The sequence below is a fragment of the Apodemus sylvaticus genome, chromosome X (assembly GCF_947179515.1).
Source record: "Apodemus sylvaticus chromosome X, mApoSyl1.1, whole genome shotgun sequence".
In the NCBI taxonomy this organism is placed as follows: Eukaryota; Metazoa; Chordata; class Mammalia; order Rodentia; family Muridae; genus Apodemus; species Apodemus sylvaticus.
In genome coordinates this window covers 140,080,526-140,152,614 of record NC_067495.1, presented here as the reverse complement: position 1 = coordinate 140,152,614, position 72,089 = coordinate 140,080,526, and the positions used below count along the sequence as shown (strand labels likewise).

Genomic DNA, 72,089 nt, shown 5'->3' with positions numbered 1-72,089 from the left:
CACATTATCTCCAGGATTTGTGCAGGACATCTTCTTCTGCCAGTTATGACTTCTTGTCTCTTGTTTTAATCTTCTCTGGCCATCTGAAACCCTTGGCTCTGTACTGTGGTTGAGAACTCAGCTTTTGACCTTGTGTGTTCCCATGCCTCATTTGAAACCCTTTCCCTTGGAGGGAGCCTGTGAGGCCATCCTGAGACTTTGTGGCCACTGCTCTTTGGCTCCATTCATGATTGCTGGGAGCTATCTAGCTCTGACCAGTTTGAGGCAGTTTAGTCCTGCTGACTAACACTACAGAGTTTAGCAGCGCTGCTCTGAGAAGGATGGGTAGACAGCTGCAGCATCTTTCCAGAATTCATGACTATCTAATTTAAATTATGACTGTGAAGATAAAAATGGTCTTCATTGAATGTATCTCAATGATATAATAATCAAATCATAATGAGTATACCATTAGGCAACATCAATTTATCAAGTGACATATTTCATACCCAGCCTAAAATACCTTCTGTAATTAACTTAGGTTACTCAGGAATGATAACTGTCACTGAGTTTCTTCCATTGTGAATTGTAAAAATAACTAAAGTTCCCAATAAAAGAGACTCTCACAAGGAACTCTGAATTAAAGGTCCTATTCAATTTCTGTAACTTAGCATTTCTCTTTACCTCTCAAGAACTGAAGAATTAATTCCCTTAACTCTAGCTAGTAGATTATGCTAAGATTCTACCAAGTCCTAGCAGGGATGGCCAAATTTTTGACTTTGGAACATGATGTAATCTACAAAGCTCATACTCTAGAACTACATAATTGAGTTGCAAAAGAACAAAACCATACTCAAAAACAAATAAAACCAGAATATTTTAAATAAGGTTATGATTTTATGTTAGATCATATTCATATCTATCCTGGAATATGTGTAGCTCAGTGACCACAAGCTGAAGATAACCATCACCAAGAATTTTTTTCTCAAATTCAGCAACATCTACCTTAATGTTCAAATGGATTACTTTGGCCTTTGCATTTGTAGTATTTGATGAGAGAATCCATAAATAAGGGAAGCATTAGGGAATCTACTGGGTGATCACCACATTAGAGTCCTTTGTTCTTGCCACTGAGAGCCTTAAAATGAATTTTCTCAGTAATATCACAGGTATTCTGACTGAATTTAAGCCATCACTTAATAGGTTTTTACAAAATTTATACAGTTCAATATTTTTCTTTTTAATTTCTCTCCACGTATTAATTGCTTGATTGATTTATCTATTTATTTATTCACTTTACATTCCAATTGCAGCTCCTCTTTTCCCAAAGTCTATCTCTCAATCTTCTCTCTCCTTTTCATCTGAGAAGGGAGGGATGCCCCCCATGAGTATCAACCCATCCTGGCACATAGAATTACTGCAGGACTATGAACATTCTTTCCCACTGAGGTCAAGCAAGGCAGTACATTTAGGGGAACAGGATCCACAGGCAGGCAACACAGTCAGGGTAAGCCTGTGGCACAGTTGTTGGGAGACCTGCTATTAATATTTCAAGCATATGATACTGGATAGATATTTACACTGAACAAAAATACGTTCATAACCTAGATTTTATGGCTGAGCTTTTACTGTAGTTGACTTGTCTTGTATATATGTCTTGAAAGACCATGCTTGTATCCTTCTTTTTGTTTAGTGTTTTTCAGCCTAAAATGTGGATATTACTGCATTTCTAGGTAAAATAGTTTATATTTATCTCTTTTAAGCCCAATGAAATCCTTGACAATTCCCCGTCATTGGGCCTCAGTTTCTGAATATAAAACAAGGAAAGTAATTTCAGATGGTGTCCTCTTGTCTGATCTAGTTTCTAACATTCTACATTTATCTGATATTTTCCTGTTTAATTAATTGACATACTTGTACAAAAATGCTTTCTTGTTGGATTCAAAATGAATTAAGAAAGGAAATGCATTTTGTTTATTTATCTGATATTTGTTTAACCAAGTCAGGGTGGCTTAGAATAACCCTACTTACCTGTCCATTGTGATTTTTTAGTCAAAGCAGATGTTTACAGGCATCTAGGGGAAAAGACAACAATATGGCAGATGGATGTTTTCAAACGTAGGGGAAGAACCATGTCAAACTTCAAAAAAGAAATTTGAATAATCATGCAGTTGAAAATAAATTTTAATGAAGGTTCTAGTCCAGTCCTGGTGAAGGAAGTTTCAAATGTCTGGTAAGCAGAAAGCTGAACACTGCAAACCAGTAGAGTGAGGCCACTGAACCTGAAAAACATTCTTTTTTTGCTTCTTTATGAACATTTGGGTACTGGTACTTCTGTTAATAAGAGTTTTAGACTAATGGATTTGAAAAAGAACATTACTTACATGAAGCAAACAAAATAAGCAAAACTGATAGGCATGCATCAAGTATTAAAAGAAAAAAATTTCACAGATTCAACCCAAAGTAATGGAAAAAGCAGGCCTACCTGCCTATGATAATCCTGCATCTCTATGCTTTGCTATACTGAAGCAGGCCCTATGTCCCATTTCCCTGGGAATTCATGAAATGGCCTCTGTAGCAAACAGGTAACTCCCTATTCCACTGTTGGTGGGACAGATGTACTTCCCATGGACAGAAGCACTAACTCCAACCATAACAACCATGTATAGACTAAACTTTGTCTTCAGTTCTCACTACAAAGGGTGATATGGATTTTGTTCAGTAATCAATATCAGTGAATTTCTCCTGTCATACTTTCCCTAAAAATGTCTTTTAAAATTTATTCTTATTCTTTTTTTATAGCCCAGTGATCATGCCCCTCCTGGTCTGCCCCCTCCCTGACTGCTCCCCATCCCAGTCTCCAAGGGGATGTTGTCCCCCCCAACCTCATACCTCTCCACTCCCTGGGGCCTCAAGTCTCTTGAGGGTTATGTCCATCTTCTCTCACTGAGGCCAGACCAGGAAGTCCTCTGCTCTATATGTGTCAGGGGCCTCATATCACTGCTGTATGCTACCTGGTTGGTGCCTCAGTATCTGAGAGATCTCAGTGGTCTGGGTAACTTGAGACTGCTGGTCTTCCTGTGGGGTGGCCTTTCTACTCAACTTCTTCCAGCTTTTCCCCAATTCAAGCAAAGGTGTCCACGGCTTCTATTGTCCATTGGCTAGGTGAGAGTATCTGCATCTGACTTATCCAGCTATTGTTGGGCCTCTCTGAGGGCAGCCATGCTAGGCTACTATCTGCAAGTACATCACAACATCAATAGCAGTGTCAGGCTTTGGGCCTCCCCTTGAGGTGGATCCCAATTTGGGCATATGGGTGGACCTTGTTTCTCTCGTACTCTTCTCCATTTTTGTCCCTACAGTTCTTTCAGATAGGAACAATGTTGATCAATAGAATTGAAGACCCAGAAATAAAACCACACACTTAGGTACACTTGATCTTTGACAAAGAAGCTATAAATATACACTGGAAAAAGGAAAACATCTTTAATAAATGGTGCTAGTCTAACTGGCTGTCTATATGTAGAAAAATGAAAATAAATCAGTATTTGTTCAAGTGGATCAAGGACCTTAACATAAAACCAGATACACTGAATCTAATAGAAGAGAGAGTGGGAAAGAGCCTTGATCGCATTGGAACAGGGGGAAATTTCCTAAACAGAACTACAATAGCTCAGTCTCCTAAGATCAAGAATTGATAAATGAGACCTCATGAAACTGGAAAGATTCTGTCACACATAGGACATAGTCAGTAGAACAAACCAGCAACCTACAGACTGGGTAAAAATTCTTCACTAACCCCACATCAGATAGAGGGCAAATATCCAAAATATATGAAGGACTCAAAAAGCTAAGCACCAAAAAACCCAACAACTCAGTCAAAAAAAGGAGGTATAGAACTAAACAGATAATTCACAACAGAGGTGTCTGGAATGGCTGAGAAGCACTTAAAGAAATGTTCAAAGTCCTTAGTGATCGGGGAAATGCAAATCAAAACAACCCTGAGATTCCACCTTACACCAATCAGAATGACAAAGATCAAAAACTCAGGCAAGAGTAGATGCTGGAGAGGATGTGGACAAAGAATAACACTCCTTCATTGCTGATGGGAATGCAAACTGTTACAACCACTCTAGACATCGAGCTGGAGGTTCCTCAGAAAATTGGAAATAGATCTACCTGAAGACCCAGCTATACCCAAAATATGTCCCACAATACCACAGGAGCACATGTTTCACAAAGTTCATAGAGGCCTTATTTGTGATAGCTGGAAGCTGGAAACAACCCAGATGTCAGATGAGAGAAGAATGGATACAGAAAATATGGTTCATTTACACAATGGAATACTACTCCGCTATTAAGAATGAGGACATAATGAGTTTTGCAGGTATATGGATAGAAATGGAAAATATCATTCTGAGTAAGGTAACTCAGACTTAAAAGGACATGAATGGTATGTTCTCACTAATAAGTGGATGTTACCCCTCTCCCGAAAAAAGTGCAGAATATCCAGTACATAATCCACAGAACTCAAGGTTAGCAAGTGGAAGGGCCCAAGTAAGGATGTCTCAATTCCACTTGGGAGAAAGAAAGCAATCAAGGGGGCAGAAAGATGCAGTGTCCTGGGTGGGAAAGTGGACAGAAGGGGGGAAGGGGAAGCATGATCAGGTATGGGAGAAGAGGATAGAAGCCCCGAGGGCCAATAGAAAGAATGGAAATAGACAACCTCAGGAGGTAGGAGTGTGTGTTGTGGGGAACCCTCTAGAATGTATAGGAGACCTGGGAGGTGAGAGATTCTTGGGAAAATAGATCTTGGGGAAAGGGACCTTGGATGAAGTGCTTTACAGTGGGCAGGGGGCAACTTGTACTGTTTATGACCAGTAGAAAGAAAGGGTATCAAGTGGTGGGATGAGGTTGTCATCCCACAGTTTAAAATCTCTTTTTAATAAACCGTCCAGCACTAAAGTGTTTAACAGAAGAATCACAGATCTAGATGATCTGGACTCTGAAGGGTAAAATAATGCCTTAAGTTTGCTATCAAAGAATATATTAATATATACTTTCAGTTCTTTACTTGTTTTGTTTTCTTTGGTTTTGTTCTGCTTTTTTCACATTTCATTGGTTCCAGATCTAGAGAGACAAAATGGTTAACATGCTATTTGCGTTAAGAAAACAATATTGTGAAAAATTTAAAAATAATAAGGAAAACTGAATTTCAAATATTGTTTTCTTCTTTCCATCTTAACACTCTATTTCTTATGATGATGGCTGATTATGCACTGTTAAACATTTCCAAACCTCATTCTCAAGCTTATTTGAAAATGACTAAAGTAATTTGGCATTCAAGTATCCAGCTACCACATGCATGCCTAAATTTGTTAACCTTGTGCGAGTTTGGTTTAGATAATCATCCTTTTTATGCAAGCCATCTTGGTTCAAGGTTAAGTCTGTATATATATATATATATATATATATATATATATATATATATATATATATATATATATATATATATATTCCATGCTTTCCTTGACTGTATTTCTGAAAAGTCTAGAGAGAAGTGGAGGGTTGTATGGTACAACTGTAACATAAAGCTTCACATTAGAGTCACTGTCTGCAATTGTAGTCAGGATATCCAGTACAGATTATGGAAATTAGCAGCTGTGTGGCTTCTTCATTTGATTTTTTTCTTATTAACAACATGCTTGATTAGCCCTCTACCATTTTAAATGAAATTACAAAATAATTATGAGTTCTCCTTCTAAAACCCTTTGCTGAGAACTACAATAAACTGTTGAACACAGTGTATGATACATTTATATAAATATTAAGTGCCTGCAAATTGCCAGTTAATATGACATGTGTTTACTACTTAGTAAAATGAGTGTGGATCCAGCTATTAAACAATCGGGAAATATTCATCTGTGCTGAAGTCAACTAGGGAACATTCATTTTTGCTGAAGTCATTGTTTTATCTTGGTAAAACTCTGTTGAACATATTGCAGCCAGCCAGCTTTCCACCATGCATATCATCTTTCGTCTGCATTTATTAATGGCTTAGAATGTCCATCTGTTGTCCTTAACAAGTGGAACACTATGAAGAAAAGGATTCATTGAGTCAATCTATATATAACTGTTCTCTTTATGGGGAAAAGCTGCTTGGAATGTTCTTCATAAATTAAAAACAAGGAACAACTGTGAGTGAGAGAGAGAGAGAGAGAGAGAGAGAGAGACAGAGACAGAGAGACAGACACACACATACACACACACACACACACACACACACACGAGAGAGAGAGAGAGAGAGAGAGAGAGAGAGAGAGAGAGAGAGAGAGAGATCATCAGAGTCTGCAAAGTTTGAAAGGGCACGCAATAGACTCCTCTCATCCAAGGAGAGGATAAGCACATTTGATTCAGATCAAAAGAACATTTTTCTCAAAATGTCTTAAATTGCATTTGTTCAGATTTTGGTGATGGCTTTGGGAGGTAGAGAATACAAAACAAAGAGAAAATGATAGCCAACACAATACCAAAAGCAAGTGTTTCAGAGGTTATTTGTGCTTAAGTAGCTACACACACTGATTTTTTTCTTTATGCTTAGGGATTACACCTGGAATTGAAGAACATCATGATTCTATCAGGGTACTATGGTGATTTCCCCAAGATAATTGCCAAAATAGTTAGTGATCTAACCAAATTAAAAGTGCAACAGATAACATTAGAGTGCAGAGAACTAGGGTTCTATAAAATGGTTACAAGCTCACTCAATTGACTCCAGCTTGATTTTCAGTGTAAATAATATAAATAATATAGTACCCTAATATACTCATGAACATGTGTAGCTAATCCTACAAGTAAAATAGCTATATTTTAAATTGGGACTAGGACATGGGATTCATAGATAGGTTTAATTTTACTAATGAATTCCATTGAATCATATAGTTTTGATATACAGCATACAGAAAGAAGAAAAATAAAATTCTTCATTTGGAATCCATAATAACATCACCTCAGTCTGATGCCATAAAGTCTAACAGCAATGTAATTAGTACACTCATGCTGATCAGGGTGGTGATATTAAGAGAAAGATTTCTGGGAATGAAAACTGTTGACATGTTCCATGATATATAAATGGAAGAATAACATCTAGATATAGATAACGTGGAAAACAAAGTACAGATGCAAATGCATCATTTCTTGTAGAAAATAAACAAATTGAATTTAGAGACATCAGTTACAAGTTTAGCTTAATAAGATTCTCAATTTATGCTAAATGTAATAATTCAGTCTGAAGTTTGCTTGGAGAAACTAGTAGTGTGTCTATCTGGTTATTTATTTGACTAGGAAAGAGAATGTGTTAAGTGCTTCTTTTTAATCCAAATTATGAAGGATTGGTGTCTACAAGTTGCCTACAAGTTACTTTCATCTTCCCTTCAGTTCAATCTCCTTTCATTTCTTCTTCTGAAGGTGAAACAAAGAGAAAACTAGGTCATGATAAAGAAGACATTTTATTTCACTCCAAGTAGGCTTTGCAAAATTTTCCAGTTTTAGATTGCCTTCTCACCCCCAGAGAGTAGTTTTACAATTAATGGTACATAATGAAAATGTAAATCAGCATTCATCCCTTTTTGATAAAGAACTGAAGGCTTTCTATTTACATATAACTGGAGAATATTTAAACTCAATATTGGTAAATATTTATACTTCAGCAATCACAATAAGCCTTCATGTTTATACCAATACATATTATTGTGTACATGGAAGGAGGACTTGAATTGCTGGTAATTGCATTTGTTTAATCTCCCATCTTAGTTTACAGGAAACATTCATTATCACTGACAGTGTTAGCTAACATAGAAGACAATGGAGTTAAGTTTATGTCTCAACTAGTAATCTTTTAATAAATGTCTGCAGGTATCCTGTAGATAGAACAGAGCTGCTTCATCAATAAATCAAGGGAATAATAAGGGAGTAACAGAGTGAACTTACCTTCTCAATTTACCTTTTGCCATGTTGTTCTCAATCATATTGCTTTTGCAATATGTAGTTCATCTTGGCTACAAAAGAATATCACACACACACACACACACACACACACATATTTAGTTATCCTTGAACCTAGATTTGTTCTGTGAAATTGATTTTTTCCCCTTTGAATGAGAATCCATATGCATTGTGTGATTAACCCAGAAGCTCCAATTTTTCCCTCAGAAAATCACAAATAAATTACTCAAAATTCATATTTTCAACCATATTTTTTTTCTTTTTAACCTAAAGTCATGGCTAGAGTCATTCCTCAACAAGCTGAGTCAATCAGTACACCCTTTGTAGTCCATTTTGCTGGCCAATAGTCTACTGTGGACCTTCTTTTCTCTCAAATCCAACACTGCCATAGTCACTTAAATGAGTTTTCTGCCTCAAATCCTGTCTAGCTCTAAAATATGCTTGCGATGCCAGTGTGATATATCTTTTAAAAATCACCCTGCTGTTTTCTCCTGCAGTGCATTACCTACAAGAAAAAAGAATGACATCTTTTTTCTGTGGGTTTGTACATACTTGTCTCATTGCTGTGAAAAAATAATCACCTGAGAATGACAATCTCATGGATGAAAGGTTTATTATAATAGAAAGGTTTAGTCCATCATGGTAGGGAAAGTACTGAGGAGGGCGTGTGAAGCAGCTGGTCACATTGCATTCATAATCAGGAAGAAGAAGGAAATAAAATCTGCTGTACAGTGATTTCGCCTTTCTAAATATTTTATGTGTTTTTATCATACATAAATTTGCCCACCATGTATGTATTCAGTTCTTGTAGAGGCCTGCAGAAGGTGTTGGATCCTCTGACACTGAAGTTACAGATTGTTGTGACTGGCCATATGGGTACTGAAAATTAACTACTAAGCTCTCTGTGCCTCCTACCCTACTTTATCCTTTGTCTTGACCCACTGATCCTAACCCCAAGATTTGTGTGTTTTTTACCTAAGGCAGGCTTTCCTATATTAATGCACCAAATTCTAGAAACTCACTCAAGGCTAAAGACTTGGTTGCATGGTGGTTGTAAACTCCATAAAGCTGACTATGAACATTAACCACCACAGTGTGGTTGGAAGGAAGACAATAACATTTAAATGAGTCTGGCTTCAAGCAGAAACTGTGGTAAACTGGACAGTCAGTAGACCAATAGAAAGGACACAACTATCATTTTGCTGGGATTGTGAGCTACAAGTTTGTTAATTCTATCTCTAAGTTAACATCCAGACTGTTTAGTGTGTTCTACAAAATGACTCACGAACACCTTCATATCTATACCTTAAGCCTTATTCCTTCTAGTTCACATCTGCTCTACTTACAAAGAAATAGACTTCAAAATCGATTTCTTTCTGTCTCTAGTGCCATTCCCCTTTTTAGCGCCTCATCATCTTTCTTGTGAATTATGATAATGGTCCCTTTACTAGTTCCTTTGTTGAAAATAACTTCTAGTTCTAGATTATTTTTCAAAGTGTGATCTTTATAAATACATCAGTGTAAATTATTGAGATTTTCATCCAATGGGTGACCTAATGAGATATTTTCTTGTGTTGAGATTTCCTTGTCTACAACTCAACTAAAAGGGATCAAAAGAATTTTTTCACTCAGGGAGGAGTAGCAGTGAGAGCAGTGTATTGAAGAAAATAGATGGTACAAAGTGACTGTTAGCAGAATTTCTTTCCAATATCTGGCTAGGGAGCTGTTCTGTGAGATTCCACCACTAGATCCCAGGACACTGTAAGCTCATGGAAAACAACCAATGCTTGTTTATGCAGATCCAGTACCTAAAGAGCCAAAAGTTGGGTGTCTGTGAATTCCCTTAGGTCTGCGACTGTTTTACAAAGAAGTCTGTACTAATATTTCAGGATGATACCTAGAATTTAGTTAACTCCTTGCTAAAAATATGGAGGTTCGTGATAGATTAAATAACTATTATGGTACCAGGCATAATTGGATAATGTATTGGATAATGTCTTAGACATCTACAATATCACTGCTGGTGAAAAGCATCAATGGGAATAAGATTTTTTATATCATAAACAGAACATAATCAATAAGAGCCTGAGAAACTGGATTTATACTGTCCCAAATACCATGTTTCAACATGGTAATGTTTCTTATAGTGTTTATAGTTATAGAACAAAGTGAAACCAAAGAATTTATACATATATTCAAATTGGTTAATAAAAATAAAGTTATTGGGCTACAGCAAGGCTAGGGAAGATTTATGATAGTTTTAAAATGCTGATTACTATCTTAGCTTTGCATTGGTTATTTGGAAGCTAATGATCAGCTAAGTGAATCCATGTCAAAAAGTTCTATATTATACTCACAAGAAAGTCAGTGAAATAGAGTTGATCAAAATTATAAAGAAGTTAACATGTGGCCTAACATTTGGCTCCAGATTTGCAATAGTCCAACTCTACATAATCACAAAATTCAAATGAATAAATATAGATATTTTAACATAGGTGTGGCATTTTCTTTTCTGGGAATCTGAGGTCATATGTGTTACAGGCTTAACTATTATCAGGACAGATAAAACCTTTATCCAGAAGACATATTTCTGACATGCATGTTTTCTGTATCTACAAGATAAACAATGTGAGACTAGAGTGACCAAATAAATGTACTGGCCTGCTTGATGTAAGATGACAAGCATTTAGAAATAAGCTCTGATTAATATTTACCTTAGAAGAGTTTGTTTCTATTCTATATTCTTAGCTTAATCGTAGGCTTTAAAAATACCTTGTAACTTACAATATTTAGCTTAGATCCAATTGTCTTTTTAAAGTCTATTTTCAATATTTAAGTCTACCTTTCATGCTTTGTAAAAATGGATAAATCATTTTATTTCATCTTTTACAATAACTGTGAAAGGAGAAACATAATATGAATTTTTATTTCACTTTTTTTACTATAAGACAAGAGTCATCTAATTGTAATAAGATGAGTATTGTCATTAGGGACAGATTTAAGTATGGTCCTAATATCCAGATCCAATAATATCAAAAATGATACTGTAGGAAATTCTAGTATGATAATAGAATACTGGCCATAGAAATGAGATTAGAGATTGTAGATGACTCTTGATACACCTACATACCATTTGGTCCATGTAACTTCTTGACATTGGAAGTATATACGTTATGTGTATTTGGGAGGCTACATAGATTACCTTGGATGGGGGGTTGTTTTGTTGAGGATTGTTTTATGGAAATATATAGGTTTCATATATTTGGGGGTTATATAAATTACCTTGGTTGAGGGTTAGTTACTTTTCTATTGGCACAACAAATTATCATGACCGAAGTGACTTAGAAAAGAAAGGTATTTAATTGGGAGCTTCATTACAAATAAAGCATTTAATTGCGGGTAAGTTCAGGACTACCATGCTAACGAGCATGACAGTAAGGAACATGACGGCATGGCATTGACACAGTAGCTAAGACCTCATGTCTTCAGCAAACAACTACAAAATAAATACACAAATAACTTGGAATGGTGAGGGTGTTTGAAACCTTATAACCCATCACTGTGACACCACCACTTCCAGCAAGGCCATTTATATATATATGAATAGCCTATGTGTTCTTTAATAAAACTGAACTTATACCATTAATCTCAAGAACTTGTCTAGATTTTATATTTGTTTAAGAAACAAAGGAGGCATTTGTAAAATTTAAAGAAAAATGTGTCAAGACCTTTAGATAAGTAAATTAAATTAATAATTTTCTCATACTTTTCCTTTTCTAGACTCATGTTCTTGAGGTATTTTATTATTATTGTTGTTATTATTATTGTTATTATTATTATCACTACTACTAATACTCCTACTCCTCCTCCTCCTACTACTACTACTACTACTACTACTATTTAGAGTAAGAAACTCCATAAGAGGTAGACATCAGGGTCACACATGAAGAAAGCAAGTCCGTCCCTGATCTTGATCTTCTATCCTTTGCTCTGTCATATTGATTACAAAGATGACAAACTCAGCAAATACTGAGTGCTGAGTGAGGAAGTGAGCAAGCCAGAGCCCTGAGAATGGAGGCAGCTCTGTGCTGTGGAGATGGAGATCAGAAGTCTGCCAAAGAGGACATTTTATCTGTTTACTGGTCTCTAATTAATGCTATACTTAAATCTGTCCCTAATAACAATACTCATCTAATTACAAAGAGCATTCAAGTTTTCATTTTTGCTTATCCTAGAATATAACAGAATTTAAGGTCACTAACCATATTTTACCTGAAGGATGAAAAAGAATACTTTTTTTAATACGTAAAATAAAACTTTACTCCTAGTCATGTATGAAGAATGCCAATTCACCTGTTTTGAAACTTGAGCCTCAGTTTTTCACCTATAAGTTGAAATTAATGCTCATAATTTCTCCTGAATCTAAAATAGAGGTAATATACATAAAACTCACCTACAACATGGTAAATATTCAACAAATATTAGTATGATTTCATTATCATTTGTTTGTCCAAATAAAATAGAGGAAAAGATAGAAAATTCATATTCACTTAGGGGGAAAGTATAGGCATTTTAATTGACATTTTTGAAATACTTTTAACTATTTATTTGTGTATGTCTTCATTCATTTTTTTATTGTTATAATGAAACATCATGAGCAAAGCTCCTAGAATCCATTTTTTGTCAGGAAAATCTTTATTTCATTCACATTTCCACATCATTGTTCATTGTTGAAGGGAATCAAGGCAGGAACTTAAACTGGGCATGGCCCTAGAGGCAGGAGCTGATACAGAGGAAATGAAGGAGAGTTGCTTACTGGCTTGTTGCCCAGGGTTTGCTCAGCCTGCTTTCTTATAGAACAAAGGAAAGCAGCACAGGGATGGAACCACCCATAATAGGCTGGACCCTCCCACATCAGTAACTAATTAGGAAAATGTCTTACAAAGAACTCTTGTGGGGACCATTTTGTCAATTAAGGTTCCATTATTTGAGATGACTGTTGCTTGTGTCAAGCTGACAAAACTAGACATAGCTGTTTGACAAGATGTTGCAATGAAAGCAAAGAAGGAAGCCCCTAACCCTCCCAAAGCCGAAGCCAAAGCAAAGGCCTTGAAAGCTAAGAAGGCAATGCTGAATGGCGTCTACAGCCACAAAAAGAAGGTCTGAATGTCACCCACCTTCCGGTGGCCCAAGACTCTGTGGCTTCAGAGGCAGCCAAATTATCCTCGGTAGAGTACACCCAGGAGAAACAAGCTTGAGCACTGTGCTATCATCAGATTCCCACTGACCCCCCCCCCCCCCACCGAATGAGCCATGAAGAAGATAGAGGACAGCAGCAGTCTTGTGTTCATTGTGGATGTCAAGGCCAACAAGCACCAGATCAAACAGGTCTTGAAGAAACTCAAGGACATTGGTTTGGCCAAAGTCAATAACCTGATAAGAACTGAAGGAGAGAAGAAGGTACATGTTAGACTGGCTCATGATTATGACGCTCTGGATGTTGCTAACAACATTGGGATCATCTAAAGTGAGTCTAGATGGATAATCTTAAATATACATTTTTTCTTTCACCATAAAAAAAGGAACAAGACAGCATATTGTGTGTGTTGGTGAAGTGTTGGTTTGTTCCTTTCACCATATAGGTTCTGGTGATGAATTCAGGCATTCTTGGCAGTAGTCATCTTTAATTGAAAAGCTCCTTCATTGTCCTAGCTATGAATATGTTGTAAGTAGTTTAATCTAAAATCTCATGTAGTCAATATGTCAGAAGATGGAGCTGCTAAATAATATTTATTTGAAGCAAAACAGTCGCTTTTTGATAACAACATCCATTTTGGCAATAAATGAAGCCTTCAGAATTCTCTAGTGACAGTTCTCTGATGGAATTGATCAGCATGAAATGCTCACACCTTTGTGTGTGTGCGTGAGTGTGCACACACACATACACACTCATATGTTCATTACTATTAGGAACTACACAGTTAAACAGACTATAAATATTTACTTTGCAAACTCAACTCTTTCCTACTGATAACTTCCATCACCATACTAATATAGTATAAGAGCTTCCATGATACCTAATCACTTTTGGCAGCAGCTACTACTGCCTGTCTTCATAGCCTGCCAGATGCCTGGCAGTATAAGGAAAGTGCTGGACTCTTCACTTGATCTTAGCCAAAAAGCCGAGAAGCGATTAGTGCTGGACTCTTATACAAGACTTTACAATGTCTCCATTATACCAGAGTTTAATACTCCCAGCCAGAAGGCTTTATATACAATGTACACACAGAAGCTTTGTCTTGCTTTCAGAAGGAACAACTGTCCCCTACTGCTCTGTGGTGTGTCGCAAAATTGCCATAATTACATGGACAGCCGTAGAAACTCACAGTCAAAATCAAAATAGACAATTCAATTAAATATGTTTTACAAACAGCATCCATATGTGTCTCATCAAACCAAACTGTCTTACTAATTACTTAGGTATATACATGTACACCTTACTCATTTTTATTGTTTTAAGGGAATTTATCTTTCTGCTGCTTTACTTGAAGTGAAGGAACCTTATTTTAAAGTAATCTGTTAGAGAAACTTATGTCTACAGCTTAAAATGTGGTATTTGTTTTTTTTTTTAATCACCTTTGACATCAGTTGATAAAAACATGCAGGGTAATTATAATAATCTTTAAGTTAGAATTTACAAATTACCTTTTCTTATTCCATCTTACTTAAACCTTTAATAACATCACACAAGGAAATGAGGGAGGTTTTCTTTTCAAAATTTCTGCATACATGAGACCAAGAGAAGTCTTTCGGGTTGTGAGTTGTATGAATGGTAAAGCTAGAAAAGGGAGAGTTTGATAATTTGCTCCTAGTCAAGGGCCATGTGTCCTTTGCTGGTGAGTTTAAGATAGATTCAGCTGAACAAACATAAAACCTATTGACATTACTGAGAGCCTCTACAGAATTTAATCAAGTATGACCGGTTTTTGATAAATTGGTCAATGCACAAATAAAATGTTTTAACAAATATTTATGAAGAAGATATTTGAAGATGACTTAGTTTGAGAGTGATAGTCCCTGGGATGAACCCTTCCTAAGGTTCTTGATAAAGAACAGAAATCTATGAACTGCAATTTTCTATACTCATTGAAGAGCTCTCTTCTTCCTTAAAACATTCCTTCTGGTTTCCATCCTTCTCTGAACCCTACATACCATTGTTTAAACATCTTCCTAAAACGGAACCGTGTTATTTATTTTGACCAAATATGTGATAGAAAATCATATTGGCTGACCATGTGTGATAGTGCATTCCATCATGGTCATGCCATTGATGCCCCATCTTCAGTGCAGGAGGAGTAGGGGAAAGGGTACTGCCTGAACTCACCTGACTTGCACATTTTAACTTTTTAAATTAATCTTTCTCAAATTAGGGAAATGACCCCCTTCACAATAGCCACAAACAGTATAAAGTATCTTGGGGTGACTCTTACCAAACATGCGAAAGATCTGTATGGCAAGAACTTCAAGACTCTGAAGAAGGAAATGGAAGAAGACCTCAAAAAATGGGAAAACCTCCCATGCTCATGGATCGGTAGAATCAATATAGTTAAAATGGCCATTTTGCCTAAAGCACTATACAGATTCAATGCAATACCCATCAAAATCCCAACTCAATTCTTCACAGAGTTAGAAAGAGCAATTATCAAATTCATCTGGAACAACAAAAAACCCAGGATAGCTAAAACTATTCTCAGCAACAAAAGAAAATCTGGGGGAATCAGTATCCCTGACCTCAAGCAATACTACAGAGCAATAGTGTTAAAAACTGCATGGTATTGGTACAGTGACAGGCAGGAGGATCAATGGAACAGGATTGAAGATCCAGAAATGAACCCACACACCTATGGCCACTTGATCCTCGACAAAGAGGCTGAAAACATCCAATGGAAAAAAGATAGCCTTTTCAACAAATGGTGCTGGTTCAACTGGAGGTCAGCATGCAGAAGAATGCGAATTGATCCATCCTTGTCTCCTTGTACTAAGCTCAAATCCAAATGGATCAAGGACCTCCACATAAAGCCAGACACTCTGAAGCTAATAGAAAAGAAACTGGGGAAGACCCTTGAGGACATCGGTACAGGGAGAAAGTTTCTGAACAGAACACCAATAGCGTATGCTCTAAGAGCAAGAATTGACAAATGGGACCTCATAAGGTTACAGAGTTTCTGTAAGGCAAAGGACACCATCAAGAGGACAGATCGGCAACCAACAAATTGGGAAAAGATCTTCACCAATCCTACATCAGATAGAGGGCTAATATCCAATATATATAAAGAACTCAAGAAGTTAGACTCCAGAAAACCGAACAACCCTATTAAAAAATGGGGTACAGAGTTAAACAAAGAATTCTCACCTGAAGAACTTCGGATGGCGGAGAAGCATCTTAAAAAATGCTCCACTTCATTAGTCATTAGGGAAATGCAAATCAAAACAACCCTAAGATTTCATCTTACACCAGTCAGAATGGCTAAGATTAAAAATTCAGGAGACAGCAGGTGTTGGAGAGGGTGCGGAGAAAGAGGAACACTCCTCCACTGCTGGTGGGGTTGCAAATTGGTACAACCACTCTGGAAAGCAGTCTGGCGGTTCCTCCGAAAACTGGGCACCTCACTTCCAGAAGATCCTGCTATACCACTCCTGGGCATATACCCAGAGGATTCCCCACCATGTAATAAGGATACATGCTCTACTATGTTCATAGCAGCCCTATTTATAATTGCCAGATGCTGGAAAGAACCCAGGTATCCCTCAACAGAAGAGTGGATACAAAAAATGTGGTATATCTACACAATGGAGTACTATTCAGCCATTAGAAACAATGAATTCATGAAATTCTTAGGCAAATGGATGGAGCTAGAGAACATCATACTAAGTGAGGTAACCCAGACTCAAAAGGTGAATCATGGTATGCACTCACTAATAAGTGGTTATTAACCTAGAAAACTGGAATACCCAAAACATAATCCACACATCAAATGAGATACAAGAAGAAAGCAGGAGTGGTCCCTGGTTCTGGAAAGACTCAGTGAAACAGTATTTGGCAAAACCAGAACGGGGAACTGGGAAGGGGTGGGAGGGAGGACAGGGGAAGAGAAGGGGGCTTACGGGACTTTCGGGGAGTGGGGGGGGGCTAGAAAAGGGGAAATCATTTGAAATGTAAATAAATTATATCAAATAAAAAAAAATAAATTAATCTTTCTCTTAATTTACATCTCAAATGATATTCCCCTTCCTGGTTCCTCCTCCACAACTCCCCTATCCTATCTGCCTGCCCTCTCCCCTCTCTCCTTTGCCTCTATGAAGGTGTTCCCCCATTCATCCACCCACTCCAGTTCCACTGATCCAGCATCCCACTACTCTGGGGCCTCAACCTCCACAGAACTAAGGGCCTCTCCTCCCATTGATGTCAGACAAGGTCATCCTCTGCTACATATGCAGCTGGAACCATGGATCCTTCCATGTGTATTCTTTGGTTGATGGTTTAGTCCCTGGGAGCTCTGGAGGATCCTGCCAGTCAACACTGTTCTTTGTCCCTTCCCCCCTCGAGCATGTGAACTGGGCTTTCCAGCCTCTGTTCTAAGCCTGTGAAATTCCTGGCCTTTGTTCTTTTGAGAACAATACAGGCAGCTGCTCTCACCTGGAAGCCTTAGGGATGTGCTAGACTTGAAGTATGCTGATCTCTGCAGGCAACCTGCTGAGATTGGAGCCAACAAGTTCTCAGACTTCACCTTGAAATCTGGGAGGAGGGGGTTCTTTCCAAGCTATATATTAACTAACATTTATTAAAGTTTTAGTCTTGATCAGCATGATGTTGACTTAACTCTGTTCTCTTTCGCTGCCCCCCATAAATTCCCAGGATTCTCTTTCAGGCCTCCTGTTCACCTGTTACTGCAGGCAGCAACAGTTCATCCTATGGGGTTGTAATCCCCCTCAGCTCCTCCACGCCTTACCCCACCTTCTGAAAGAGGGTCCCCCAACTCAGTCTGATGGGTGGCTGAGAGCATCCTTCTGTGCATTGGTCAGGCGCTGGCAGATCCTCCCAGGTAACAGCCCCACCAGGTTCTTGTCAGGAAGCTCCTGGGTCTCAGGGATCCCAGTTAGGCCAGGTTTTGGGATAGGGGTTGGAGTCTTAAATGATCCTAGATGTGTCAAAACACCTGGGGGTCAAGCTGTTGGGGTGTGAACTGAGTGGGTGAGGATCCAGACCACAGGTTCTGCTCCAGGCCCAGGTGCAACCCAGAAGGAGCATGTATCTTTGGCTGGGCAAGAGTTACTGCTTTCCCTAGATCCTGTTGGTCCCAGTTAGGCAGGCATTGGGGCAGGGGTTGGGGTCTTACCTGTGATCCTGGATGGGTCAGAACACCTAGTGGTCAAGTTGAGTCTGGGTGTGCTCTTCTTAATTTGTTTTGTTTTGTTTTTGTTTTGTTTTTTTTGAGACAGAATTTCTCTCTGTAGCCCTGGCTGACCGGGAACTCACTCTGTAGACTAGGCTGGCCTTGAACTCAGAAATCCGCCTACCTTTGCTGCCCAAGTGCTGGGATTAAAGGCATGCGCCACCACTGCCCAGCTTTTTTTATTTTTTACTCAGTTGTTTTTTTACTAAGTCCACAGCCAATGGTATTGTATCACCTTTTTATACAGGGGGTCTTCTTCCTTAGTCTTTTCTGAGGAAGATCTCACCAACAAAGCAGGAATATCCATCATAGGTGACTTTTCTACTGTAGTTGATGCGACAATAAGGATTAACCATCACATCAGTTTAGGTACCCACTCCCCAGAAACATCTTGAATGCTTGTACTCATCCACATTTAAATATATGCTGCCTGTTAACTGAAGCTGCATATAGCATCCTGTTCCTTTCATTTTTATGCACGCTCCTTAGAATCAACAGTTCCCAGAATATTGTTTGGTTCACGGAAGGAACTTAATAAATCATTGCTAAATGAATAAACAATATTCTTTCACATTTTAGTTTTTTATTGGATATTTTATTTATTTATATTTCAAAGGTTATCTCCTTTCCTGGTCCACCCAGCCCCCTCTACCATCCTCATCCCCCTGCTTCTATGAGTGTGTTTCCCTACCCACCCACCCACTCCTGTCTCCCTGCCCTCCAATTCCCCCATACTGGGGCATCTATCAAGCCTCCTCAGATCCAAGGACCTCTCCTCCCATTTTTCTCTGACAAGGCCATTCTCTGCTACATATGCAGCTGGAGCCATGGGTCTCTCCATGTCTACTCTTTGGTTGGTGGTTAAGTCCCTAGGGGATCTGGTTAGTTCATATTGTTGTTTGTCCTATGGGGCTGCAAACCCCTTCAGCTCCTTCTGTCCTTTCTCTAACTCCTTTGTTGGGGTCCCCACACTCAGTGGAATAGTTGGCCTCGGGCACTTGTCTCTGTTTGTCAGGCTCTGGCAGAGCCTCTCAGGTGACAGTTATATCAGGCCCCTGTCAGCAAACATTTCATGACATCCACCATAGTGTCTGTGTTTGGTGACTGTATAGGATGTATCCCCAGGTGGAGCAGTCTCTGAGTAGTCTTTCCTTCAGTCTCTGCTCCACACTTTGTCTCCATATCTCCTCCCATGGGTATTTTGTTCCCACTTCTAAGAAGGACTGAAGCATCCACACTTTGGTCTTCCTTCTTCTTGGGCTTCATATGGTCTGTGAGTTGTATCTTGAGTATACCAAGCTTTTGGGCTAATATCCACTTATTAGTGAGTACATACCATGTGTGTTCTTTTGTGACTGGGTTATCTCACTCAGAATGATATTTTCTAGTTCCATTCATTTGCCTAAAGAATTTCATGAAGTCATTTTGTTTTAAGGCAGAATCTGTCTTTATAGGTCAGGTTAAGGTGGATAACTCATTAAATAGTTTATTTTAGCCTCTACATGATGGTTGCCTTGCCATTTCTTTCAAATTCTTGTATCACAGTCATGTATCAATATATACAGATATTCTGTTGACTTAAAGACAAATAAAGTTCTTTTGTAAAGCATTCCTGCAATGTTTCCAGACTTTTAAGGTCATAAGTTTTAAAAGCAAACGATAGGCAGTTTTGTTTGTTTGTTTCTTTTGTCAACCTGACACAAGATAGGTTCATCTGCAAAGAAATGAAAGAGTGAAAGCATGCTTCTATCATATCAGCCTGTAGGCAAGTTTGTCTTCACTAATGATTGAGGTGAGGAGGCCTATGCCACTGTGGACACTTCTACTCCTGGGCAGGTGCTCAGGAGAAGTATAAGAAAGTAGCTAAACATTATTTTAGAGAGAAAAACTCTTATGGATTCTGCTTCAGTCCTGACTTGGGTTTCCTGTCTTGCTTAAGTTTCTCTTGCCTTGATTTTCCTCAGTGATAGACAATGATCAGAACATTTAAGCCAAATAATTTTTTTTCTCCAATGTTGGTTTTATTTTTGTTTTCTAATTACAGCAACAGAAACCATCCTAAGGCAGATGTGTATGTGCATTCTTCTCAGAATCCTATTTGATTTCTTTTTCCTAATTACACGATATTGACAATCATTTGCTTTTCTGTACTTCCACTTTATTGTGTGAAAAGTAGGGATAGCACACATATGAATCATGCAGAACGTATTATTTTGGGGAGTTTAATAAATTGAGTATCTATACAGCTAATTTGTGATTAGTCAATAGATAACTGTGACCAAATGGTAGCATTCATTAGGGCTGTAATGAACTGTTTTCTTCTTTTAATCATTTTTTTGGCAAACATCAGCATGGTGGTAGGTATAACAGAGAAGCAGTCATCAAATTAATTAATTCCCTACCAGTTATAATTCAATTATTGTTCAACTGCATTAAAATTATTTATTTCTCTTTGCAGTGGGGGGGGGGCAGTGGAGGAAATGAGAATAGTACTTACTTGTTCCAAGAAAATGAAATCCAGTCAGTCCTCTATGGTATAAGTGCAAGTATCATCCTATCTTGAGTTTTCTTTGAAAGGGAAAGATTAGGGGTATTTAGAAAACAGTGTGGTGTCCATCCTTGCTCTTTTCTTACTGATGGCCAGGTAGCAGGAATCTAGGCCATGCTCACCATGGAAACAAGCAACATATAGAAGATAGAAATATGAAAATAAACTAAAGGTTCAGGTGAAGTTGTTTCTAAAGTGCTTCTGAGAATAAGAATAAGAAAGCAGTAAGCAGAGGCTTTGGGGGAGAGGAAGTGGGAAAGAAGGGAAGATGTTGGTAAAGGGTGTCAAACTTCAGAGATCTATTTTACTGTAAGGTGACCATAGTTAATAACAATATATTGCTTATTGCTAAATTTAAGAAAAAGAGTTTTAATGTTCTTATCACAAAAAATATTAGGAGCATGGTGAATATTCTACTTAGCATAATTGAACTTTCAACAGTGTACATAAATCAGCATAATTGAATTTTCAACAGTGCATACATAGATCAAATATCGACTTGCAACCCATACATGAATACAATTATTATGGCCAATTAGAAAAAACAAAATAAATATTAATGAAAAACTTAAAGACACAAAAGTTTTAGAATTGAAAAATATTTTAGTGATATTATTCTCTCAGAAATTCTTAATAGATTTCAAAATATTTCTAATGTATAGTACTTCCTTTTTCTTATTTGGCCTAAATAAAAATATAAACATATAAATTATACTTATTGATGTGATTTCGGTTGTGATTTTAATATTTTTTCCTGGCATTAACTAACCAAACCAGAAAAGTTAGCAGTTCCTTCTTTCTATCATCTTTTTACAAAGGTGGGTCCTTTAGGTTCCTCTTTTCTCAGTCTTTATAAAACAGAAAATGAGTTTTGGTGAACTGTTGTTATCCCACTGAGCTGCAGAATGATGGAACCTCAAGCTCAGTCTGTGCTTTGGTACCTGCTTTTTACCCCCCCCCCCCAAAATCATCCCACACTCATTTTTCTGCCTGTGTGCTTTATCATCATGCATGTCTGTACCACTTATATGTGGTTTCCACAGAGGTCAGAAGAGAGACACACTCACTTTTCAAGTCACTTGAAGAGGAGATGACTCAGCAATAATTGTCTTAAAATCTAAGAATCTTCATAGTGCCCAGCTTGTTAGTTTTCAGAACTCCAAATATTAGTAGTGCTCATAGAACTTACCAGCATTTTGTGAATTTTTGCTATATGTCAGATACAGTGACTCTCCAAATCTCTAAGTAGCATGCAGAATAACTTTATCCAAACAATTATCACATAAGAGGAAGTAAAACAGGAATAATTGTGTGTGTCCTTGTTTATGATCTTCCAGTAAGAAGGTGTATGCTCAACACAAATTTTCATATAACTTAGTATGCAAGAGTAAAGAGTTTGAACATAGGTATTTTTTTTTTAAATAAGGTTCAGAGAAGTTATGGGTTTACATATAGCCACAGTCAGAAAGAAGTAGAGTGGAGACCTGAATACTGGTCTCTGCTTCTAACAGATCTTCATTTTCTTGATTGATGTACCTGGCAGCACCTGATACAACAATGTACATAATGTCATTTTAGAATGAAACCTTGTTGCAATGCCTAAATCATTACATTATGACAATTCTCTACAGTTTACCCTTCTAGTTCAGTGAGACAGATGCTACTGGACTTAAAGCATTTGGTAGTGTGGTGAAATTGAATTTCAACTTGGACTCTGGAAATACCATCACAGGGAGCCATTACTGTTTGCAATTTTTGTTTCCCCGGCCTTATTATTGGAATTAAACAGAACTCATATTTTCTTTGTCAGCTGTTTTACTTCTAAATCCCACCTATCCCCTTTAACTGGAGGTTAAAAGCTGGGAGGGGGAGGGGTCTGTGCTACCCAGTGAAAATATCTCCATCTACTGGTTACAAAAGAAACTGCAGTTATGTGCCCCAAAGGGCATGAGGCAGAGCTAAGGTCAGGGGTATGACTTAATTTAGATTGGTGAGGAAAGAGTTCTAGTGATAGGTGTGAAGGAGGCAATTGCCTGAGACATAATACACAAGATTAAAACATAAGTCCAATACCAAAAATAAATAATATTTAATTCAATTAATATATGAAAATAACTTTTTCAAACTGTGACAAAATTTATGACAGAATTCACTCAACTTAAACTTACTTTTAAACAAAATTAATTATATCTCCATGCTGAAATTGTGTGAATGATAGAAAACTTTTAAGAACTTGAGGTATAACCATGCTGAAGCCAAACTCTTCTGCCCACCATTTAGGTCATAATAGAAAACAGTACTCTTCTGCCTGCCATTTTGGTCATAATACCAAAGGTTTTCAGAGATTATTGAAAACAAAGATGAATGTTGGCTAAAAAGCATCACACTCAATGATGTAAACTGTCATAGTCACAATGACTAATGTGTTTGTTTATGTATAAATTCACTTTACAATGACCTTCTGTGGACTGAGGAGATGGATCAGCAGGTAGAAAGAGTTCTTGCCTTCCAAGCAGAATGGCCTGGGCCTGTGTTTGGATATCCAGCATCTATGTAAAATGTCAGGTGTGGCCTTTTGTATATACTTGTAACTCCAGAAATAGGGATGTTCCCATGGAATAAAGGAGTTCACTAGAATTTCCTGGCTACGAGTCAAGCTCCAGATTCTGTGAGCAACATTTGCTTAACGTGATAATGCAGACATTGATAGAGCATAATTTCCAGTATGAAATTCCAGTCTGACTTCCATAGACTCACACCAACATACACATAAACATGTACACTTACAAACACAAAGGACGACCCTATGTTCTGACTCTTCTGCTTTCATGGAAAATATAAGGAGTGTCTATTGAACTGTGCTCAATTTAACCAACAACTGTAGTTTATAATTATTGCATAATTGAAAGCGCTTTTGTACAGATATGTCCACTCTTGAGAACAGTATAAAGGACATTCAACTCGTATCTGAATTTATATTAGACATGAGCTAACAATGTTTTAATGAGCTCTTGTTAAATGGTTATTAGCATGGTATACAAATTATTGTTCAAGATGACACATAATAAGCACTCTATTGCAATTTGACTGGGCCTGAATTCCAGAACTGTCATGCATTTATAAAATTCACACCCTAACCAACACCAGAAAAAAAGAAGAAATAGGCTGATCATGTATATATTTTTAACCTAACAGCTATTGGGTTTGAAAGAGCACAGTACCTATGTTCTAAATATTGTCTGAAAATCTTGGAGTCCCACTAAATGTTTCTGCATATATACCAGACATGGTTTTAAAACATGTGGGAATAATACCATCTTCCAATCATGTCCTGTACAATTTCAAAAAATCAAGTAAACTTTTTCTATGTTGACATCTATTTACTACAAATGAATAATGGATGATGTGATTTATCTGAGGGGCACAATTAGACAGTTGATTATTTGAAGCTAATGATTCACTATCAATGAGTTTGTCTAATTGTGTATTCTACAAAGATAACTGACCCAAGACATGCCATGTAGTCTTAACTGAAACCTGGAGATTGTCTCACAGGCAAACTGCAAGGATATGTTGCCATGGTAACAGAAACAGGCAGACCCAGGCATCTTTATGTAGGCTTTATAGGAGTGGAAATGAGGGAGTAAGGAGAAACAGCTGCATCTTGGTAAAGGTTACACTTCTACTCAGATTGAGTTGGAAGGAAGGAAAACTAAAAAAAGCCTTCTGTTGCTTCTTGATACTCAGCAAACCATCTTTATACTGAGCATATCTCGTAGAATCAATTGAGTCATTCTTTGCAAATTCCCAGTGAAAAGTTCTGTGGGGTAGAAAAGCATACCTGAAGTAATTAAATCCTTGTAATATTCGGAACACAAGGAACTACTCTTCTCAGTAGCTTATTTGGAAGAGGCACATTATTATTATCTAGACAGTGTTTGGATTTCCTAGGCACTTTCCCTCGTACTGAAGTAACATATATAAAATTATATACAGCATAGTATGCATGCTAGCTACCCATCGCTACCAATTATCTTTAAGTAATCAGGCCTCATACAGATGAGTTGTCCTTACCTTCCCTCCTTGTAAATGATTCAAGCCAAGACTTTTTCTTTCAGACCCTGAAATAGGGTTCTTAGCACTGCTCTCTGCTCCTAGTTAATACTGCTGTCATTTTTTCTGCATCACTGAGCTTACTTACATCAGTATTCTCCATTTGAAAATACAGCTATCTTTGTAATTCAACACTGTGGTAACATTCTTATTGAGAGTAAATCTAATGTTCACAGCAGATCACACCGTCCCTTATAAAGAAGATCCATCATAATTGTTGACATATCTTCCCTTTCTGCTCGGCCCAAATATCAGTTTGTGCTAATCACAGAAGCCTAGCTAAGCCTAAGCTTCCTCAAAACTTAAAGGATGTTCTTAATTCGCCTTATTTCGTCTTGTTTACTCTGCCAGATGTCTTCTACTGCTTCGGTGACCTGTACTCTTAGTTCCCTTTACATATTTTCCCAACTGCCAGAAGGTAAAAGTTACCTTCCTGATTCCTCCCAGAGGAGACCTAAACCACTTCATTCCTAGTACTGGATCATCCCATATAGAATGTATATACTTTTTATTATTATTATGTTCTGGATTTTCTGTTAGGTTTTATTTAATATATAGTTCACAAGATAGCAAGGAAATTTCTCTTTTTACATTGTGAGTGTGTGTGTGTGTGTGTGTGTGTGTGTGTGCAACACAACAGCCACCTGCCACATAGACTCATTGTGTTTAAAGTGCTGGAGTGCTAAGCAAGCTTAAATCATGATTTTCATATATTATAGGTAAGTAGGATGATATCCAGAGGTGGTATTAAAGATTCACTGATAGTCTTATGTCAGGCCCTGACCTCGTAGAAGTTTGCAAAGACTGCTTGGAAATTATAATTCAGTAGCATAATCCTGAGTGATGCTAATATCAAAAGCTAGCATCCATTTGTGTTTAGTAATATAGTTGACAAAGCATGAAGGTGAAAAGAATGAACTATGCTGAAAGACTTCCCTGAGTCTTCACTGTAGCTCCATCATTTACAAGTTGCACAATTGTGACTGAATTAATAAAATAGTAACGTCTCTAGAGATAGCATGCTCATGTGTGGTATGGGACTAATCATCTAGGTCTCAATGCTCACAACAGCATAAACCAGGAAGATTTAAATGATGTCACAACTATGTAAAAATAAAATTCACTGGATTTAATTCATTCTTGTTTTTAATTTTATTTGCTGTTTTTGAGATAAACTTGCAGTTTGTTACACAGCCACAATTCTGGCTTCCTTTAACTTCAGTGCTGGGGTTGCAGGCACGTAATACCATGTTCACCTACTTTTTTTAAAGTGAGAATTTAGCAAACACTTATCATACAGGAAATACTTTTCTAGGCACTGTGGGTACATGAGTGGTCTGGAGAATCAGGGTGTAATGTCATGCAGCTGTTCCTCCATAGGTGAAGTCATGGAAGAAACAGTAAAAGGCAGTATGTCTCAGGCTAGTGAGGTCTATGGAAATTCACAAACGGGAAGTGAAAAGCAGTTTTTTGTGCTCCAGTTCAAATCCCCTAGAGGAATCAGGAAGGTAGCTTTTACCTTCTGGCAGTTGGGAAAATATGTTAAGGGAACTAAGAGGACAGGTCACCAAAGCAGTGGAAGACATCTGGCAGAGTAAACAAGCCTAAATAAGGTGAATTAAGAACATCATTAAAGTTTTGAAGAAACTTAGGTTTAGCGAGTATACTGTGGTTAGTACAAACTGATATTTGGGCAGAGCAGAAATGGAGGATATGAGGTCAACAAGCATGATGGATCTTGTTTATGAGGAACCATGTGATCTACCGTGAACATTAGGTTTAGTCTCAATGAGAATGTCACCACAGTGTTGAATGACAAAGATAGCATGCCTTCTGACATGTTGTAGACTCACACTAGACAATACATTATCATGGCACATATAGAAGTTGGAGATACTTAGAATTATTTGAACCAGATAGATTCAAATAAATTGGTCAGACATGTGATGGAAATAGGACAGTTAGAAAGAATGAAAAGTTTATTTAAAAATCCATTCATTCCTCTGTTGAGGGGCATCTGGGTTCTTTCCAGCTTCTAGCTATTATAAATAAGGCTGCTATGAACATAGTGGAGCATGTATCCCTATTACATGTAAGAGTATCTTCTGGGTCTATGCCCAGGAGTGGTATAACTGAGTCTTCAGGTAGTACTATGTCTAATTTTCTGAGGAACCACCATATTAATTTCCAGAGTGGTTGTACCAGGTAGCAATCCCACCAGCAGTGGAAGAGTGTTCATCTTTCTACACATCTTTTCCAGCCTTTGCTGTCCCATGAGTTTTTCATCTTAGTCATTCTGACTGGTGTGAGGTGGAATCTCAGGTTTGTTTTGATTTGCATTTCCCTGATGATTAAAGATGTTGAATATTTCGTACACAAGGGAGTACTATTCAGCTATTAAAAACAATGAATTCATGAAATTCTTAGGCAATTGAATGGAGCTAGAAAATATCCTGAGTGAGGTACCCTAATCTCAAAAGAACACACACACGGTATGCACTTGCTTATAAGTGGATATCAACCCAAATGCTCAGAATACCCAAGATACAACTCACAGACCACATGAAGCTCAAGATGAAGGAAGACAAAAAGTGTGGATACTTTGATCCTAATTGGAAAGTGGATTAAAATACCAATGACTCACAGTCAACCAATAGAATGAGCATAGGGTCCCCAATGGAGCAACTAGAGAAAGGACTCAAGAAGCTGAAGAGGTTTGCAGCCCTGCAGGAAGAACAGTAATATGTACCAACCAATATCCCCAGAGCTCCCAGGGACTAAACCACCAACCAAAGAGTACACATGGAGGGACCCATGGCTCCAGCTACATATGTAGCAGAAGATGACTATTTCAGACATCAATGATAGGAGAGGCCATTGGTCCTGTGAAGGCTTGATTCCCCAGAATAGGGGAATGTAAGTCAGGAAATTGGGGGAGGAGGGTGAGCAGGGCGGAGGGAGGACGGGATAGGGGATTTTCGGAGGGGTAACTCAGAAAGGGGATACCATTTGAAATGTAAATAAAGCAAATATCTAATAAAAAATCCATTCAAAGAATTTTGTTGGAATTTTGATGGGGATTACACTGAATCTGTAGATTGCTTTTGATAAAACGGCATTTTTACTTTGTTAATCTTTTCAGTTCATGAACATGGGAAATCTTCCCAGCTTTTGAGGTCTTCATCAATTTCTTTCTTCTGGGACTTGAAGTTCTTGTAATATAGATCTTTCACTTGCTTGGTTAGAGTCACACCAAGGTAATTTATATTATTTGTGACTGTGAAAGGGTGTCATTACCCTAATTTATTTCTTTGCCTGTTTATCATCTGTGTAAAGAAAGCAAAGTGTATTTTTTTCCAGCCACTTGGCTGAAGGTCTTTATTAGCTGCAGGAGTTCTCTGGTAGAATTTTGGGGTCAATTATATGTTCTATCATATAATCACAAATAGCGATACTTTGATTTCTTCTTTTCGAATTTGTGTCCCTTTAGTTGTCTTATTGCTCTGGCTAGGAATTCAAACACTATAGTGAATAGATAGGAAGAGAGTGAGCAGCCTTGTCTTGTTCCTTATTTAGTGGAATTTCTTTAATTTTCTTTCTATTTAGTTTGATGTTTGTGATTGGCTTGCTGTATAGTGATTTTGTTATGTTTAGGTATGTGCCTTGTATCCCTGATCTCTCTAAGATTTTTTTTTTCTTTTTTTGGATTTGTTTGTTTTTTTTTTCTGAGACAGGGTTTTTCTGTGTAGCCCTGGCTGTCCTGGAACTCACTCTGTAGACCAGGCTGGCCTCGAACTCAGAAATCTGCCTGCCTCTGCCTCCCAGAGTGCTGGGATTACAGGCGTGAGCCACCACCTCCCGGCCTCTCTAAGATTTTTAACATGGAAGGGTGTTATTCAACTATGTTCATAGGAGCTTTATTTCTGGTAGCCAGAAACTGAAGACAACCTACATGTCCCTCAGATGAAGAATTGATAAAGAAAATTTGGTTCATTTATACAATTGAATACTATTCAGACATTAAAAACAAAGGTATCATGAATTTTGCAGGCAAATGGATGGAACTTAAGAATATCATCCTGAGCTAGGCGGTGGTGGCGCACACCTGTAATCACAGCACACTGGGAGGCAGAGACAGGTGGATTTCTGAGTTCAAGGCCAGCCTGGTCTACAAACCGAGTTCCAGGACAGCCAGGGCTACACAGAGAAACTCTGTCTCCAAACAAACAAACAAACAAACAAACAGAATATCATCCTGAATGAGGTAACGCAGACCTAAAAGTATATGGATGGTTTTTACTCACTAATAAGTGGATACCCATAATATGCTCCACAAACCCAACGAAGCTAAACAAGAAGGAAAGTCCAAGCAAGGATGCTTAAATCTCACTTAGCTGGGGAAATGAAATAGTCATAGGAGGCAGATGGAGAAAGGGACCTTTGTAGGAGAGGGGAAAAGGAAGAGAATGGGAGTGGTTTTGGGATCAGGTGTGGGGAGAGACAGGAGAGAGGGCCAGAGGGCCAGGACAACATTTAATTGTGGCTGGCTTGCAGGTTCAGAAATTCAGCCCAATATCATCAAGGCAGGAGGATGACAGCATCCAGGCAGGCATGGTGAAGGCTGAGCTGGCTGGGGTTGGGGGGTGCGGGGAGGAACTTGAGGACATGCCAGACACTTAGGAGAGGAGATTCCCTAGGAATTAGTAGGGGTGACCTTAGCTGAGACACACAGCAGTGAGGATATGGAACCTGAAAAGGCCACCTCTTGTAGCCAAGCAGGAACCTCATTGGAGCCAGGAGGCAACTACACACCTACAAAATGTTCAACCCCAAATTTACTCTGTCTACAAAGTATGCAGGGACAAGAGATGGAGCTGAGACTGAGGGAATGGCCAACCAATTACTAACTGGTCCAGCTTGAGACACATCCCATGGGTAAGCATCAATGCTTAATACTATTGATACTTTCTTGTGCTTGTATTCAGGAACCTAGCATAACTGTCCTCTGAGAGCCTTCACTCAGCATCTGACTAAAACAGATATATAGACCCACAGACAAACATTGGATGGTGCTCGGGGACTCTTATGTAAGAGGTGGGAGAAAAACTGAGGGCCGCCAAGGGGATAGGAACTCCACAGGAAGACTAACAGAGTCAACTAACCTGGACACTTGGGGCTCTCAGATGTTAAGCCACCAACCAAAGTTCATACATGGGCCAGGAATAGGCCCTCCACACACATGCAGCAGATGTGCAGCTTGGTCTTCATGTAGATCCCCAAACAACTAGAACAGGGGCTGTCTCTAAAGTTGTTGCCTACCAGTATCATCAAGGCAGTGTCCAGGCAGGCACGGCGCAGGTTTATCTGAGAATTCTACATCTTCATCTGAAGGATGTTAGCAGAATATTGACTTCCAGGAAGCTGGGATGAGGGTGTTAAAGCCCACACCCAGAGTGACACGACCCCTATTCCAACAGGGCCACATCTTATGATAGTGCCGCTCCCCGGGCCTAGCATATACAAACAATCACCTTCCATTCCTTGACTCCAAAGCATTGTTCAAACATGTGTCTATGGAAGTCATACCTAAACATAGCATATTATGAAATGCATTTAGTCCAACTTCAAAGGTCCCCATAGTATATAGCACTCTCAACAATGTTAGACGTCTGAAGTTCAAAGTCTCTTCTGAGATTCATCCAATCACTTAAATGTAATCCCCAAAGCAAGATAGAAACTCAGCTTGGCAGACTCCAAATTCTGCATTTCCATGTCTGATTTAAAGGAAGTCTTCAGATATCCAACTCCCTTTTCAGCATTGTTGATTGCAATAGACATCTTTCTCCTGGGCTGGTTCCACTCCCTGATAGTAGCTTTCCTCAGCAGAAAGTCCCTGGCTCTGGCATCTTGAACATCCTGGGGTCTCCAAGGAAACATCAGTGTTACAGCTTCTTGTTTAAGTATCTGGGATCCACACATGGATTTCTGGGCTCTTCCAAAGAGCTGGTATCACATCCCCAGCTCTGCTCTCTGTAGCACTCTAAGCTTAGGTTGATACACTGTCGCCACTGCTGTTCTTGGTGATCATCCTATGGTACTGGCATCTCTAATACACTGGGGACTTCTGCTGTAACCAGGCTTCAACAATAGCCTCTCATAGGCTCTCTTCATGGTGCCAAGCCTCAACTCCTTTGCATGACCCCTTCAGTCCTGGGCTGTCAACTACAACTGAGGCTGCACCTTAACCAATGGCCTTCCAAGGCCTCTCACAGTGCCAAGCATCAGCTATTTCTTATGATCCCTTCATGTCTTCAAAACAAGTACCACACTTACACATTACCAAGTACAGTTGCAGCAGGAAGAACAACCTTGGCTATCTCTAGGACACAGTTTCTTTGTGCTCTCAAAAAATACTTCTCAGAAGATTTCACCTCAGTGATTCTGGTCTCTTCTTTAATCACTACTAATTTCTGAGCTCCACCTAGGCAGCATCAGTTGTCCCAGTAGCCCCTTCTATTCTGAATTATAAAGCCAGAGCCACATGGCCAAAGCTGTGGAGCTCTTTTGTTTGCTGGGGCTAGAACCTGCCCCCCTTGTTCTATTACATTATCATCAGATTTCTGTTTTATGTCTGTCCTTTAACTTGCACTGTAGACTGACTTTGAACTCAGAGATCTGCATACCTGTCTCCTAAGGACTGGGATTAAAGGTGCAGGCCACCAAGCCTGGACTTAAATTTTACTTCACCTAGAATTTGCTGTGTTGTAGGCTGGCCTTGAACTCAAAGATCTGCTTGTCTTTGCCTCCTGGAATTAAAGGCTTGTACTATAATGTCCTGACCTAAACTTTTTAAAAAATTATTATTGAATATCATCTTTATTTACATTGCCAATGGTAAAACCTTTCCCGATTTCCTCCCTCCCCAAAGACCACAAACCCTCCTCCCACCCCCACACCCCCCTCCACAAATATGCCCCTCCACCCGACCCACTCACAAACGACCCACTTTGTTGGGGCATCTATTGAGCCTTTACCTGACCACGGACCACTTCTCCCACTGATGCCCAACAAGGCATTTTTCTGCCACATTTTTGGCTGGAACCATGTGTACCCCTTGGCTGATGGTTTAGTCCATGGGAGTCCTGGGGCTTCTGGGTGGCCCAAATCATTGTTCTTCCCGTGGGGCTATAAACCCCTTCATCTCTGGACCACCCTCCAGTTCCTTCACTGAGGATCCCACGACCAGTCCAATGTTCGGCTGCTAGCATCTGCCTCTGTATTTGTAAGGCTCTGGCAAGGCCCCTCTGGAGACAACCATGGCATGCTCCTTTTGGTATATACTTTTTGTCATCCATAGTAGTTTTGGGGTTTGGTGACTGTTTATAGGATGAATCCCCAGGTCAGGCAGTATCTGGGTGGACCTTACTTCAGTCTCTGCTTCATACATTGTCTTGCTTATTGATCCTGTGTGAATTTTGTTCCCTTTCTCAGAGGACCCAAAGCACACTCACTAAGTCCTCCTCCTTCTTCTTTTTTTTAATATTTTTATTTTCTATATTCTTTGTTTACATTCCAAATGATTTCCCCTTTCCCGGATCCCCCCACCCCATATGTCCCATAAACCTTCTTCTCTCCATCCTTTCACCAATCACCTCCCTCCTTTTTTTCTCTGTCCTTATATTCCCCTCCAATGCTAGATCAATCCTTTCCAGGATCAGGACCTTCTCAATACTTCTTCATGAGAGTCATTTGTTATGCAATTTGTGCCTTGGGTATTCAGGGCTTCTGGGCTAAATAATATCCACTTATCAGAGACTGCATTGCATGTGTATTCTATTATGACTGGGGTACCTCACTTAGGATGATATTTTCCAGATCAAACCATTTGCCTAAAAATTTTGTGAATTCATTGTTTCTAATTGCTGAGTAGTATTCCATTGTGTAAATATACCACATTTTCTGTATCCAATACTACTTTGAGGGACATCTGGGTTCTTTCCAGCTTCTGGCTATTATAAATAAGGCTGCTATGAACATAATGGAGCATGTGTCTTTATTGCATGCCAGGGAATCCTTTGGGTATATGCCCAGGAGAGGTATAGCAGGGTCTTCCGGAAGTGTCATGTCCAGTTTTCCGTGGAACCTCCAGACCGATTTCCAAAGTGGTTGTACCATCTTACATCCCCACCAACAGTGGAGGAGTGTTCCTCTTTCTCCACATCCTCGCCAACACCTGCTGTCTCCTGAGTTTTTGACCTTAGCCATTCTGACTGATGTAAGGTGAAATCTCAGGGTTGTTTTGATTTGCATTTCCCTAATGACTAATGATGTTGAGCACTTCTTAAGGTGCCTCTTGGCCATCCAAATTTCTTCAGGTGAAAATTCTTTGTTTAGATCTGTACCCCGTTTTTTAATAGGGGTATTTGGTTCCCTGGGGTCTAACTTCTTGAGTTCTTTGTACATATTGGATATTAGCTCTCTATCAGATGTAGGTTGGTGAATATCCTTTCCCAATTTGATGGTTGCTGTTTTGTCCTTTTAGCAGTGCCCTTTGCCTTACAGAAACTTTGTAATTTTATGAGGTCCCATTTGTCAATTCTTGATCTTAGAGCATAAGCTATTGGTGATCTGTTCAGGAACTTTTCCCCCATGCCCATGACCTCTAGGGTCTTCCCCAGTTTCTTTTCTATTAGTTTCAGTGTGTCTGGTTTTACATGGAGGTCCTTGATCCACTTGGAGTGAAGTTTAGTACATAGAGATAAGAATGGATCAATTCGCATTCTTCTGCATGCTGACCTCCAATTGAACCAGCATCATTTGTTGAAAAGGCTATATTTTTTCCACTGGATGTTTTTGGCTCCTTTGTCGAAGATCAAGTGACCATAGGTGTGTGGGTTCATTTCTGGATCTTCAATTCTATTCCATTGGTCCACTTGTCTGTCACTGTGCCAGTACCATGCAGTTTTTAATACTATTGCTCTATAGTATTGCTTGAAGTCAGGGATATTGATTCCCCCAGAATTTCTTTTGTTGTTGAGAATAGTTTTAGCTATCCTGGGTTTTTTGTTATACCAGATGAATTTGAGAATTGCTTTTTCTAACTCTATGAAGAACTGAGTTGGGATTTTGATGGGGATTGCATTGAATCTGTAGATTGCTTTTGGAAAGATGGCCATTTTAACTATATTAATCCTGCTGATCCAAGAGCATGGCAGATTTTTCCATTTTCTGAGGTCTTCTTTGATTTCCTTCCTCAGAGACATGAAGTTCTTGTCATATAGATCTTTCACTTGTTTTGTTAGAGTCACACCAAGATACTTTATATTGTTTGTGGCTATTGTGAAGGGTGCCATTTCCCTAATTTCTTTCTCAGCCTGCTTATCCTTTGAGTATAGGAAGGCCACTGATTTGCTTGTGTTGATTTTATAACCTGCCACTTTGCTGAAGTTGTTTATCAGCTGTAGGAGTTCTCTAGTGGAGTTTTTTGGGTCACGTAGGTAGACTATCATGTCATCTGCAAATAATGATAGTTTGACTTCTTCCTTTCCAATTTGTATCCCTTTGACCTCTTTATGTTGTCGAATTGCCCCAGCTAGTACCTCAAGTACAATATTGAAAAGATAAGGAGAGAGGGGGCAGCCCTGTCTAGTCCCTAATTTTAGTGGGATTGCTTCAAGTTTCTCTCCATTTAGTTTGATGCTGGCTACCGGTTTGCTGTATATTGCTTTTACTATGTTTAGGTATGGGCCTTGAATTCCTGTTCTTTCCAAGACTTTAAGCATGAAAGGATGCTGAATTTTGTCAAATGCTTTTTCAGCATCCAATGAAATGACCATGTGGTTTTTTTCTTTGAGTTTGTTTATGTAGTGGATTGCATTCATGGATTTCCGTATATTAAACCAACCCTGCATTCCTGGGATAAAGCCTACTTGATCATGGTGGATGATCGTTTTGATGTGTTCTTGGATTCGGTTGGCAAGAATTTTATTGAGTATTTTTGCATCGATGTTCATAAGGGAAATTGGTCTGAAGTTCTCTTTCTTTGTTGGATCTTGTGTGGTTTTGGTATCAGCATAATGGTGGCTTCATAGAAGGAATTGGGTCGTGTTCCTTCTGTTTCTATTTTGTGGAATAGTTTGAAGAGTATTGGTGTTAAGTCTTCTTTGAAGGTCTGATAGAATTCTGCACTGAAACCATCTGGTCCTGTGCTTTTTTTGGTTGGAAGACTTTCTATGACTCCTTCTATTTCTTTAGGTGTTATGGGACTGTTTAGATGATCTATTTGGTCCTGATTTAATTTTGGTATTTGGTATCTGCCAAGGAAATTGTCCATTTTCTCCAGATTCTCCAGTTGTGTTGAGTACAGCCTTTTGTAGTAGGATCTGATGATTTTTTGGATTTCTTCCGTTTCCGTTGTTATATTGCCCTTTTCATTTCTAAGTTTGTTAATTTGGATACTTTCTCTGTGCCCTTTGGTCAGTCTGGCTAAGGGTTTATCTATCTTGTTGATTTTCTCAAAGAACCAGCTCCTGGATTCGTTAATTTTTTGTATGGTTCGCTTTGTTTCCAATTGATTGATTTCAGCCCTGCCTTCTACTCCTCCTGGGTGAATTGGCTTCTTTTTGTTCCAGGACTTTCAGGTGTTTCGTTAAGCTGCTAGTGTATGCTCTCTCCATTTTCTTTTTGGAGGCACTCAGGGCTATGAGTTTACCTCTTATCACTGCTTTCATTGTGTCCCAAAGATTTGGGTATGTTGTGCCTTGATTTTCATTAAATTCTAAAAATTCTCTGATTTCTTTCTTTATTTCTTCTTTGGTCAAGGTGTCATTGAGTAGAGTATTATTCAGCCTCCATGTGTATGTGGGCTTTCTGTTGTTTTTGTTGCTATTGAAATTCACTCTTACACCACAGTGATCTGATAAGAGGCATGGGATTAGTTCGATCATCTTATATTTGTTGAGGTGTGCCTTGTGTCCAATTATATGGTCATTCTTCTCAAGGTTTTCTATCTCCAAAGTTGTCTCCCTTTGTGATTTCTTCGTTGTTTCTACTTCTGTTTTTAGGTCCAGGATGGTTTTGCTCAGTTCCATCATTTGTTTGTCTGTGTTTTCCTGTAATTCTTTAAGAGATTTTTGTGTTTCCTCTTTCATGACTTCTGCCTATTGACTCAAGTTCTCCTGCATTTCTTTAAGTTTGTTTGTTTGTTTGTTTGTTTGTTTGTTTGTTTTTGCCTTTCTTCTTTATTGGCTTCTATCTCTTGGGCCTTATTCTCCTGCATTTCTTTAAGTGTTTTTTTGTGTTTCCATTATACGGGTTTCTAGCTTATCCATGTTCCCCTGTATTTCTTTAAGAGATTCATTCATGTACTTTTTGTGTTCTTCTAGCAGCATCATGAACAGTGATTTTAAATCCAAATCTTGTTTCTCTGGTGTGTTGGCATAACCAGGACTTGCTGATGTTGGAGAGTTTGGTTCAGACACTGCCATATTGCCTAGATTTCTGTTAGTAGCATTCCTGCGTTTGCCCTTTGCCATCTTGTTCTCTGGAGCTAATTGGTCTTGTCTCCGGCTCGTGTTTCAGCCTCCTGAGAGGCTCTAGGGCTATTTCTGCAACACTGGAGGGCAGGGTTTCCCCTGTTGCAGATTTCTAATGTGCTTTCCTCCTCTTGGGTGCCCTTGCAGCCCTAGTGTTCTTTGCCCCAGATTGTGTCTGTGAACCAGATGGTGCCCGTTTGCTCCTTCAGGGAGTGCTGAGGGTTTATGCTGCAGGGACCTTTTCTGCGTGCTGATCTCTCTGCTGGGCAGCGGAACTCCCAACCGGGTTGGTGCACACAAGGCTAGCCTAGCTGCTCAGGCCCTGAGTCTAGGCAAAAGCCTGGCAGGCCAATGTTGGAGCAAAGTTCCCCTCAGCTGTGAGTGTTAATTGGGTCTGTCAGGTGGCTAGGATGGTGGTGTGTGCGAGCTCCCTGAGAGTGCTGGGAGAGTCTGCTGGGCTAACAACCTCCTGGCCGGGTCAGCACACAGATGGCCCACTGAGCAGCCCAGGGCCTGGGTGCAGTCCAGGGCCTGAACGTCTGAGACCCCTGCTATGTCCGCCTCGGTCTAGCCTGTTAGCTGGTTTGGTTTTGCCTGCTAGGTCTCTCTGGCTTCCAGTAGGCAAAATGGCGATGGTGTGCCAACCAGCCCGGATAAACAACCTCTTGGCCGGGTCAGCACACAGATGGCCCACCGAGTAGCCCAGGGCCTGGGGGCAGTCCAGGGCCTGACCGTCTGAGACCCCTGCTATGTCCGCCTCAGGCTATGCCTGTTAGCCGGTTTGGTTTTGCCTGCTAGGTCTCTCTGGCTTCCCTTAGGCAAAATGGTGGTGGCACGCATACACCGGCGGGGGGAGGGGGGACCTCCTGGCCGGGTTTGCACCCCGGTGGCCCCCCGATCAGCCCAGGGCCTGGGTGCAGGCCAACGCCTGTCGGGCTCAGACCCCCGCGATGTTGGTCTCGGGTTATATTTGCGTACCTCAGTCTGATTTCTCTAGAGACCGAGAACCAATATGGAGGCCTCCTATCTGACTGGCAGGAGGCAGAGTTCTGATGTGGCTTCTGTGTGGTGAAAGGTGCCGTAAATCCTCTGCTGCTCGCAGCCTGGCTGGCCAGCGATGGCCAGTGGTCGTGGGCACGGGGTCTGCCTGGACCCTGTCCGCTTGGTTCTACTGCTGATGGCCCTTCCTCTGGACCAGCCGCTGCTGCTGCTGCTGCTGCTGCCGAATTCATCGTTTTAAATAGCTGAATATTACTCCATTGTGTATTTGTATCACAGTTTCTGTATCCATTCCTCTGTTGAAGGACATATGGGTTCTTTCCAGCTTCTGGCTATTATAAATAAGGCAGCTATGAACATGTTGGAGCCTGTGTCCTTATTACATGTAGGAGTGTTTTCTGGGTACATGCCAAGGAGTGGTATAGACGGGTCCTCAGTTAGTACTATGTCTAATTTTCTGAGGAATCACCAAACTGATTTCCAGAGTTGTTTTACCAGCTTGCAATCCCACCAACAATGGAAAAGCATTCCTTTTTACCCACATCCTCTCCAGCATCTGCTGTGTCCTGAGTTTTTCATCTTATCTATTCTGACCAGTGTGAGGTAGAATCTCACTGTTGTTTTGAATTGCATTTCCCTGATAACTAAGGATGCTGAAAATATCTTTAGGTGTTTTAGAGCCGTTTGAGTTTCCTTAGTTGAGAATTCTCTGTTTAGCTCTGTACCCCACTTTTTAATAGGGTTATTTGAGTCTCTGGAGACTAACTTCTTGAGTTCTTTGTATACATTGGATATTAGTCCTCTGGATGTAGGGTTGGTAAAGATCTTTTCCCAATTTGTTGGTTGCAGTTTTGTCCTACCGACTGTGTCCTTTGCCTTACAAAAGCTTTGCAGTTTTATGAGGTCCCATTTGTTGATTCTTGTTCTTAGAGCATAAGCCATTGGTGTTCTGTTCAGGAATCTTTCCCTTGTGCCCATGTCTTCAAGATTCATCCCTACTTTCTCCTCTATAAGCTTCAGTGTGTCTGGCTTTAGTGTAGATCCTTGATCCACTCGGACTTGAGCTTTATACAAGGAGGTAAGAATGGGTCTATTTGCATTTTCTGCATGCAGACCTCAAGTTGTTAAATATGCTGTCTTTTTCCACTGGTTGTTTTTATCTCGTTTGTCATGTGTGAGTTCTTTTCTGGGTCTTCAGTTCTATTCCATTGATCTTCCTGCCTGTCTGCACACCAATACCAAACAGTTTTTATCACTATTGCTGGGTAGTAGAGCTTGTGCAACTTTCATAACATATATTTCATATTTTTCCTTTCTAATCTTTCTATGCTTGTTCAAAATGCTCTTCACAAGACTTAACAAAGAACAACATCTCTGTTGGGCTTTTTGAGATCTTCTTTGCCAATGTAATTAAAATGAATCTCTTTACCTTACCCTCAGCTAGACTTCTCATACAAGGGCAAAAAGCAGCCAAAATCCCACAAAATCTATCTCTAGTCAATACATTGAAATTGTTCACTGAAACCTCTTAGGCCAGGTCCCTACAATTCAAATCATTCTCACTAACAAAATATTTTTATATTCCTACTACGATAGTCCATTAAGCCCCGCTTAAAGTATTCTGCTTTCCAAATCCAAAGTCCCCAAATCCTCATTCTTCTAAAAAAAAATCATAGTCAGGCCTATCACAGCAATACTCTACTCCTCGTACCAACTTCTGTCTTAAGAGTTTTACTGCTGTGAGCCAACACCAAGACCAAGGCAATTCTTATATGGATAGCATTTAATTGGGACTGACTTACAGGTCAGAAGTTCAGTCTAGTATCCTCATGCAGGAACATGGCAGCATCCAGCAGGCATGGTGCAGGCTGAACTGAGAGTTGTACATCTTCAGCGGTTAAGAGCACTCAGTGCTCTTCCAGAGGTTCTGAGGTCAAATCCCAGAAACCACATGGTGGCTCACAACCATCTGTAATGAGATCTGATGCCCTCTTCTGGCGTGTCTGAAGACAGCTACAGTAGTACTTACAGCCAGAGTGAGCAGAGGTCCTGAGTTCAATTCCCAGCAACCACATGATGGCTCACAACCATCTGTACAGCTACAGTGTACTCATATATATAAAATAAATAAAACTTTAAAGCAAGTATTATGTTAATATAAATACTCATAACTGAGATCATTGCAATACAGTAAACTTTTAAGCAGAAACAATTACAATGTGTGTTTGAAAATTATGATGCATGCTAGAATTACTAAATAATAAATATGGCACAAAACTAAATTACCTAAGATAGATTCTTGTTAATTTTAAATTAAAGACTCTCCAGAGATGAAATTTATAGATTAATGTAAACTTAAATGGAGATAACATATAAATCCCAAGTCAAGCTCCAAATCATAAGATTGTACATTATAAAATATTAATGAACAATTGATTGTTATTAAATACTGGGTGTAGGGCTGGAGAGATGGCTCAGCCAGTAATAGCACCTTCTACTCTTCTGAAAGTCCTGATTTCTTTTTTTTTTTAATTTTTATTTTCCATATTCTTTGTTTAAATTCCAAATGCTTTCCCCTTTCCTTGTCCCCTCCCCCTGCCCCATATGTCCCATAAACCCTCTTCTCTCCACCCATTCCCCAATCACCCCCTCCCATTTCTCTGTCCTGGTACTCCCTTACAATGGTGGATCAAGCCTTTCCAGGACCATGTACCTCTCCTTCCTTCTTCTTGGGAATCATTTGATATGCTAATTGTGTCTTGAGTATTCAGAGCATCTGGGCTAATTAATATCCATTTATCAGTGAATGCATTCCATGTGTATTCTTTTGTGATTGGATTACCTCACTTAGGATGATATTTTCCAGTTCCAACCATTTGTTTAAAAATTTCATGAATTCATTGTTTTTAATTGCTGAGTAGTATTCCATTGTGTAAATATACCACATTTTCTGTATCCATTCCTCCATCTGGGTTCTTTCCAGCTTCTGGCTATTATAAATAAGGCTGCTATGAACATATTGAAGCATGTGTCCTTATTGCATGCCAGGAAATCCTCTGGATATATGCCCAGGAGAGGTATAGCAGGGTTGTCTGGAAGTGACATGCCCAGTTTTCTGAGGAACCGCCAGACTGATTTCCAGAGTGGTTGTACCATCTTGCAATCTCACCAGCAGTGGAGGAGTGTTCCTCTTTCTCCACATCCTTGCCAACACCTGCTGTCTCCTGAATTTTTAACCTTCGCCATTCTGACTGGTGTGAGGTAAATCAGTCCTGATTTCAAATCCCAGCAACCATATGGTGGCTCACAATCATCCATAAAGAGATCTGATGCCCTCTTCTGGTGTCTGAAGAAAGCTACGGTGTATTTACATATAATAAATAAATAAACAAACAAACAAATAAATAAATAAATAAATAAATATTTAAAAACCTCATTAAAAAATGCTGGGTGCACTAAAATCAAATGTTTTCAGGCAGCATATTTGGTTCAAAATGTTTTTTACATTGTCAATAAACATCATGTATGATTCTGATTAATAAAATTACAAAACCTGGCATTTTCTAATTAAATTAGTTCTGTTCATCAATGTGAATTAAATCGTGAGTCAAAAATTTGGTTGTAGATTTAAAAGTAAGAACAATGTATACCCACAGATTTCAAAAAGAGATACTAAACACATTCCTGTAAGATGTACTTAAAGACATAGTAAATCCAGCTATCACTCAACCCTTCTTTATCAGTTTCATAGTTAAGAGGTTCCCATGAGGTGTTCTTAAAGAGAATTCATCGAAATAGATCAATCTTTTTCTTTCTGAATTTCTTTCATCAAATGAAGGGGAGTATTTACTGAGAGGGTGGGCACTTGTACAAACAAAACTAAACAAGCAAATCAACATATCTGTTCTCATCTGAAACTTAGCTTGTTTGTGAAACTATTGGGAGCTTGCATCATGAAGGTGACAATGACAACAAACATTTAAGGAAAGGGTCAGTAGTGGTCCCTTACTTATGTATAGATTAGAATTAGGTGACAATATCTGACTGGGAAGACCCAATAATGGGAAGTGAGAGAAACCCCACTAGTGAGCAATTGGATATTTTATGTGAAGAGTGACATACAGCATTCGAAAGGGATGATGCAAAGGACATTGTGTTAGATGGAAGTTTGTAGCGCTACTACCAGGCAGTGGTGGCACACAACTTTAATCCCAGTACTCAGGAGGCAGAGGCAGGCAGATTTCTGAGTTCAAGGCCAGCCTGGTCTACAGAGTGAGTTCCAGGACAGCCAGAGCTATACAGAGAAACCCTGTCTGGGAAAATCCAAAAAAAAAAAAATGTAGTGCTACTTAAATTAAACTTAGAAAATAAAATATTGATTCCTTTTGATATATTATATATGGAGGCAATTCAAAGTCCTTTACTAATAATATATTCTACTTATACTTGCCACATGAAAGAGAAAAATGCTCAATACTTTCAGTTTTGCTTGAAACTTGAGTTTATCTTGGTATTCTTTAATTTTGTTTGTTAAATCTGAGTTTAGCAAACTACAGCACTATGTGCACTAGTGTGCATAAATATTTGTATGTGTGCATGTTTATGTGTGTTTGGGTATGTGTGTGTTATACCTTTGCTGCTTAGACAGAAAAATTATTTAATTTTACACAGTTTTTCAAATTTATTAAGACATGTATATTATACTAATTTAATGTTTATATAAATTCATTTATAAACCTGCTTATTTACATACATTGTTACTGTTTTACAATCATAGCTTGCTTTAAACATCACAATCATCTACGACATAGTCCCATTTTTACATAGGAAGAAATCATGGCTCAAGAAATAATAAAACTTGGTCAAGGTCACACAGCCAAGAAAAGGGGGAATTCAGGATCGAACCACGTGACTTCTGCAATGTCCACTTGTTCTCTACCCTTCTTTCTGCAATATGAGCTAGAAAAATAAAAAGTGCCTCATTAAAATGTTCCCCACAGGGATGTTTTAAACAAGAAACAAGAGAAAGGAAAATACTTTTCATAAATAGAAACTCAAGTTTGATGTTAATTTGTGGCAGACACTCTCTCATAGTGAAATAAAAATAGTCATGGTTCAGAAGTAGAAGAGGAAAACAACAGGCTTTAACATTAATTAGATATGGTTAACATTTTTAAGCATCCATGTATAATAAGGTTTAAGATAAAAGTCACAACTCTTTTTTGTTGTTGTTCTTGGAGAAGGGTCCCTTCCACCTCTCTTTACACCTGAGTTTTTGATAGAGTCTCTTTAGAAAGGAAATTTAAATGTCTTTTGTATAGAGTTGTGACTTATATCTTAAACCTTTTATTATACATGAATTTCAAAAATTAATTAGAAAATTTCTGTTTCTCCCACAAACAGATGCAGTTGATTATGTTTGACTAAAAGGGACATGACAGAAGAGCAAATTTATTCATTATATTTCTGCCAAATACAATGGTATAATTGATCCTTAATGATATGAGAGGAATATGATGAGTGAGCAGTCAAGTGAGATTACCTTTATAATCAAGTTATTCACTCCCAGAAGATGTTAGTTGAATTAAAAGAATGAACCCCCTTTCTACTGCATCTCTAATTCACGAATCCAAATAGAAAAAAAATAATCTTTGTCCTCTGAGGTAAATGGTAATACTTTTCTCAAGAAATGTTGCTATATTTACCATTGATGAGTCTTATCACAATTTTGTTATAGCTATTCATTCCAGATAATTTTTGTCCTAGGGTGGCATTTTTTAAAGTTTCAAAATAATGACACAAGTGCTATTGTATTCTTTCTGACTCCATGCAGTATTTTTCAAAATTTGAAGGTCTGCCATTGTATATTATTAAAGTACATGCCAAAAATTTAAAAGTCTACCATTAAGCAAATTATTCCTGGAATTATCTCCATTATTCTGGATAGCTCTTCTTGCTTTTTAAAATAGACTACATTTTAAAAAGTGGTTTCATTGTGTTGCTGCCAATCACAGGACATGATTTTCTTTACAATCACAAACATGAACATGTAGCTACTTTCAATAAAAGAAAGTAAATTGAGAAGATTCTATTATGTATTTTTGATGAAAGCATCAGTTGTACAGCTAGTGATTGGTATCTATGGGTGATTTGATCCGGGGCTGACTTCCTTTTTGTTGTTGTTATTGTTATTGTTTGTTTGTTTGTTTGTTTTAGCTCTTTTAAAGTTGAAAAAAATATTCTCCTCTCACATAATACATCTTGATCAGAGTTTCCCCTACCTCTAGTCCTCCCATTCCCCTGCCACATCCCTACTCCCCTATATCTACTCCCCTTCAGTCTCACTTCAGAAAAGAGAAGGTTTCCAAGTGAACATACTAAAATAAACTACTATATGATAAAGCAAAATTCCTCATCCTGAGGTTGGACAAGGCAATTCAATAGGAGGAAAAGCATCCCAAGCATAGGCAAAGAAGAATTAAAAAGATTCCTGATACAACTCTGCAGGTCCTTAAATTTTTCATATTAAATGACTTATATATGTATGGTATCTATACCTTTTTTTATATGCTTGAAATCATGTTGACATTACTTGTGACATCTATTGCAATGTGAATATTATACAAATAACTGTTATACTGTTTTCTTTAGGCAATACAAACAAGGGGAAAGAGACTGCTATATCAATAACCAATACAACCATTTGCCATGAATATTTTGACCTGTGATTTTTGAATCACAGGAACAGAAACCCTATAAAGTGGAATATTAAAGCTCTTTCTACTTGAAGAAAAATTTCCAACAGCAGTATAAAGAACACAATGCACATTCACCTATATGGCTTCTGTTAGACTTACCATATGCTTCCATTTAGGTTTGCCAATCTGGACTAAATTTTATGCTGTCACAATTAATCAAATACAGTCATGCATGTATTGACAGTTTGTTGTATTTATGAGGAATTGGTTGAGGGGAGTTTAATTGTAGTGAAGTTAAGGAGAGAGAGAAATGTTAAGTGGAAAGAGAAATATGTGACTTTTTAAGGAATGTTGACTTCCTACATGTGTTCTGTTATGTAAAATATAAGCAATCACATGTAGATATATAAGATTATATCACCTAAGCTTGTAATCAGTCTTATGAAGTAGAGTATGTCATTATCATGTGGGTAGACATGTTCACATAAAGCATTCATGTAAACTTATATTAGCACTTACTCCAATTTACAGAGCTGTAAAGAAATATAATCAGTAATAGAGATTTGGTCTCTTTCTGCAAATCAGTGAATTGTATTTACTAAATATTAATAGGCTGAGACTATCTGCTAAACCTCAGTAGCAGATTTATTATAGAACTTATGTTCAATTATACACTATTTTATTAGCAAGGGAAAATGAGTCTCTTCTAGTTTATGTTAGTGAGAATCAGCTACCTGAACTTTTCTTTAAGACCCATGTAGTTACAGTTCTAGAGCTTGCAATGGAAAATAGAAAAAATAATTTATTAATTATCCTAGTAAAGATGACTAAAAGTTACACTCACTATGCTGCTTAGAGTCTGTGTCTATTAAATATGCCTGGATATAAAGAATGAATACTGGTTTTTTTTTTTTTTGAAAACTGTACACCCCGGCCAGACATCCAACTTGTCAGGTACTGGTAGTTTTCTTGCATACATATACTGACAAAAATACTTTAGTAAATTCTATGTAAGCATGATATTTTAAATCATAGTACTCTTGATTTCAGTGTGTAAATATTTTAGGGATTGTCAATCTTATGGTCTTGGAACTTTGCTACTGTATTCTCAGTGAATCTAAATATCTATGTTTCAATGAAATTGTATTATGAAAAAAGTGCTTACTGATGATAACTGGACAAACATTTATTTCTAAATATGATCTAGCTGGATGAACAATACTAAAATATATACATATTCACAACTCCCATCTTTTAATATAAGCAAACTATTATAGAGATAAACTTTGAATAGATATCTTAACCTCAGTCTTCTATGAAATTGCTGATAAGTCATATTTGAACATTATTTAATTTTTTCCTTATGTTAGAAAAGTACTTCTGTATAAATTATTGGACATTTAAAGTGAAAGTCGTTTGAATTGTATTTGAGAAAGGAATTGTAGGCAGTAGATCACAATTCTATTTGGCTTTAATTGAAAACCACGTTAAATTAGTGCTTCAATTGCTTGCTTCTATAAAGGAGCTCATTATAATCATTTGTAAAAGTAATGTACAGTCCGAGGGCACTTTTTCACATATGTTATTACCATAATTGAGACTGTCCACATTTTATAGGTTATTTTAAGCTTAGCAAACATAGCCTTACATATCCCTTTTACATTAAAACTTACTGAACATTAATGACCCTTTCTGAGGGTTCAAAAGTGGGAAGAGCCTATAGAATATTGTGTAGTTCTCACTGGTCTTGAACTTACTTACCATCCTCCTTTGTCAGTCCCTTAAATGCTAGGCCTTGCAGTCTCAACCTGACCTACCACAATGAATAAAATTGTTTTTATCAGGAAATTATCAAAAATGTTCTCACAGTGTATCTGCATTTGAGTAATAGAATGAAATTAATAGGCAAACTGTATGGAGAACATAGAGTTTGTGAGTTAGAAAGTGTATAATGCTTGTGGGACAATGTGAGAAACTTTCAGATAAAATGTTTATTTAGTCAGAAGGATACATATGTGATGTTTGCCTCCACTTACATAGCTGACAGTTATAAAGAGAAAAGCATAACCATAAAAGGACCCATTTCCTAATTGAGTAAAAGGAAATTTGTACTTTAATGGAAAAAGAGCATCAACATCCACAAGGAGACTTGGGTGATTCATAGAGGTTTGTATGGTTACATAAGGTCAAACACAATAAAAAACAAGCATTACATAGAAGTGTTGCTTTACAAACAAGCTCAAACTATTTGAATAAATCTCTGTTCATATAGTATGGTACTACAAGTCATTACAATCTGATTGCAATTTATTATTATTATTGTTGTTGTTGTTATTTTGTTATTATTAGTTTGCTAATTCTGTCTTCAATTTCTACAATAAATAGCATCGATTGTCTTCCATGAATATAGTTATATTTTTCGCATTTTAATTCTCTTGCACCTGTAAGATAATTTAGAATTATACAGTGCTAACCATCATAAGATATGTGTAGTTAATTCACCCCACTTTAGAGAGAATCTGATGTCTGAAGAATTCTATAGTTAGTAATGTCTTTTTATTTTTGTCTCAGGTCTAGGTGATTTTACATATTATTCAATTTAGCCATGGTACATGATACCATCTCCAGTTTATAGATGAGAAAAGCAAGAAAATTCATACCTACTGATTTGTGAGCTTACCTTTTAATGTACTGTGCTGTCTAGTCTTGTGTCAACTTGATATAAGCTAGAGCGATAAGAGAATAGTGAGTCTCAATTGAGAAAATACCTTCATAATATTGGGCGGTAGACAAGTGTGTAAGGCATTTTTCTTAATTAATGATTGATGTACAAAGACTAAGTCCATTGTGGGTGATACTATCTCTGGGCTGGTTGTACGATAAACAGGAGAAATCAGGATAAACAATCCATGAGTAGCAAGCTAGTAAGCAACACCTCTTCATGGTCTCTGCATTAGTTCCTGTCTCCAGATTCCTGTCCTGTTTGAGTTCCTGTCAGTTCTGAGTTCCTGAACTGACTTCCTTCATAGAACAGTGAGATGAAAGTGTATGTCAAATATACATATTCCCCCTTCCCCCAACTGGTTTTTGGTCATGGTGTTTCATCACAGCAATAATAAACTGTACTAGGACATAACTATACTGTTTGTAGTTTAGTATATGACGTGGGTTGAGTAGGTATGGTGGACATAGAATCCTGTGTTTGAATGCTTGGCCCATAGGAAGTAGCACTGTCGGGAGGTAAAGCCTTGCAGGATAGGTGTGGCCTTTTTGGTGGAAGTGTGTTACTCTGGGGGTATTCTTTGAGTTCTCAGATGGTCAAGTTACACCCAATGTAACAGTCTCCTTATAATGCCTGTGGATCAAGATGTAGAACTCTTAGCTACTTCTACAGCACCATGTCTGCCTTCATGGTACTATGCTTCCTGTCATGTTGGCAATGAACTAAACAAACTTCTGAAATTGTAAGCCATCCCCAGTTAAAGGTTTTCCTTTGTAACAGTTTTTCTGGTCCTGGAGTCTCTTCTCAGCAATTAAACCCTAATTTCAGAGAGCATGTCTTTCTTTTTTTATTAGAATCATTAAATTTTGCATTTATTAATTAGCATTGACTAGTCGTATGTTCATAAGCCTGAAATTAGGCTTTTATATTTTATTGTTCACACTGAATTTTTCATGTCCTGGGATAGGCAAGCAAGATGATGAAGACCTAGAGCACAGAATGAGGAACTATAGCATTGTTTTAGAGATCTCTGAGAAAAGGGTCTTTGCCTTCTCAGAATTTGCAATTTAGGGCCACTTCCCTTGGTCATGGTGGTAAGGTTCTGAAAGACACAAGTTGGAATTATCACAGAGAAAGGAGCTTCAGTTGGGGAAGTGCCTCCATGAGATCCACCTGTGGGGCATTTTCTCAATTAGTGATCTAGAAAGGAGGGCCCCTTGTGGGTGGTTACACCTCTGGGCTGGTAATCTTGGGTTCTATAAGAGAGCAAGCTGAGCAAGTCAGGGGAAGCAACATCCCTCCATGGCCTCTGCATCAGCTCCTGCTTCCTGATCTGCTTGAGTTTCTGTCCTGACGTCCTTTGGTGATGAACAGCAGCGTGGAAGTGTAAGTTGAATAAACCCTTTCCTCCCCAACTTGCTTCTTGCTTATGATATTTGGGCAGAAATAGAAACCCTGACTAAGACACATTCCTTTTAAAAACAAGGATTTTAGAATATGATTCATATTTAAACCAGTTAACATTTATGCCTTTAGATATTAAGAAGCTGATTTCAAGGCAGTATTGTTTTCAAGTAATGCAATTGGAGCCTTTTTCATCAGTTTCCTCCTGACAAGCCATCTGTTGGCTGTCAGCCACGGGTGTTTGCATTCTGTACTTACTGTCATTTGATGAACCATGCACTATTTTTATTTGTCATTCTATGAATGGCACTGAACACTTGAATGGAGTTTGCTTGTTACTGTCCTATGGCTCAACAGTTTCTTATCATGAAGGCAAAAATAACCTAAGTAGATATTGAGAACATCTTAATTTTCTCATATGAATTTCAATTAAAATATAATATGGTTACTATCTGTCCCATAAACTCTGCCATATTTTTCAATTCACATAGCATTAATTAATGGTTTTCATCTACTCTAATAGCATCTGGTCTTTATCAACCAAAAAGGCCAAGTCCTCAGTACTTTATCAACATGAGGACCAAAAGTTAAAAAATTTTAAATTAGCCATATTACAGACAATGGGGAGGCAAATGCAGGCAGGAAACTAGGAGCAATAACAATGATGGTAGATGCTCGTGGATTGGCAGGATTAATATAGTTAAAATGGCCATCTTGCCAAAAGCAATCTACAGATTCAATGCAATCCCCATCAAAATCCCAACTCAGTTGTTCACAGAGTTGGAAAAAGCAATTCTCAAATTTATCTGGAATAACAAAAAATCCAGAAGAGCTAAAACTATTCTCAACAGTAAAAGAACTTCTGGGGGTATTAGTATCCCAGACCTCAAGCAATACTACAGAGTGATAGTGTTAAAAACTGCATGGTATTGGCACAGGAACAGGCAAGTGGACCAATGGAATAGAATTGAAGATCCAGAAATGAATCCACACACCTGTGGTTACTTGATCTTCGACAAAGGAGCTGAAAACATCCAGTGGAAAAAAGACAGCCTTTTCAACAAATGGTGCTGGTTCAACTGGAGGTCAGCATGCAGAAGAATGCGAATTGATCCATTCTTATCTCCTTGTACTAAGCTCAACTCCAAGTGGATCAAGGACCTCCACATAAAACCAGACACTCTGAAGCTAATAGAAAAGAAACTGGGGAAAACCCTTGAGGACATGGCCACGGGGGGAAAGTTCCCGAACAGAACACTAATAGCTTATGCTCTAAGATCAAGAATTGACAAATGGGATCTCATAAAATTACAAAGTTTCTGTAAGTCAAAGGGCACCGTCAAAAGGACAAAACAGCAACCATCAAATTGGGAAAAGATCTTCTCCAACCCTACATCAGATAGAGGGCTAATATCCAATATATACAAAGAACTCAAGAAGTTAGACCCCAGGGAAACAAATAACCCTATTAAAAAATGGGGTACAGATCTAAACAAAGAATTTTCACTTGAAGAAATTCGGGTGGCCGAGAAGCACCTTAAGAAATGCTCAATATATTTAGCCATTAGGGAAATGTAGATCAAAACAACCCTGAGATTTTACCTCACACCAGCCAGAATGGCTAAGGCTAAAAACTCAGGAGACAGCAGGTGTTGGCGAGAATGTGGAGAAAGAGGAACACCCCTCCACTCCTGGTGGGATTGTAAGATGGTACAACCCCTCTGGAAATCCGTCTGGCGGTTCCTTAGAAAACTGGGCATGACACTTCCGGAGGACCCTGCTATACCTCTCCTGGGCATATACCCAGAGGATTCCCCAGCATACAATAAGGGCACATGCTCCACTATGTTCATAGCAGCCTTATTTATAATAGCCAGAAGCTGGAAAGAACCCAGATATCCCTCAATGGAGGAATGGATACAGAAAATGTGGTATATATACACAATGGAGTACTATTCAGCAATTAAAAACAATGAATTAATGAATATTTTTAGGCAAATGGATGGAACTGGAAAATATCATCCTAAGCAAGGTAACCCAATCACAAAAGAATACACATGGAGTGCAATCATTGATAAGTGGATATTAATTAGCCCTGAAGCTCTGAATACTGAAGATACAATTAGCATATCAAATGATTCCCATGAAGAAGGAATAAGAAGGCCCTAATCCTGGAAAGGCTTGATCCAGCATTGTAGGGGGAGTACCAGGACAGAGAAAAGGGAGGGGGGAAAGACAGGAGAATGGATGGAGAGAAGAGAACTTATGGAACAAAGGGGGGGTGGGACTGGGAAAGGGGAAGGCTTTTAGAATGTAAACAAAAAATATAGACAACAAATAAGCAAGTAAATAAATAAATAAAAAACAATGATGGTAGAATGGTCTGATGGTCAAAGCCTGGCTTTTGTATTTTAAGTGTAAAAACTGTATCTGTTATGGTTTCTTAATCATAAACATTTTAGCAAATGATGGCCAGTTAAAAAATGAGACCTAAAGGATGACAGGAAATAAGTTTGCATGGAAAACTGAAGTAAAAAATGCATCTACATTCTGCCTATCCACTCCCATGGTTCTGTGGGACCTTTTCTTATTTGGTCATTATTTGTATTGACAAATACAAATGCCTTTTACCAGGCAAGGAGTTGAATGCAACTTTAATTTTTAATTCAATATTGATTTTTATGAATCTTCAGCTTTATTGTTCCCAAACAGGTCCTCTTTTGTTTTACTAAATGGGTTGTGAACCTCTAGAAAGATGTATCTTAATTTGTTCTTACTTTGCTTTATATGAATGAACAGCAGCATACATGTGAAAATTCTCAGAGTGTCTTTTATCTTTGTCAAAACTATGAGAACTACAGTAAGTTACTTTTTTTTCTTACTGTGTCTGTTGCATTTCTTTTCTTACTAAAAACAGATGTTTTTCATATGATATATTCTGATTATTGATGTTCTTCCCTAAACTCACATCTCAGATCCTCCCAACAACACCACCCAGAAGTTCTGTAAGTTACTTTACCTACAAGGACTAAAATTTCTTTATCTTCAAAGTAATAGTAATGACGATTGTAATATATTCTTAATGAAACCCATGTGGCATAATGAATTAAGTAAGCAGTAATTGGTATGTAGCTCAAAAGATATCTCTCATTGCCAATGACTGTAACTAGTTTTTCACACAAAACTTGTAAGTTAATTTTTTATCATTTCAGATTTTACAGCTCAAAATTTAAAATAGTTTTATTTTATTTAATCTAACTGTATAACTAATTGGTTGAAATTTTTACTTTGCTTAACTTTTAATACAGTGTTTTATTTTTCTCTTTGAATTTCATATAAGCTTGAATGTAGTTGAGCAATCACATTATCATATTGATTCACTGCTGATTTATCTCCCTGTCTTAATAAACTCACGAAGTGGAAAGGCAAGGCATTATTTTAACTTTGTGGGAGCAAGTTATTTCAGGTATTGAGCTTTCCCAGGACCTCAGAGTGGCCAGGATGTATGCAAATTTTCTTCATTACTTTTATTTTCCTGACATTTTTTCAGATATTAAGATTTGGAAATGAATGCAGATTTGAAGTATTTGAAGTATGTCATTGATTGGTGAGCTGCTGTAATATTTCAGTGACTCAATCTGTAAAAATTAAGTATTCCCCTATGTCATTTGATTGTATTGACATAGTCTTCATCTTCCACATAATATGAGTCTATCCCAGTCTCACACAAGTAAGTTAGCAACTTGGAAGATGCCAAACAATTTGCTTCATTCTTTTGTATCTTCCTTTCTCCCTAAAAACACCTCATCTCCACTGTTTTCTCCTTTTCTCAGTTTTGCTATCCGGAGTTGTGCAGTTTGACACAATGAAGCCATAGCATGTAGCACATTATGTATTATTGTCATGGGCCACAGAAATCACATTTACATCAACCAAATACTTTCACAATATTGATAGTCAGATGTATCATATTGAAGAAAAAATAGCTTTACTTCTACAGAGACCTGGAGATTAACTTCCTTCCATACAAGTCACCTACCCCTGGCAACAAGGGAATTATGAGGGTCCTTGGAGATATGTTACAAAGCTATGTTTAAATTGTAAAATATTACTGGGCGGTGGTGGTACATGCCTGTAATCCCAGCACTTGGGAGGCAGAGGCAGGCAGATTTCTGAGTTCAAGGCCAGCCTGGTCTACAGAGTGAGTTCCAGGACAGTCAGGACTATACAGAGAAACCCTGTCTCAAAAAAACCAAATCCAAAAAATCAAAAACCAAAAACAAAAATTGTAAAATATTCAGTGTCTGGCAAACTTCCATATGCTTTTTTATCATAACTTTATAAAGTATATAATGAATGATATTTTGCTAAATATTAACAAATAGCTCAGAAGTTAAGTGTAAAAATACAATTTTATTTCCTTATTTTCATTTTATAGATGTGTGCAATAAAGCTAATTTCAAACTGTCAGCATGATGCTGAATGTCTGACTAGAAAAAAATAGTACTCACTAGATCTCACAAAGCAGTTTCATGACTTCAGCACACCACTGAATATACATTTCAGCCACTCTGATACATGTGAAACAAAAATTGCACATAGCAGTATATTATTATTAAAGTTATCTTCTGTAGCAAATACAAAGTACCAGAATTTAACAAAGGCTCTCCACAACATTCTTCATTAACCTATAATATTTCTAATCTAAAATCCAAAAAACTTTCTAGGAGGTAAAACAAAAAGAATACTGATTTTAAAAGTATAATCTATAAAAAAACTACTTCATAATCTAATTACTGCACAGTTATTGTTACAAACCAAATGCTTGTTGAAGGAAATATTAAAAGAAATAGAAGTGTAATGTTTTTGCACTTTTGACTTTGCCCTGGTAGTCTGGTCAGCCATGCACTGGTAATAGCTGACCTATTTTTATTTCATGCAGATACTGACTCTTAACTCCACAATCTCTCCTTCATTGATTCCCACTGGTGAGTCACTACCATGCCAATCCTAAATTTCAAATCCCCCACAACCTTTGTGGAGCACCTCAGGCAAACCCACACTTGTCTGATGTACCTTTTTCTCTTGAATGCAGACGAGCCTCCATGTGAAGGAAAATGTGACACAAACTTAGTTCAGAAACAATGGTAACTCAATCTCTGGGTGTAACAACTAAAACCTAATCTCGTAAGCCTTATTTAAAATCTGATCCCCCAGTGGTGAATACTTGTGGATCAAGATACTAGGAAACTCTACCAGTTACATCTTACCGATATGCTGTCCAGGTTCCAAAGACACCTAATTCTCTTCTGCTTCCTCTATTCTTCTGTCCCACTCAGAAGTCCCGCCTACTCACCCAGTTATTGGCTTCATTATTCATTAGGGGATTGGTTCACAAGAACAACACCAGGCCCAACCAAAACAGATGCTGTTTTATTCTAAATGAGACAGGGTCAATGAAAATGAAGTGACTTTATTAGGGTCTTTCCTCATTTAAGAGGACACAAAACTAATATGTACTTAAAAGCAAAAAAAAATAAAAATTCTCACTTTGGCTTTTCATTCTGTTTAACATGCTTTGTTAAGTGAATGTAGGAGATCCACATTTAAAAAGAATATTTGTGAGTGTGTGACAACTATCAACTCTACATACTTATATTTCAATAAATGTATGTAATATATAATGATCAGTTGATGGTAAAGGCACATCCATCATCTTAAGCACTCTTGTTTTGTTTTTATTAATGTTGGGAACATTCAAAATGCCTCAACTAGCTTATTATTGGAAACAATGAATTGTTCTCATCCAAAATTCCACTGTGCTTGAAAATATGAAATTTTTAGGGACTTCCAGCAGCAGAGGCACCAGCGGCGGCAGTGGTGGCAGTGCAGCAGTGGCTGGTCCAGCTGAAGGGCCATCAGCAGTGGAACCAAGGCAACACAGGGTCCAGTTAGGCCCTGCACCCACGACCACTGACCTTCGCTGACCAGCCGGGCGGCAAGCAGCTGCGGTTGTGCAGCGCCTTTCCTGCACGAAGCCACTTCAGAACTCGGCCTCCCACCAGTCAGGAGAGGTGCATCCATCTTGGTCTCGGACGCCAGGGATCGGACAGACTGAGGTACACAAACATAATCCGAGGCCAACACCGCGGTGGTCTGAGCCCGACGGGCGTTGGCCTGCACCCAGGCCCTGGGCTGCTCGGGGAGCCATCAGGGTGCCAACCCAGCCAGGAGTTTTTTTGCCCAGGCCTGCGCGTGCCCCGCCATTTTGCCTGCAGGTCGACAGAGAGCTCTGGCTGGCAGACCTGTAACAGGCATAGCCTGAGGCTAACAAAGCGGGGGTATAGGCCCCAAAAGGCACAGGACTGACCCCAAGATCTGGGTGGCTTGGTGGGCCATCTGTGAGTCAACCCGCCCAGGAGGTTGTTAGCACAACAGACTCTCCCAGCGCTTTCAGGGAGCGCGGGCGCGCACGCCCACCATCCTAGTCACCTGGCGGACCCAATTAACAGTCATAGCCCTAGGGGAACTTTGCTCGGACCTTGGCATCCCAGGCTTTTGCCTGGACTCAGGGACTGGGCAGCCAGGCTAACCTTGTGTGCGCCAGCCCGGTTGGCGGATCGGCTGCCCAGCAGAGTGAGCAGAACACAGGGGAGGTCACAGCAGCATACCGTCGGCACTCCCAGGGGGTGCACACGGGCTCCATCTGGTCCACAGACACAATCTGGGGCAAGGCCTCAGGCGGAAGCCCTCAGCTCTACTCTCTCCGCTTCCGGATCCAGATCAGCCTGGGCAGCAGCACCACATCTCCAAGTCCTGCAAGGGGCTAGCTGGGCTTCCGGGCAGCCAGCTGGGAGAAGTCAGTGTGCTCCAGTGAATCCAGCAGGCCCCAGCGGGAGCCTTCGGGTGCCTGCTTTGGGAGCTGGACAGCCTGGGCAGCAGCACCCTGTCTAAAAGCAGTACAGGAGGTACCCCTGGGAAGGGGCAGCTTGCACTGGTGAGTCCAGCACTGACAAGACAAACTAACACCAGTGAGAACTAGATGGCAAAAGGCAAACGCAGGAACGTCACTAACAGAAATCAAGGCAATATGGCAACATCTGAACCCAATTCTCCTCTACCAACATGTCCTGGATATCCCATCACACCAGTAAAACAAGATTTGGATTTAAAATCACTGGTCATGATGCTGGTACAGGAACATATGAAGGACATACTTAAAGAATTTCAGGAGAAAATGGATCAAAAGTTAGAAGCACTTGCAAGGGAAATACAAAAATCATTGAAAGAAATCCAGGAGAATACAAAAGCCAACAAGGAGGAAATGCAAAAAACACTTAAAGAAATACAGGAGAACTTTGGTCAACAGGCTGAGGTCATGAAAGAGGAAATACAAAAATCTCTTAAAGAAATACAGGAGAACTTTGGTCAACAGGCTGAGGTCATGAAAGAGGAAACACAAAAATCTCTTAAAGAATTACAGGAAAGCACAAACAAGCAAGTGAAGGAGCTAAGCAAAACCATCCAGGATCTAAAATCAGAAGTAGAAACAACTAAGAAAACTCAAAGGGAGACAACTTTGGAGATAGAAAGCCTTGGGAAGAAATCAGGGGACAGAGATGCAAATATCAACAACAGAATACAAGAGATAGAAGAAAGAATCTCAGATGCTGAAGATTCCATAGAAACCATGGACTCAACAGTTAAAGAAAATGCAAAATGCAAAAAGCTTGTAACCCAAAATATCCAGGAAATCCAGGACACAATGAGAAGACCAAACCTAACGATTATAGGCATAGATGAGAGTGAAGATTTACAACTTAAAGGGCCAGCAAATATCTTCAATAAAATTATAGAAGAAAACTTCCCTAACCTAAAGAGAGAGATGCCCATGAATATACAAGAAGCCTACAGAACTCCAAACAGACTGGACCAGAACAGAAATACTTCCTGTCACATAATAATCAAAACACCAAATGTTCTAAACAAAGAAAGAATACTAAAGGCATTAAGAGAAAAAGGCCAAGTAACATATAAAGGAAGACCTATCAGAATCACAGCAGACTTTTCACCTGAGACTATGAAGGCTAGAAGGTCCTGGGCAGATCTCATGCAGGCTCTAAGAGAACACAAATGCCAACCAAAACTACTATATCCTGCAAAACTCTCAATCACCATAGATGGAGAAACTAAGATATTTCATGACAAAACCAAGTTTACCCAATATCTATCCACAAACCCAGCCCTAAAAAGGATAATAGGAGGACAACACCAATACAAGGAGGGAAACTTCACCCTGGAAAAAGCAAGATAGTAACCTTTCATCAAACCCAAAAGAAGTTAAGCATTCAAATTTAAAAAATAACGTCAAAAATGATAGGAAGTAACAATCACTATTCCTTAATATCTCTTAACATCAATGGACTTAATACCCCAATAAAAAGACACAGACTAACTGAATGGATACATAAACAGGACCCTACATTTAGCTGCTTACAGGAAACACACCTCAGGGTCAAAGACAAACACTACCTTAGAGTAAAAGGCTGGAAGACAATTTTACAAGCAAATGGTCTTAGGAGACAAGCTGGAGTAGCCATTTTAATATCAGATAAAATTGACTTTCAACCCAAAGTCATCAAAAGAGACTCTGAGGGACACTTCTTGCTGGTCAAAGAAAAAATACAACAAGAAGAACTCTCAATCCTGAACATCTATGCTCCAAATGCAAGAACACCCTCTTTCGTAAAAGAGACTTTATTAAAATTCAAAGCACACATTGCACCTAACACAATAATTGTGGGTGACTTCAACACAGCACTTTCCTCAATGGACCGATCAGGAAAACAGAAACTAAACAGGGACACAATGAAACTAATTGAAGCTTTGGACCAATTAGATTTAACAGATATATATATAGAACATTCTATCCTAAAACAAAAGAATATACCTTTTTCACAGCACCTCATGGTACCTTCTCCAAAATCGACCATATAATTGGTCACAAGACAGACCTCAACAAATATAAGAAGATAGAACTAATCCTATGCCTCCTATCTGATCACTATGGAGTAAAAGTGGTCTTCAATAGCAACAGAAACAACAGAAAATCCACATACACATGGAAACTGAACAATACTCTACTCAATGATACCTTGGTCAAGGAAGAAATAAAGAAAGAAATTAAAGACTTTTTAAAACACAATGAAAATGAAAACACAACATACCCAAATCTATGGGACACAATGAAAGCAGTGCTAAGAGGAAAACTCATAGCCCTGAGTGCCTCCAAAAAGAAAATGGAGAGAGCATACATTACCAGCTTAATGACACACCTGAAAGCCCTAGAACAAAAAGAAGCTATTTCGCCCAGGAGGAGTAGAAGGCAGGAAATCATCAAACTCAGGGCCGAAATCAATCAAGTAGAAACAAAGAGAACCATACAAAAAATCAACAAAACCAGGAGCTGGTTCTTTGAGAAAATCAACAAGATAGATAAACCCTTAGCCAGACTGACCAAAGGGCACAGAGAAAGTATCCAAATTAACAAACTTAGAAATGAAAAGGGAGATATAACAACAGAAACTGAGGAAATCCAAAAAATCATCAGATCCTACTACAAGAGCCTGTACTCAACACAACTGGAGAATCTGGAGGAAATGGACAATTTCCTTGACAGATACCAAATACCAAAATTAAATCAGGACCAACTAGACCATCTAAACAGTCCCAAAATGCTTAAAGAAATAGAAGGAGTCATAGAAAGTATTCCAACCAAAAAAAGCACAGGACCAGATGGCTTCGGTGCAGAATTCTAACAGACCTTCAAAGAAGAGTTAACACCAATACTCTTCAAACTATTCCACAAAATAGAAACAGAAGGGACACTACCCAATTCCTTCTACGAAGCCACAATTACGCTGATACCAAAGCCACAAAAAGATCCAACAAAGAAAGAGAACTTCAGACCAATTTCCCTTATGAACATCGATGCAAAAATACTCAATAAAATTCTTGCCAACCGAATCCAAGAACACATCAAAATGATCATCCACCATGATCAAGTAGGCTTTATCCCAGGAATGCAGGGTTGGTTCAATATACGGAAATCCATCAATACAATCCACTACATAAACAAACTCAAAGAACAAAACCACATGGTCATTTCATTGGATGCTGAAAAAGCATTTGACAAAATTCAGCATCCTTTCATGCTTAAAGTCTTGGAGAGAACAGGAATTCAAGGCCCATACCTAAACATAGTAAAAGCAATATACAGCAAACCGGTAGCCAGCATCAAACTAAATGGAAAGAAACTTGAAGCAATCCCACTGAAATCAGGGACCAGACAAGACTGCCCCCTTTCTCCTTATCTTTTCAATATTGTGCTTGAGGTACTAGCTCGGGCAATTCGACAACATAAGGAGGTCAAAGGGATACAAATTGGAAAGGAAGAAGTCAAACTTTCATTATTTGCAGACGACATGATAGCCTACCTAAGTGACCCAAAAAACTCCACTAGAGAGCTCCTACAGCTGATAAACAACTTCAGCAAAGTGGCAGGTTATAAAATCAACACAAGCAAATCAGTGGCCTTCCTATACTCAAAGGATAAGCAGGCTGAGAAAGAAATTAGGGAAATGACCCCCTTCACTATAGCCACAAACAATATAAAGTATCTTGGGGTGACTCTTACCAAACATGTGAAAGATCTGTATGACAAGAACTTCAAGACTCTGAAGAAGGAAATGGAAGAAGACCTCAAAAAATGGGAAAACCTCCCATGCTCATGGATCGGTAGAATCAATATAGTTAAAATGGCCATTTTGCCAAAAGCAATATACAGATTCAATGCAATACCCATCAAAATCCCAACTCAATTCTTCACAGAGTTAGAAAGAGCAATTATCAAATTCATCTGGAACAACAAAAAACCCAGGATAGCTAAAACTATTCTCAGCAACAAAAGAAAATCTGGGGGAATCAGTATCCCTGACCTCAAGCAATACTACAGAGCAATAGTGTTAAAAACTGCATGGTATTGGTACAGTGACAGGCAGGAGGATCAATGGAACAGGATTGAAGATCCAGAAATGAACCCACACACCTATGGCCACTTGATCCTCGACAAAGAGGCTGAAAACATCCAATGGAAAAAAGATAGCCTTTTCAACAAATGGTGCTGGTTCAACTGGAGGTCAGCATGCAGAAGAATGCGAATTGATCCATCCTTGTCTCCCTGTACTAAGCTCAAATCCAAATGGATCAAGGACCTCCACATAAAGCCAGACACTCTGAAGGTAATAGAAAAGAAACTGGGGAAGACCCTTGAGGACATCGGTACAGGGAGAAAGTTTCTGAACAGAACACCAATAGCATATGCTCTAAGAGCAAGAATTGACAAACGTGACCTCATAAAATTACAAAGTTTCTGTAAGGCAAAGGACACCATCAAGAGGACAAATCGGCAACCAACAAATTGGGAAAAGATCTTCACCAATCCTACATCAGATAGAGGGCTAATATCCAATATATGTAAAGAACTCAAGAAGTTAGTCTCCAGAAAACCAAACAACCCTATTAAAAAATGGGGTACAGAGTTAAACAAAGAATTCTCACCTGAAGAACTTCGGATGGCGGAAAAGCATCTTAAAAAATGCTCAACTTCATTAGTCATTAGGAAATGCAAATCAAAACAACCCTAAGATTTCATCTTACACCAGTCAGAATGGCTAAGATTAAAAATTCAGGAGACAGCAGGTGTTGGAGAGGGTGTGAAGAAAGAGGAACACTCCTCCACTGCTGGTGGGGTTGCAAATTGGTACAACCACTCTGGAAAGCAGTCTGGCGGTTCCTCTGAAAACTGGGCACCTCACTTCCAGAAGATCCTGCTATACCACTCCTGGGCATATACCCAGAAGACTCCCCACCATGTAATAAGGATACATGTTCTACTATGTTCATAGCAGCCCTATTTATAATTGCCAGATGCTGGAAAGAACCCAGGTATCCCTCAACAGAAGAGTGGATGCAAAAAATGTGGTATATCTACACAATGGAGTACTATTCAGCCATTAGAAACAATGAATTCATGAAATTCTTAGGCAAATGGATGGAGCTAGAAAATATCATACTAAGTGAGGTAACCCAGACTCAAAAGGTGAATCATGGTATGCACTCACTAATAAGTGGCTATTAACCTAGAAGACTGGAATACCCAAAACATAATCCACACATCAAATGAGGTACAAGAAGAAAGGAGGAGTGGCCCCTGGTTCTGGAAAGACTCAGTGAAACAGTATTCGGCAAAACCAGAATGGGGAAGTGGGAAGGGGTGGGTGGGAGGACAGGGGAAGAGAAGGGGGCTTATGGGACTTTCGGGGAGTGGGGGGGCTAGAAAAGAGGAAATCATTTGAAATGTAAATAAATTATATCGAATAATAAAAAAAAAGAAATTTTTATCCACTATATTGTACTCCACTGCTGTTTAATGTATGTATTCTAAAGGAGTCATTTATACATGAAGACTATTGAAATTTCTCTGGAGTACTGAGGAAAAATTTAGTATATTATAATGAAGCTGGTCATTGGGACATATGCATATAATTCGAAATTTGAGGTGGCTGAGACCAGAAAACCATGAATTCCAGGCCAACTTGTCTTACATAGCAAGTTTCCTGTTAATTTGTCTTAAAAACCCAATGCCCACTGCCAAAATGACAACAGTTTGGATCTGTAGATTAGGAAGCCCTTTGCTCACTTATATCATAATTGCTGTAATGGTACTGGTGATGTGCTTTGAGATATGATCTGTTTTCACATCTTATCCACACTATTATAATTTTTTTTTTCTGAGAGAGGGTTTCTTTGTGTAGCCCTGGCTGTCCCGGAACTCACTCTGTAGCCCAGGCTGGCCTTGAAGTCAGTTATTATGTTTTCTATTTCTCCATTGTTAGGGACTCAACTTCCACCTGTATTGGCCTATTTTTCTTTGTACAGAAGTTAGGGACCATCAAGATTCATCAGTGAGCCTAACAGGAAATATGAATTGTATAAAGTCACAGATAGATAGAACTAAGAAATGAAAACAATCCTCTGTAGTATCTGGTACATATTTGAACTTAGTGAGTATTCCATTTTCTGCAGAGTAAGTCCATATATGATGCTGAATATACTACTGGCCACAACTCACTAGCAACTTTTCATGAGTTGCTCAATTTGTGTTTGATATGCAGCAGCCAGTTGATTTCAGAAGAATTTAAAGTCACCTTAAGTGTTAGCACAAGTACAGCATGCCTTCATTTCTACTTGAATAATTTCTAATGCCATTTATTTTGTAAATTTCTTTTAATGTTTCATGATGTCTTTACATATAACCACAACTCTGCGTGCAGGTGTTTTAAAGCTCTGGCTTTACTGATAGAACCTTGAAAAATATCTATGTACATATGACAAAGGAACAAACTCAAATTTAAATTTTATTTTGTATAGCACCAAACAATGATATTTTAACCCTTTTAGTCACATATATCCTAGTTGTACTATCCAGTTCACAGCAATTAAATAGATTCCAAAAGAAAGCTGGTTATAGTAGACAATATATCCCACACAACTTTACTGGCCAAAGTCTAATCTTTTTTTTTCTACATATTTCTATTTGAAATTAGGTGCACTAAGTAAGGCCTTAGTTTCCCCATGGCATGGTAGAAGAGCACAGCAGGGCAAATGCATCTGCTAGCATAGTTCCAGTATGTGAACATTACCCCATGCATCATTTGGGATGATGTTATTTATCAAGTTCTTACAGAAAATTTTACCCCTGGATTAGTAAGTGTCACACACAAGGAAGTAGTCTCAATTCTGTGTGGGGCAGTGTTTTCTGTAAGTGCTGCAAGATTGGAGAAGCTCAAACATAACCCATCCTTTAAAAAATAATCTACTCTGAAATAGAATATTCAATGTCCCTTTCTCCTGGAATACAAAGGAGTGCTGGGATCTATCACTGACATTTTCTTTTTAATCTGTAATCTTTCTTTTTTAACAGTCCAGTTTTTATCTGCCTCTTGGTCTTCTCTTTGATAATTCCACATCCCATTCCTCTTCCCCCACTTCCAAGAGGATGTCCCCATACCCACCCATCAGCCCGCACTATTCCCTGGGGTCACAAGTGCCTGGAGGGTTAAGTACATCTTATCTCACTGAGACTAGACCAGGCAATTCTCCGTGGTATTATGTTAGACTTAGTTTTAAGAGGCCCCTCTACACCTTCCTCTGAGAGACCCCCAACTCAATGTTTTTAGACTTCTAAGCAACTAGCCCATCACAGAATTGTTTTTCTGCTTTCAGCTTGAGAAAGATAACCACCCTGTTCTAGTTCCAGTGTTTAACTATACAATGCCCCAAGGACGTTTGCTCCAGATAATCTCTAACCTTCCTTACTTCCTCATTCTGTACTTCCCCATTCTGCACTTGTTTTTTCCTCCACCCCTTGCCTTGAGAATTGTGTCCTCCAACCCTTGTCTTGTGATTTTCCCCTTTAAATACCCCTGACTTCAGTTGCACGGGGTCCTCAGTCCTCTACCCCTGTGTGGGGTATGGTTGTCTTCATGCTTATGTTCCTTGGGGCAACTGCTATAGGAGAATCTTTTAGACCCACCATGCTGTTTTGCTTCTTCCAAAATCTTGTCCAAACCAAAAGGATCTTCCTCAAACTAAATTGGTTCTTCTAGGCCTCTCTGTCTGTAGTCAGAACAACAAAATGCCTTATGATGAACAATTCCATTGGTCTTTATCCTGGTTTTGAGGTCATCACCATATATGTCCTTCACTAGATTTTTACTGGGCCTGTAGTTCCTCTGAGACATGTCTTTGTCACCTTTCCAGGCCTGATCATAAACATTGTAAATTTCATCTTCTCCACATGCAAATCCACTGTTCATACCCTAGGATTGGTTGAAGAGCCTTTGGTCACACGGAACTTCACTGGAAGGTTGAAGGTTGAGGATTGGGCTCACCAAGAGCAATAACTTCACTGATATCTTGATTTTCATTTCTCACTATTTTTGACCTCTTACCAGGAGCTGCCCTGGAAAGGTTCTGGTTATGCTGCCTCTCTTTTCGCCTTTCATGTTGGATTTAATCTCTCTCGTGGGCCTCTCCATCCTCTTTTTCCACATGGGTTTTGATCCCAGCTCTCTTTTCTCTGGCTTTCTGGCATTTCCACAGCTTCACAATCCTTCTGATCAGCAATGTATATAGTGCTCAGCCAGTTTGGCAAAATTTTCATTTATGTGGATGGTCTGAAGTCCTCTTCCATCAGCAGTCAGTCTTTTATCTAATAGAATCACATAACCTGTAGCATTTTTCCAATTGGAAATACAAGGAGGGATCTTCCACTCTTGCTGTTTCTTTACAGCCAGTCATCTTCCAACAAGGAGAGTGCATTTCAGGTGCAGGAGAAGATGGTGGTCGGTGGGGAATTTTCTTATTAATCTTTAATCTTGGAGACTCCATTGGGTCTTTCTGCATTTCTACCATCCAAATAAACTTCTGTTTAGCTCCAGAATTGAATGCTACTCCTTGCTAAGATGGTGTGTAGTGGATATATTGAGCAGGAGCCAGCTTATCAGCTGCATGAACTGGCATGGCTGCAGCAACCTTCTGCAACACGGACTTCTCCAAGGCGATTTTTGCCCTTTTTGTTATCTCTTTAATCGCCTTTTAATCGGGCCTTTCCAGGCCTGGTATATCTGCATTCATAACCTCCTTTGGAGCAAGGTCAGTGTATTTGCTGCAAATAATCTTGTCTATAGACTGTTCCTGTAGAGCAATCACATCATACATAACATTCTCTTCAGGATCCACCTGAATGGCCAATGCATTTGACATTTTTTTTTTCTATTGCCCCAGATCCATAGGATACTGGGCCACATGAATGTCTGGGAAAGCACCTCCATCTCCAAATCTTCTAATAGTCTTGGAATCCAGCCTTTCCTATATCTGTATGGGGGAGGCTCACTTTGAAAGTCTGCTTTGATTACTGAGATTTTGCCCTTTCTTCAGCCTTAAGTTGGTCCTGAGATAGCTGAGTAGGCATAGGTAAGATGCTGGTGAGCACCATCTTCTTCTGCTTCTTCCTGCACAGGCCACAGTCTAATCTTGAGGAGAAAATATGAATTATGCCAATTTGAAGGAAACCTTGACATAACTAAGTAACTTCAAATAAGTTTATAGAGAAAATGTGAACTTTCTTTAATAGATTAACATAAATTTTTGATAGGTCAAAGGAAATGCCTTCTCTGGACGAAAGGCAATTTTTGAGCAGGGGAGCATATTTATTACTGTAGTTTGTTTATTTTGGGCTGTCCTAGAATGGCATGTAACATAGTTACAGAGTTCATTTTAATTTCTTGAAGTCGTTCACTAGGGAAATCACTGATGCCTTCAAGGTTTATAGCAGCAAAAATGATTCTTAGTTTTTTTTTTCCCTTTGATATAAGTACAAATATTGCAAATACACTGATATAATAGCATTTACCCTGGTTCATTGCCCTTGAACAAGATGCATAGCTGTTCATCTCAGGTTTCTTTAGGAAATACTAAAAGAAATGGGAGGAATGAAGATCAACTTTGTCAGCTTTTTAAAAAAGGGTCTTTAAGAAAGTTCATTGAGGTGGAATTTTACATATGGTAAAGGAGAGTTTTCAGAGTATATCTTTCAATATCCTATAATTGTGATAATTTAATGGCAGCTCTTTTCCTAAAGCAGCAGCACTTGATAACATAAAATTAAACATCAGAAAATATGAAGATTCCTAGCTATAAGACAGGACTATCTTAACATAAATAATTTAAACTCATGCTAGGAAATATTTTGTTCCTGATATTTGAGTGGCCTATTTTTTTAAATTTTTTTTATTTGATATAATTTATTTACATTTCAAATGATTTCCCCCTTTCTAGCCCCTCCACTCCCCGAAAGTCCCGTAAGCCCCCTTCTCTTCCCCTGTCCTCCCTCCCACCCCTTCCCACTTCCCCGTTCTGGTTTTGCCGAATACTGTTTCACTGAGTCTTTCCAGAACCAGGGGCCTGAGTGGCCTATTTTTATATGAAATAAAGATATAGCAATGGTTGACTGCTAATGGTTAATAGCTGTCCAAATATGATATATATGTTTAATTTGAATTAATAATACTTATTAATAATATATAATTAATAATATATAATATAAAATAAAATATAACTATAATATATATAATATATAAATAATATATTATAGATAGTATATAAAATCAAATAAATTCAAATTAAATATTTTGAATTGAAAATTGCTGCTTGAAAACATAAAATGCTTTGTACAGTTCTCTGAACCAGAGACAGCATATCAATTGTTTCTGAGTGTTTGAGTAAATAAACTATTTACCCATGATATTTTCCCATTTGCATCCCATGTCCCAGTATATCTTCTTTTAACTAGCGAGATAACAAGACCCAAGAATGTGGACTTGCATTCATGCAGAGCATCCAATAACAAAGAAGGTTTAGTTACTTGAGCCTTGAGTTACAAGGAGATAAGAATGGATCGATTTGTATTCTTCTGCATGCTAACCCACAGTTGAACCAGCACCATTTGTTTAAAATGCTGTCATTTTTCTACTGAATGGTTTAAGCTCCTTTCTCAAAGATCAAGTTCCCATAGGTGTGTGGGTTCATTTTGGGGTCTTCAATTCTATTCCATTAATCTACCTGTCTGTCACTGTACCAATACCATGCTGTTTTTTTTTTTTTTTTTTGTTTGTTTGTTTGGTTGGTTTTTTTTTTTTTTTTTTTTATCACAATTGCTCTGTAGTATAGCTTGAGGTCAGGGATTGTGATTCTGCCAGAAGTTCTCTTATTGTTGAGAATAGTTTTCACTATCCTGAGTTTTTTGTTATTCCAGATGAATTTGGAAATTGCTATTTCTAACTTTATAAAGAATTAAGTTGGAAATTTTATGGGGATTGCCTTGAATATGCAGATTGCTTTTAGTAAGATGGCCAATTTTACTGTATTAATCCTACCAATCCATGAGCATGGGAGATCTTTCCATCTTCTAGATATTCTTTGATTTCTTTCTTCAGAGACTTGAAATACTTGTCATACAGATCTTTCACTTGCTTAGGTGGAGTCACACCAAGGTATTTTATATTACTTGTGACTATTGTGAAGGGTGTTGTTTCCCTAATTTCTCAGGCTGTTTATCTACTAACTAGAGGAAGGCCACTGTTTTTTGTTTTGTTTTGTTTTGCTTTTTTTTTTTGTTTTTTTGTTTTTTTTGTTGTTTGAGTTAATTTTAAATCCAGTCACTTTGCTAAATTTGTTTATTAGTTTTAGGAGATCAAGGACCTTCACATAAGAGCAGAAACATTGAAACTATTAGAGAAGAAAGTGGGGAAGAGCCCACTTGAAGACATAGGCTCATGGGAAAATTTCCTGAACATAATAGTAATAGCTTATGTTCTAAGATCAAGAATTGTCAAATGGGACCCCATAAAATTGTAAAGCGTCTGTAAGGCAAAGGACACTGTCAACATGGCACAATAGCAACCAACAGATTGGAAAAAGGTCTTTACCAATCCTACATCTGATAGAGGGCTAATATCAAATATATATAAAGACCTCAAGAAGTTAGAATGCAGAGAATGAAATAACCCTATGAAAATGGGGTACAGAGAAAAACAAAGAATTCTCAACTGTGGAATATGGAATGTCTGAAAAGCACCTAAACAAATGTTCAACACCCTTAGTCACCAGGGAAATGCAAATCAAAACAACCCTGAGATTTCACCTCACATCAGTCAGAATGGCTAAGATCAAAAACTCAGGAGACAGCAGGTGCTGGTGAGGATGTGGAGAAAGAGGAACACTCCTCCATTGCTGGTGGGATTGCAAGCTGGTACAACCACTATGGAAATCAGTTTAGTGGTTCTTCAGAAAATTGGACATAGTACTATCTGAGGACCCAGCTTTACCACTCCTGGGCATATACACAGAAGATGCTCAAACATGTAATAAGGACACATGCTCCATTATGTTTATAGCTGCCATATTTATAATAACCAGAAGCTGGAAAGAACCCAGATGTCCCTCAACAGAGGAATGGATAAAGAAAATGTGGTGCATTTACACAATGGAGCACTACTCAGCTATTAAAAACAATGAATTCGGGAACACTCCTCCACTGCTGGTGGGGTTGCAAATTGGTACAACCACTCTGGAAATCAGTCTGGTGGTTCCTCGGAAAACTGGGCATGTCACTTCTGGAGGATCCTGCTACATGACTCCTGGGCATATACCCAGAGGATTCCCCAGCATGTAATAAGGATATGTGCTCCACCATGTTCATAGCAGCCATATTTGTAGTAGCCAGAAGCTGGAAAGAACCCAGGTATGCCTCAATGGAGTAATGGATACAAAAAAAAAAGTGGTATATATACACAATGGAATACTATTCAGCCATTAGAAATAATGAATTCATGAAATTCTTAGATAAATGGATGGATCTGGAGAACATCATACTAAGTGAGGTAACCCAGTCTCAAAAGATCAGTCATGGTATGCACTCACTAATAAGTGGATATTAACCTGGAAAACTGGAATACCCAAAACATAATCCACACATCAAATGAGGTACAAGAAGAACGGAGGAGTGGCCTGGTTCTGGAAAGACTCAGTGTAGCAGTATAGGGCAATTCCAGAAAAGGGAAGTGGGAAGGGGTGGTTAGGAGAACAGGGGGAAGGAACAGGGCTTATGTGACTTTCGGGGAGTCAGAGGCCAGAAAAGGGGAACTCATTTGAAATGTAAATAAAAAATATATCAAACAAAAATATTTAAAAAAACAATGAATTCATGAAATTCACAGGCAAATGAATGGCACTAGAAAATATCACCCTGAGTGAGGTAACACAATCACTAAGAACACATGGTATGTACTCACTGATAAGTGGATATTAGCCCAGAAGCTCAGAATAAACAAGATATAATTCACAGACCACATGAAGCTCCAGAAGAAGGAAGAACAAAGTGTGGATACTTCCATCGTTCTTAGAATGGGGATTAAAATATCTATAGGAGAGATACAGAGAAAAATTGTGGAGCAGAGACTGAAGGAAAGGCTATTTAGAGACTACGCCACATGGGGATCCATCTCATATACAGTCAAACTGAGAAACTATTGTGGGTGCCAACAAGTTCTTGCTGACAGGAGCCTGATATAGCAGTCTCTTGAGAGGCTCTGCCAGTGCCTGACAAATACAAAAGTGGATGCTCACAGTGGACTGTGGAAAGCCACGGCTGTATTCGCCATTACAAGATGGCGCCGGCTTCCACTGTGCCAGCTCCGCTTTCTTAGCAGGATAAGCTATCTGTGCAAGTGCAAGAGTATTTTCGCGCCAAATCTCTGCCCGTCCCGGGGCACTTGAATGAGGTCATGAGTAAAGAGCCAAGCAGGTGTGTACACGCAATGCCAAGGGGTATATAAACGGCGTCCATGTTGGGCACGGGTCTTCCTCCACGAAAAGCATTAAATAAAGGCTTGGCTGCAGAAGGATTCTAGTGTCCTGCGTGCGTTCTTTCTGGCGAGACGAAAAGCGCGGGACATCTGGTGCTGAAACCCGGGATATGCCTCACCATCGCTGGCACCGAAGGGGACCACCCTGGTTACAGGGTAAGGAATCCAGAACTGCAGTGAATGTAACGTAAGGTTCTAAGAAGCATGTTTGGCCTGGATCTCTCCCACCTTTCTCCTCAATTAGCGGGGGCGATTGAAGCCTTCCCGATTGTTTTCGTGGCATTTCTTCTCTTTCTTTTGGTTTCATATTGCTTCCACCGGCAGTGGTGTTAAATCAGTGTTCCCTAGGCAAGGTCAGGCGGAGGTAGATAAGCCTCTGCTGTAGACAAAGGATCAGTATGGGGGCTTCACTTTCGGTAGTCACAGCGCTGAGGTGTCTTTTGAGACAGCACCATCTAAGGGTCTCAGCAGAAACTTTAAATTGCTTTGTTAGAGAGGTGGATCGCGTAGCACCCTGGTTCGCATCTTCTGGGTCTCTAATGCTTGCTTCATGGGAGAAGCTAGAGAGAGACCTGCTTAAAGAACAACAGACCGGGAAACTAAAAGCGGGGACGATGCCTCTGTGGAAGCTTGTGAAGTCATGCCTTGAGGATGAGAAATGCTGCTCGTCCATAAGGGCGGGGCAGGAAGTTTTGGAAGAGATTCAGGATAGCATGTCAGAAATAGAACGGAGTAAAAGGACCGGAGTGGTCAAAAGCAAAAAAGGTGTACCTAAGAAGAAAGGCCCTTCCAAGGACTCTAGATCTGCAGAAGTGATAGGGAAGGGAAAGCACGCCCTGGGAGAGAGAAGTGAAGCAGAAACAAAGAAAGGCAGGCGGGAAAGTCTGTATCCTTTCAGAGAGCTGGAGGCCCTAAGCCTAGGCAACTCAGATGATCCTGACATAGATGAGCTTAGCCCCTCCGAAGAGGAGGAATTGGAAGATGAGGTAGCTCAGTATGAGAAGAAGAGATACCATTCAGACGACGCATGGCATATTAAGACAGGAAGGGGCAAGAACAAAGGCCCCATAACCTCGTGGTCTCAAGGCCCCATAACCTCACGGCCTCAAGGCCCAGCTGCACCTCCACCCTATGCGGAGGCATATGGGTCAGATTCGTTCCTCTCCCAGAAGGAGCGGAGAAAGCTGCAACAGGCATTTCCAGTTTTTGAAGGGGAAGCAGGGGCTCGAATCTTTGCCCTGGTAGTATTCCTTGAGATCAAAGAACTTGCAGAGTCAGTCCGTAATTATGGGGTTACTGCCAATTTTACTATCTCATTGGTGGAGCGGATGGCTGATCAAGCCATGACTCCCGGAGATTGGCAGACTGTGGCCAAGGCTGCTTTGCCTAATATGGGTCTATATATGGAATGGAAAGCCCTTTGGTACGACCTTCTGCAGACCCAGGCTAAGGCTAACTCTGCAGCTGGAGAGGATCAGAGACAGTGGACCTTTGAACTCCTGACAGGACAAGGACCCTTTGCTAATAACCAAACCAATTTTGCCTGGGGCGCTTATGGACAGATATCTACTGCCGTCATTAGGGCATGGAAAAGTCTCTCAAAGAGAGGAGACCCAGGAGGACATCTAACAAAAATTGTTCAGGGCCCACAGGAGCCGTTTTCAGATTTTGTGGCTACAATGACAGAGGCTGCAGGGAGGATTTTTGGAGATCCTGAGCAAGCCATGCCCCTGATAGAGCAGCTGATTTATGAACAGGCTACTCAAGAATGCAAAGCAGCTATAGCCCCTAGGAAGAGTAAGGGTCTTCAGGACTGGGTGAAAGTTTGTAGAGAACTCGGGGGTCCTCTCACTAATGCTGGTCTTCCTGCTTCTATCCTTCAGAGCCAAAAGGGCTCGAGGGTAGGAGAGCAGAAGACATGTTTTAACTGTGGCAGAACCGGGCATTTGAAAAGGGACTGCTGGGCCCCTGGTAAGAAAAGGGTGCCTGGAATTTGCACCAGATGTGGAAAGGGCTATCACTGGACCAATGAGTGCCGCTCGGTGAGAGACATTAGGGGCCGGCTCCTGCAGCCTGCTCCTGCCTTTGCCAGGGAAGAAGGTGATGGTCCAAAAAATGGGCGCCAGGGCCCCAAATCTCAGGGCCCCAAAACATATGGGACTGCAACAAACCGGTGGGGGATACGCAACCCTGTAGAGCAACCCAGGGATCGGGTGGACTGGACCTCCGGTCCACAGCCTGATTCATGCTGATGCCCCAGATGGGAATTCAGCCCATACCTACGGATTTTAGAGGGCCTTTGCCAAAAGGAACCGTAGGGTTAATTCTGGGCCGCTCTTCCCTCACTATGAAAGGACTTGTCCTGCACCCTGGAGTTGTGGATCAGGATTACGAGGGGGAACTTCAGGTTCTCTGCTCCAGCCCTCAGGGCGTTTTCTCTATCTCATCAGGTGACAGGATTGACCAGTTAGTGGTTTTACCTAGTCTGCATGACCAGTACCCCTCCTCCGGCCCCCCTCGAGGGACCCGGAGGTTTGGCTCCTCTGGCAGTGATTTAGCCTACTTGGTAGTCAATCTCGACACCCTGCCCGTACTGGAGCTTCAGATAGAAGGAAAGCCCTTTAAAGGCATTCTAGATACCGGAGCAGACAAAGGTATTATCTCTTCTCTTGGTGGCCTAAGTCCTGGCCACTGATAGAATCGTCCCACCCCCTCTGGGAGTTGGGCTATGAGGCAAGCCCCACCGTCAACTCACGCCCCTTAAGGTGGCACTCCCTAGAGGGACAGTCGTCGGGAGAATTCACTCCCTTTGTTCTCCCTCTTCCTGTCAATTTATGGGGGAGAGACATATTGCTAGGTCTGGGACTAACCTTAACGAATGAATATTCGCAACAAGCAATGGGTATCATGAGAAAGATGGGTTATAAAGAGGGGAAAGGATTAGGAAAAGAAGAACAGGGAAGACTGGACCCACTTCCCCAAGAAGGAAATGTCAGAAGGCAGGGCCTGGGTTTTTCCTAGGGGCCATTGAGGGCACTATGCCCATACCCTGGCTCACAGAGGAAGCTGTATGGGTTCCTCAATG

The 72,089-nt window shown here is 39.2% G+C and overlaps 2 pseudogenes; one reads left to right on the top strand and one right to left on the bottom strand.

Moving 5' to 3' along the window:
- Positions 1-8,771: 8,771 nt before the first annotated feature.
- LOC127674710 (60S ribosomal protein L23a-like) lies at positions 8,772-13,509 on the top strand (annotated as a pseudogene).
- Positions 13,510-22,430: 8,921 nt separating this feature from the next.
- On the bottom strand, positions 22,431-64,575 carry LOC127674709 (SNW domain-containing protein 1-like; annotated as a pseudogene).
- Between the last annotated feature and the right edge of the window lie 7,514 nt (positions 64,576-72,089).